Source organism: Bidens hawaiensis, unplaced genomic scaffold (assembly GCF_021521415.1).
Source record: "Bidens hawaiensis isolate Kalapana, Puna unplaced genomic scaffold, B.hawaiensis_p1.1 tig00003544_1, whole genome shotgun sequence".
Lineage (NCBI taxonomy): Eukaryota > Viridiplantae > Streptophyta > Magnoliopsida > Asterales > Asteraceae > Bidens > Bidens hawaiensis.
This window is the reverse complement of record NW_027491202.1, coordinates 615,570-687,658: the sequence shown is the minus strand read 5'-3', so window position 1 is coordinate 687,658 and position 72,089 is coordinate 615,570. Positions and strand designations below refer to the sequence as shown.

Sequence of the window (72,089 nt, the reverse complement as noted above, 5' to 3'; positions counted from 1 at the left end):
TAAATTACAGTTTATCCCTATAAAACTTATCTTTTTATAAAATGGGTTTTATTCCCAGTTTATGAAATAGGAATCATGGTGTTTTTTTATAACTCTGATAATTTTTACTAACTACGGTCCTGATGAAATATCCCGCTGCAAATTATTTTAATAACACCAATACCACCACTTGATGTTCATGGCTCCCCTCCCGGAGTATAGGGTCGGGCGTTGTGACAAACATGCAACCTACACACACACACATATATGTATATATATATGATTGAGATCGTGTGAGAACCATTTTGAAATTGAGAACTTTGAAAACTATTTTGGACCACAAAAAAAAACTCTTTTTAAAAAATAAAAAAATATATAAAACAAAAAAATCACGAAAATAAAAAAAGTAAAAAAAACAAAAAAAAATTATCTTTCATTCCGGTTTCATAAAAAATAAATAAAAAATACCGGTTTAACAAAATTATACATATATGGTGGGGTAAGGTTTTGGTCCCTCTTCATGGTCACAATTCCCTAATGGACAAGTTTGCCTAGTTGTTTTAAAAATGAGGTTGTTTAGTATTTTAGTCAAGGTTAGCATGCTTTCGGTAAAATAACCTGCATAACATGTCCGTATACACTTGTGTATTGAGAAAGTGAAGATTGGTGAGGGATTTGATATTCTCCGTTAGAACTTATGCGATCAATGCATTTCGAGACCTTAGCTTGGCATGAGTGCAAAAGTGATAGAGGCAATTAGGTTAAAGCCTCGTCTGAATGAGTGCGAGTGTGGGTTTTGGGGGTTGCACCTCATACATTACACATATGAGCATGGTGAGTGAGAGGGGCGGGGGTTGGTTCCTTTAGAAAACATTATTGTACTTATTCTTTATTCAATCAACCCATATGTTAAATTTGCGAGACAATCCGGGTTAGTAGACGTATTTCTTGTATTTGTATTTGTTTTAGTGCTAATCGTTATGAAGTATTGAATATTTGCAATGCTAGAATAAAAAAAATAAATAAATAAATAAATAATAATGATAATAATAATAATAGAAGTTAGTGATGTATATAGTTGTTTATTTCATTATTTACTTAGTTTGTATGTAATAAGCCGGATCGGATCGCCTGAGCTACTTTCAATATTCCCATTCCATACCCTTACACCTTGCCCCATTATAACCCGTTTTAAGTCCTCTTGATTTGCATTTGTGTCAAAGCATTTGTATAGGTGGATATTTGACAGTGGTACAAGCGTATGCAAGGAGAATTGGTTATGAATGAATATGTGTGAATGATCACCAAGAAGAGGGTTAATGTGTGAAGGTGTGTTATGTGTGGGTAAAAACCGAAATCATGTTAGGTTTGATTAGAATTATATGGTTTAAATATAATATCAACTATACTAGTGCAAACCTATAGTAACGAGGGAATAGGGTATGTCACACCCGGCCCTGAGCGGCGGAAACAGCCGGGCGCGCGCGAGTGGGAATTGATACTTAAGCACGGGCCATTGCAAACATTCAAAGTAAGATTTTCATTGCGCATGAAAAGTTTAATACAAATACATTACATTGTTTAAAAATTACATAAAAGCATCCAAGTATAAAAATTGTTGAAGATTTCCACGCCATATCCCCATGCGCGGCGGGAACAACCACGCGCATCGAAGGGATAGAACTAAAATCTTCCAAAAAGCTAGTTTAGATGTTCAGCGTGAGGTGCTCTAAGTGTGACTCCATGCGCTACCTAGTTATCTCCTGAAAGACACGTAAAAACATTTGAATCAGTATAAACTGAGTGAGTTCACAAGTCTTAGTAACTTGATAAATCGTATTGCATCATAATCTTGATACAAATCATTCTGAAACATAATTCTGATAGCATCATTAAAACACATGCTTGGTAAGACATAGTTATATCAACATATTCTGATAAAATCGTTCCGCGGGTTACGCGCGAACATTTCTGGGAACTGTGCTCGTCTATGCAAAGTGGCGCTGCCACTACGAGCTAAAATAAGTAATACCGTCCCGCGGGTTACGCGCGAACGTTTCAGGAACATGTGCTCGTCCATGCAAAGTGGCGCTGCCACTACGAGCTAAAATAATAATTCCGTCCCGCGGGTTACGCGCGGACGTTGTGCCGGAAAACAAGGCGCTCGTCCATGCAAAGAGGCGCGACCCCTACGAGCGGGTTCAAACCCATAGTACTGCCCCATGACCATACTAGGCACTCGTCCATGCAAAGAGGTGCGACCCCTACGAGTGGGTGGATCAAACCAGCAGTCCCTACCCTTAGAGTTCCAATGGTAAAGTGATCACTTACTCGAGTTCTAGCGCACATACATCGAAAACCTTAGATAACCGTTTGCATTACTCAACATGAAACATAACTTAAACACATAATCGCTTGCATAGCTTGTAAGTATACCGTGATAAAACATTATTTAGGTACGTGTCCCTCGCCCCGAAAACAGTTTAAAATAGTGAAAAATAGTGAAAATAGGGGCTGTGAGACTCACCTGTGGTTCTTGTTAGGGGATTAATCGAGATTCGGGTTTTCTTGGTGTTGGCCTCGGAATTGAAGGTCTAGAATACGATTAAATAACAAGAAGTATATATATTAAGATCAAGAAATAGGAGAATATAAGGGTTGGAAAGTAGATCTCAAGTTTATAACCTCGGCTTACCTAGTAACTGGGACGGAATCGAAAATAACGGATGCTTGGGAGAGGATTAGTGCAAGTTTGTAGTTCTTTGAAGTGTGTTTTGGGTGATAATTTAGGTTACAAATTTATAGGCAAACTCAAGGGAACACAATCCCTTGCTTTAGGGGATTGAAATCTTTTCATATCTAGGTGTAATGATGATAAAGTATGGAAATTATTATTGTTTATTGTTTACTTAAAAGTGGAGGAGTGGACAAAAGATCTTGATTTGATTTGGACAGGACATGCAGGTCTGGGGTTGGTGAGAATAGGGTGGCTGACAGTTGACTTTTCATGTTACAGTGTGCTTTTTCAGGTACTTTTATCAGTGTACAGTAAAAAGTGGAAAATCTCTGAAACACGCTACTGTTTCCTTTTGGGCGGGAGTAATCTCCTTATGTCTGGAGAATAGACTAAGTGTTCTGTGCGCATCACTTTGTGCGCATAGCTTTCTGCGTGTAGGACATTTCTTTGCTGCGGGTAGGTGCGTAACCTTCTCGCAGTTGGGGATATTGAGTTTCATTTGTAGATTCTCCAGGTGGTCTTGGTATTTCAACATAGTGATCAGTCATGTTGAAGTCAATTCCATCTTGGAGCTTCAGACAAACTAGCTCTCAATGTTCCCGCCATGCGGGGAGGTTAGTTCCCTTCCGCACGCGCATAAACGATGTAGGATGCACCCGCCTTAGCATCATGCGGAATGGTCAACCCATAGACAACATAACGTTAAGTTACATGAAAACATAAAGCCAAAACATTCACGCATGGCGCATATAACATAGGCTCACGCTGGTTCTTAACATGGTGCGCTCGCGCAGTTTGCACATAACAAATGCACGCGCTGACTAACATGGCGCGCTCGCGCAGGGCGCACATAACAAATGCACGCGCTGACTAACATGGCGCGCTCGCGCAGGGCGCACATAACAAATGCACGCGCTGACTAACATGGCGCGCTTAATATTTACAATCACCTAATTATTAGGTTGATTACTTAGTTTAAGGGATTGGGAATTTACCGGGTGTCACATTCTCCCCTCGTTAAACGAATTTCGTCCCGAAATTTAGGAGACGTTGCTGGCAGAAGCCATGCTCTGAAAGAGGTGTGGGTATTTCTTGCGTATTTGGTCTTCTCTTTCCCAAGTGAATTCAGGCCCACGCCTCGAGTTCCATTGAACCTTTACTAACTTGATTTTGCTCCTGCGTAACTTTTGTTCTTTCCAATCGGTTACTGCTATAGGTTCTTCTACGAAGTGCAGCTGTTTGTCGATGTGAATCTCTTCCAACGGCAAAATCAACGTTTCGTCAGATAAGCACTTTTTGAGGTTGGACACATGAAACGTATCATGAACTCCACTGAGTTCGGCGGGTAAACGGAGTTTATAAGCAACCGGACCGATCCTTTCCAGGATTTCGAATGGTCCAATGAAGCGCGGATTCAACTTTCCTCGCTTGCCGAAACGGGGGACTCCTTTCCATGGAGAGACTTTCAAAAGTACTTTATCCCCTACTTGAAATTCCAATGGTTTCCTTCGCACATCTGCGTAGCTCTTCTGTCTGTCGCGCGCTGTCTTAAGGCGATCCCTTATCTGAAAAATCTTTTCTGTTGTTTCTTGGATCAATTCTGGACCAGTCATTTGCTTGTCACCCACTTCAGCCCAGCACAGTGGGGATCTACACTTGCGCCCATACAAAGCTTCGAACGGCGCAGCCTTAATGCTTGTGTGATAACTGTTGTAAGAAAATTCAGCCAATGGGAGATGAGTATCCCAGCTACCTTCGAAATCGATTGCGCACGCGCGTAGCATATCTTCCAATGTCTGGATTGTTCGCTCGCTTTGCCCATCCGTTTGAGGATGATATGCCGTACTCATGTCAAGACGAGTACCTAAAGCTCCTTGTAACGATCTCCAAAACCTTGATGTGAACCGACTATCTCTATCAGAAATGATGGACACTGGGACTCCATGTTTTGAAACTACTTCTCGAATATACAGTCGGGCTAACTTTTCCATCTTATCGGTTTCCTTGATTGGCAGGAAGTGCGCTGACTTAGTTAGCCGATCCACAATAACCCATATTGTGTCATAACCCCCAGGTGTCCTTGGCAGTTTGGTGATGAAGTCCATAGAGATTTGTTCCCACTTCCACATGGGAATTTCTGGCTGTTGAAGCAACCCTGATGGTTTCTGGTATTCAGCCTTTACCTTCGAACACGTCAGGCACTTACTGACATACGTCGCGATGGCGCCTTTAAGATTGGGCCACCAATACAGCGTTTTAACATCTTGGTACATCTTGTCTGCGCCAGGATGTACGGAATACCGCGTTTTGTGAGCTTCGTTCAATACCTGCTCACGCAATCCTCCCTTGAGAGGGACCCATATGCGGTTGGCGAAATATAGATTGCCGTTCTCTTTCAGTTCCAAATTCTTAACCATACCCCCAAGGCATTCGTTTTTAACAAACTCTGGTTTCAAGGCTTCTTGCTGAGCGTCTCGGATGCGGGTAGAGAGATCTGCGCGAATGGTCAACCTTAGAGCCTTGACTCGTAGCGTTTTTATTCGCTCCTTCCTACTTAGCGCGTCTGCTACCACATTCGCCTTTCCAGGGTGGTACTTAATCTCACAATCATAATCGTTCAACAACTCCACCCATCTTCGTTGCCTCATGTTTAAATCCTTTTGATCAAATATATGTTGAAGGCTCTTGTGATCCGTAAAGATTATACACTTTGTACCATAGAGGTAATGGCGCCAAATCTTTAGCGCGAAGACAACCGCTCCAAGTTCTAAATCATGCGTTGTGTAGTTCTTTTCATTGGTCTTGAGTTGGCGTGAGGCATACGCTATGACTTTGTCTCGCTGCATAAGGACACATCCAAGTCCCTGATGTGAAGCGTCGCAGTAAACAACAATGTCATCCATCCCCTCGGGCAAAGACAAAATTGGCGCACTACATAACTTCTGTTTCAACATTTGAAATGCTGTTTCCTGATTTTCGCCCCAAACAAACTTCTTGTCTTTCTGAGTTAGCGCGGTCAGAGGTAGAGCTATTTTGGAGAAGTTCTCAATGAAGCGTCGATAGTAGCCAGCTAGTCCTAGGAATTGCCTCACCTCAGTTGGGGTTTTTGGCGCTTCCCAGTTTTCGATGGCCTTGACTTTGGAAGGATCAACGTGAATTCCTTTCTCGTTTACAACGTGACCGAGAAAGTGAACTTCTCTAAGCCAAAACTCGCACTTGGAAAACTTCGCATACAACTTTTCTTTCCTCAACAATTCCAAAATCAATCTCAGGTGTTGCTCATGCTCGGCCTTGGTCCGCGAGTAAATCAGAATATCATCTATAAACACAATCACAAACTTGTCCAAGTATGGTTTGCACACACGGTTCATCAGATCCATGAACACAGCTGGCGCATTAGTTAGCCCGAAAGGCATCACTAAGAACTCATAATGGCCGTATCTAGTTCGGAAGGCTGTTTTCGGCACATCTTCCTCATGGACCCTAAGTTGGTGGTATCCTGATCGTAGATCTATCTTCGAATAATAACTGGATCCCTGCAACTGGTCAAATAAGTCGTCAATCCTCGGTAAGGGGTACCGATTCTTGACTGTCAGCTTGTTCAGCTCCCTGTAGTCAATACACATTCTGAACGAACCATCCTTCTTCTTAACAAACAGTACTGGAGCTCCCCAAGGTGAAAAGCTTGGGCGTATGAAACCCTTATCCAATAGTTCCTGTAACTGATTGGATAGCTCTTGCATCTCAGATGGAGCTAGTCGATAAGGCGCTCGAGCTACTGGCGCAGCTCCTGGGACTAAATCAATACGAAACTCGACTTGTCGCGGCGGCGGTAATCCGGGCAAATCTTCAGGAAAAACTTCTGGAAATTCGCGCACTACTGGTAAGTCTTCAATTCTTCGCTCATCTCCTTTCTTCTCTACGACATGCGCCAGGAAGGCGTAGCACCCTTTCCTTAGGCACTTTCGCGCCTTTAGGCACGAAATCAGTTTCGTCGCAACTCCCCTTCTTTCCCCTTGAATTACCAAGGTTTCTCCGTTCAACAGTGGGATCCGAACCTGCTTCTCATGGCAAATAACTTCCGCGCGGTTCTCAACTAACCAATCCATACCTACCACAATGTTAAAACTTCCCAAGTCTATTGGCAACAAGTTAATATCGAACCCGTGACCTCCCATGACTATAACACATTGTTCAGTTCTTTCGTTCGCGCATAACTGTCTACCATTGGCTAGTTCTATAGTATAAGGCGTGTCTAGTCTACTGGTTGCTAGGCCTAGGGAGTCTTTAAACTCGGCGGATATAAAACTTAGGTCAGCGCCAGTATCAAATAAGACAGATGCAAAATGTCCGTTAAGCAAAAACGTACCGGTTACCACATTCGGCTCTTCTTTAGCTTCGCCTGCGCCGATCACAAAAGCTCTCCCGCGAGCTTGGTTCCCCTTTTGCGGGCAATCCCGACTAAAATGCCCTGGCTTCCCGCATGCATAGCAGTTGTCGCTTGCTCCAGCGTCTCTGACACGGCAATTCATCGTCTTGTGCCCTGGTCTGCCACATTTGGCACATTCGATTCTTGCGCATTCACCCTCGTGGTGATACTTGCATTTGTTGCACCATGGGCGAGGCCCGCTGTATCCTTTTCGTGGTGGCTCCGCGGCCTGAATCGCGTAAACCCTTGCGCTTTCCTGCTTCTTGAACGGTGGCTGCTTGGAGTCGGACCCTCGGTGGTGAGAGTTCCATTTCCTCTTGGGATCAGAGGTTCGCTGCTCGATTCCGCGCGTAGTCAACATACCCGCACGGATCGTATCCCTTGTAAGGGTAATGGCCCGCGCTACCGCCTCATCAAAGGTTGGAGGCGCTGCGGCGTTGAGCGGAACCCTAACAACAGGAGGTAACCCAAAAATATACCTCTCGATCTTCTTTTCCTCCGTGTTTGCCATGTCTGGCACCAACTGGCAAAGTTCGTTGAACCGGTTGTTGTAGGCGTCGATATCCGTTCCTACCATGGTGTGGTTCCAGAATTCCTGTTGTAGACTCTGGATTTCTGCGCGAGAGCAGAACTTCCTCATCATCATCTCCTTCAGTTCCTCCCAGGTCTTGTGGAGAGCAACTTCTCGCCCCAATGTTTTCGTTTGAAGCTTCCACCAAGACGAAGCTGCCTCTTGGAACATGCAGGTCGCATAAAGGACCTTCTGGTTCTCACTACATCCGCTAATGGAGAGAACTGTCTCCATCTTGTCAATCCAGTTGTAGAGCCCAATGGCCCCTTCGGTTCCCTTGAATGGCCAAGGCTTACAGGCCATGAATGTCTTATAGGAGCATCCTTTGTCCAAGGCTCCTGATTCGGGTTCTGGGGTCTCATTCTGACGACCCTGACTTGATTCGGCCTTGCTGGCCTCATGTGTTGCGATCGCTTGCGCGATTATTTCCGCGAGTTCCTCGGGTGTCATGGTAATTCCTGTGGCTTTAGTTGGAGGCATTCTTGCTTTAAAAGAGTGAAAATATCAGACTCAGCGCATGTACTCAGAGCACATAATGTTATCATTATTTACTAGACAGTGTGACCCGTGTTCCTAAGTGTGTGTATAGTTTCTTTTGAAAATATTTTCTTTGAAAAATATTTCATGCGATTCCCCAACGGTTGTAGTCTAGGTTAAAACTTCTTTTCCTAGTTCGCTATAACCTGTGCTCTGATACCAATCTGTCACACCCGGCCCTGAGCGGCGGAAACAGCCGGGCGCGCGCGAGTGGGAATTGATACTTAAGCACGGGCCATTGCAAACATTCAAAGTAAGATTTTCATTGCGCATGAAAAGTTTAATACAAATACATTACATTGTTTAAAAATTACATAAAAGCATCCAAGTATAAAAATTGTTGAAGATTTCCACGCCATATCCCCATGCGCGGCGGGAACAACCACGCGCATCGAAGGGATAGAACTAAAATCTTCCAAAAAGCTAGTTTAGATGTTCAGCGTGAGGTGCTCTAAGTGTGACTCCATGCGCTACCTAGTTATCTCCTGAAAGACACGTAAAAACATTTGAATCAGTATAAACTGAGTGAGTTCACAAGTCTTAGTAACTTGATAAATCGTATTGCATCATAATCTTGATACAAATCATTCTGAAACATAATTCTGATAGCATCATTAAAACACATGCTTGGTAAGACATAGTTATATCAACATATTCTGATAAAATCGTTCCGCGGGTTACGCGCGAACATTTCTGGGAACTGTGCTCGTCTATGCAAAGTGGCGCTGCCACTACGAGCTAAAATAAGTAATACCGTCCCGCGGGTTACGCGCGAACGTTTCAGGAACATGTGCTCGTCCATGCAAAGTGGCGCTGCCACTACGAGCTAAAATAATAATTCCGTCCCGCGGGTTACGCGCGGACGTTGTGCCGGAAAACAAGGCGCTCGTCCATGCAAAGAGGCGCGACCCCTACGAGCGGGTTCAAACCCATAGTACTGCCCCATGACCATACTAGGCACTCGTCCATGCAAAGAGGTGCGACCCCTACGAGTGGGTGGATCAAACCAGCAGTCCCTACCCTTAGAGTTCCAATGGTAAAGTGATCACTTACTCGAGTTCTAGCGCACATACATCGAAAACCTTAGATAACCGTTTGCATTACTCAACATGAAACATAACTTAAACACATAATCGCTTGCATAGCTTGTAAGTATACCGTGATAAAACATTATTTAGGTACGTGTCCCTCGCCCCGAAAACAGTTTAAAATAGTGAAAAATAGTGAAAATAGGGGCTGTGAGACTCACCTGTGGTTCTTGTTAGGGGATTAATCGAGATTCGGGTTTTCTTGGTGTTGGCCTCGGAATTGAAGGTCTAGAATACGATTAAATAACAAGAAGTATATATATTAAGATCAAGAAATAGGAGAATATAAGGGTTGGAAAGTAGATCTCAAGTTTATAACCTCGGCTTACCTAGTAACTGGGACGGAATCGAAAATAACGGATGCTTGGGAGAGGATTAGTGCAAGTTTGTAGTTCTTTGAAGTGTGTTTTGGGTGATAATTTAGGTTACAAATTTATAGGCAAACTCAAGGGAACACAATCCCTTGCTTTAGGGGATTGAAATCTTTTCATATCTAGGTGTAATGATGATAAAGTATGGAAATTATTATTGTCTATTGTTTACTTAAAAGTGGAGGAGTGGACAAAAGATCTTGATTTGATTTGGACAGGACATGCAGGTCTGGGGTTGGTGAGAATAGGGTGGCTGACAGTTGACTTTTCATGTTACAGTGTGCTTTTTCAGGTACTTTTATCAGTGTACAGTAAAAAGTGGAAAATCTCTGAAACACGCTACTGTTTCCTTTTGGGCGGGAGTAATCTCCTTATGTCTGGAGAATAGACTAAGTGTTCTGTGCGCATCACTTTGTGCGCATAGCTTTCTGCGTGTAGGACATTTCTTTGCTGCGGGTAGGTGCGTAACCTTCTCGCAGTTGGGGATATTGAGTTTCATTTGTAGATTCTCCAGGTGGTCTTGGTATTTCAACATAGTGATCAGTCATGTTGAAGTCAATTCCATCTTGGAGCTTCAGACAAACTAGCTCTCAATGTTCCCGCCATGCGGGGAGGTTAGTTCCCTTCCGCACGCGCATAAACGATGTAGGATGCACCCGCCTTAGCATCATGCGGAATGGTCAACCCATAGACAACATAACGTTAAGTTACATGAAAACATAAAGCCAAAACATTCACGCATGGCGCATATAACATAGGCTCACGCTGGTTCTTAACATGGTGCGCTTGCGCAGTTTGCACATAACAAATGCACGCGCTGACTAACATGGCGCGCTCGCGCAGGGCGCACATAACAAATGCACGCGCTGACTAACATGGCGCGCTCGCGCAGGGCGCACATAACAAATGCACGCGCTGACTAACATGGCGCGCTTAATATTTACAATCACCTAATTATTAGGTTGATTACTTAGTTTAAGGGATTGGGAATTTACCGGGTGTCACAGGGTATGACTTAAGACCTTGACTAAACCGGAATTGTTTGGTATGTATGGTGGTTGTAAGTTAAAAATTAAAAAAAAAATTGTTGTTTGAGGTGTTGCCTGAGGGCAAGCAACGGTTAAGTGTGGGGATGTGACAGGTGCATCGTAGTATGACCCGTAATTGAGTGTAAATGTGTTAAACATCTATGTTTTAACTGTTATATTGTTAGAAATAGATAACTACAGCCACACGATTTATTTTCAGGTTAAAATGAGCTTTTGGGAGCTAACACGGACGTTTGGAAGTTATTGGACGGGTTAGGAGAACTCAAGGGACTAAAATAGACAAAAAGAAAGAAGTTGAAAGTGAAGACCACCGTGTCCCACGGTCATCACCATGAACCACGGTCAACTCAGCAACAATCAAACAGTCTAGACCGTACCGTGGCTATCCAGGCCATCCTAGCTGGACCGTGGCCCACAGTCTGGACCGTGGACGACCGTGGACCACGGTCCGAGTCGTAACTGCCGAATTTTTTCCTCTTTTTAGACGGCTTTGGGATGTCTTTTTATATATCTTTCACTTGGAACAAGTTTAGGGCGAATTTTGGGGGTGCAAAACATTATTTTGGGTGATTGCAATCATTTGTTTGTGTCTTTAATTCCTATGATCAATACAATTGAAGTGATGATGATTCACCAAACCATGAGTGGCTAATTCCATTGGTGATCATCTTGGATGTAAGGTTTAATTGATAAACTATGTTATGGTGTTTGAATAATTGTTTGTAAATTGTTGCTTGTGTTTGATCATAATCTAAACCATACGTTATTGGTGCCATTGGCAATCGAGATATCATGGAAGGAATTAGGGTTGAATATTAGTTAATTGATTATCGGGTAACAACCTTGCATTATATGAATCCAAGTACTTAGTTCCCTTTTATCACAAACAAGTAATCAAACATGAACTATGTCTATGAGGTTCTTTCTAGTAAGCATGAACATTAGTGTTGATTTAAAACCTGAAATCTAGGATGAACGCTTTTTCTTAATCGGTTTATTAATCTTAATCATTGTTGGCAAGTTATTTTATTTCGTTTTAGTTAATCAAATCCAATCAATCAAAATCTGAATTTATTTTTTATGCAATTTAGTTTAACTTAATTGTCTGTTAAAGCTACTAGTAAACACGCATTCCACAAACTCTCTGTGTTCGACACCCACTTACTGCTATCTATGTAGTTGTATTTGGTTTATTTTTGAGTGAGTCTTCGACCTCCCGTCAACTCCCCTATTTTACTGATTTTAAAACCGTTTTGGGGACTTTATGCGTACCTACTTTGTATTCATTTATCACAATTATCTAGCAAATCATGACTTGTTGTGTTAAACGATTAAATACTACTTGTTTACTTGCTTACTTGTTTATTTTATCATATTCGGAGAGGTTCATCAGAAGTCTAGCATTACAGTATGATCATACGCCGTCTTAGTAGCCAAAGCCCGATTCGCTAAGCAATTGTCAACCGACACCATTACTTGTATTTATTTCGTCTTAGTAGCCAAAGCCCGATTCCCTAGGCAATGGTCAAACGACACCAATTATTTGCTCATTGTTTAATCGTTGGTACTCAATTATTGGTTTGTTTAATATTTTTATACTATATATTTAGTGTCAAAACTGGTGATTACTTACTCAACCTCGTGTTAACAAATATATATATATATATATATATATATATATATATATATATATATTGTACGCATATTGCAGGTGCATACATTGGATGATTGTAAGTTGATGAAGACATTTAGTTATTGGACTTTAGGTTATTAAATAAAAGAGATAATTGTATTATTTTTTTTTATATTCTTGTATTGTAATTTATTTGGATGATGCATGTATTTGATTTGAATCTTAATAAAGTAATGTTAGATATTGTCATCAATTATTGTATGATAGTGTCTTGTGAGCTGTGAACCAACAGTTCGCGCCCCAACATTTCCGCCTTAGGTTGGGGTGTGACACAATTAATGAAACAGCAAACAACTGATCTAATTCTTTTTATGAATTGGTATCACTTTAATTGAATATTTGAACTATAATTCAATTAGTATTTTAATCAAGCAATTTGTGCTGCGGAAATCATAAAGCTAATTTAGAGGTTTCATATGAAAAAACAATTATGAATTAACTATAATCAAAATATTACAATATATTGCTCCCCCTAAACCTTAGCTCATCATTCACACTAATTTTCTGGTATGAGAGTGCACTGATCAGGTGAGTATATGTGTTATGTAAAAAGCGTTAATAAAGAAGAGACTTTCTTCTTTATTATATACATGTGTGAAACTACTGTGAGCTAAAGGTGAAAGTGACATCTAACAAGACGGTTACAAACTACTGATGAACTAATTATTAACAGCTGTCTATAAGAGAATCCTATGCTAACTACTGATCTTTGCTGAAATAATTGATGTTTATCTCATCAGTCGTTGAGTCTTCAGTTCATTCATATTAGCAGTTTGCAAAGTTAGATGTTTGGAGCAGCATTTGTCAAAGATTCTTAATGAAGAACAAATTATGTTTAAGTCATCAGTTGTTTGGTCTTTGGCCATCAGTTCTTTGCTAGGTTCAACAGTAATATATTTTGGTGAAAATTGGGATGACCATTTATCATTAATAGAAATCTCCTATAATAACAGTTATCATAAAAGCATTAATGCTGCCTCATTTGAAGCACTTTATGGACGTAAGTGCAGAACACTAGTATGTTGGGAAGAAATAGGAGGAAAATAATTATCAGGTCCTGAAATTATACAAGAAACTACTGACAAGATAAATCAAGTCAAGGAAAGATTGAAGACTGCACGAGATCGTCAGAAGAGTTATGCGGATCATTGACGCAAACCATTAGAATTTCAAATTGGAGATAAAGTACTACTAAAAGTGTCTCCATGGAAAGGAGTAGTTTGATTCGGCAAGAAAGGAAAATTGAGTCCAAGGTTTGTTGGAACATTCCAAATTGTTAAACAAATTGGACAAATAGCCTATCAGCTAGAATTACCAAAAGAAATGATAGGTATACATGATTTATTTCATGTAAGCAACTTAAGGAAATGCTTAGCTGATGAATCTTTAAAAGTACCTCTTCAAGATATAAAGGTAAACAAAAAGTTGAAATTCTTTGAGAAACCTTTACAAATTGAAGATAGAAAGATAAAGAATCTCTAGCATAAGAGAATTGTTCTGGTCAAAGTATCCACACTTATTCCAATAAATCTCGAGGACGAGATTTAAAATAAGGAGGGGAGAATATAACAAACCAAAATATATGTAAGACCCCGAGCCCGGTGCCCTACTTTAGGTGTTGGATTTACTCATAAACACAGTTCTAAATATCATAGTTAATTAAAACTTTTTGCGAAATTATAAAAACATCTGCCATTTCTTACAAACCACACAATACTAGTCTTAAAGCATCACAAATTGTCTTAACATAAAACATAAACATGAAAACATAAATATTCTTCTTTCTTCAGATGCCAGCCAGATCAGGCCATTACCATGTGCCCCACCTCAAGATAGTTGCCTCATTTTACTTACATGTGTGCATACTAAAAGTCAGCTACGCTGAGTGAGTTCTAGTTAATCAGGCAACATACATTACCTTCACATACTTGTATATACATATTCGTAGATACATATTCATACTTAACCTGTTTACCTTTCTTTCATGCATACATACATAGATACATTCATTTTTACATACATACATTCTTTCATACTTTCATACTACATGCATATCTATCTCTACCATCTCATATATTATTAGGGTCTGGTCCCTTTGATCTCAGATATTATTAGGGTCTGGTCCCTTCTATCTCAGATATTATTAGGGTCTGGTCCCTTCCGTCTCAAATATTATTAGGGTCTGGTCCCTTCTTTCATGCAACCATACATCCATTTCGTTATTCATATAATTACATACGTACTCTTAACCCTTTCTATATCATTAAAATATCATTCATTAAACATTCATATAGCATATACTTACCACTTAAGGTAAGTGTATTAACTAACACATAGGAGTATGCGCACAGCCCCGAAAAACATAACAGAGAAGTGGGGCTAGAAACTTACATGTGTCATGACTCTTCCTGAGTTAACTGTAATACCCCTCCTTAGCTGTACACGGCTAACTGTTTAATAATTATACGTATCATTTAACTAGTTCTATCTATCCCATACTTCTAGATTAGAGAAACCCCTAATGAAAGGGGGTCCGGGGGAAGCGCCCCTGACAGCGAGGTTCTAGGGTTTGCAGCCCCTAGCAGGGTCCAAGGGGCAGAGCCCTGGCTGGGGTCGAGCTGCCAGGTCAGCTTGAAAAAATTTTCTTTTCGCTAATAAATCTTTAATAAAAATTCATCAGAAAATAAATCGAGTCGAGTTTATTTGAGTCGAATTTCAATCGAGTCTAGTTTTCAAACGAATCGAGTCGAGTTTATTTGAGTCGAATTTCAATCGAGTCGAGTTTTCAAACGAATCGAGTCGACTTTTCAAACGAATCGAGTCTACTTTTCAAACGAATCGAGTCGAGTTTTCAAACGAATCGAGTCGAGTTTATTTGAGTCGAGTTTCAATCGAGTCGAGTCAAGTTTTCAAACGAATCGCGTCGCGTTTCTGGAAAACCAATCAAATCGAGTTTCTGAAAACCAATCGAATCGAGTTTACATTCAATTCGATTCGTTTCCAATCGAATCGAGTTTTCATTCGATTCGATTTAAAACTTCTTTTCATGCCTTTCCATTCTAGTCACTTTCTTACGTCCCGTTATGCCCGTTTTACAGATAGAACGAGTTCTGAGCCATAACAACTTCATTTTCTCGCTTTAACACGGTCCGAACGTCACCCGTTCATCCCGTTTCGTACCCGTAAGGTCGTTTATCATAAAATTCATGTTTTTCTAACACTACAAGGTCCGACTGCCTTCTCATCAAATCTTAAGACAAGCCGACGCCTAAAACCTAACCTTTACACCAAGAACGTACCTTTTGGGTTCCAGTTCGGTTCGGATCTAAACCAGCACGTGAATCTAGACGTTTTACTAGTTGTTTGATGATGCTCGGTCAAGAAATCTGCCTTTCCTTCAGCTCGGATCTGAATCCGGTTGGAAAGAGTGTTTGTGTGTGTTTTTTAGTGTGTATGGAGGTTAGGTAGATGAAGATGAGGGTGACAGGGTTTTAGGGAGGTATATATAGGACAAGCCCATGAATCCTAAGGCCCGTAACCATTCCTTAGTCCATCTTTTATTTTTCAAGCTCACACTCTATTATTATTATTATTCAAATAATAACACAAAATTAAATAAACAAAATTCTTTTATTCATTATATTAAAAGTAGGATGTTACAATATAAGCAAAGGAAAAATGGAGACATAAAAGAAGGGAGTATTCATCCCACATTGGTGGAGGAAGAAAGTGGAATCATTCCCCCTTTATATAAATAAGAAGATAGGTGTTTGTCCCACATCGCTAGATTACAAAACTTGTAAGCTCTTTATAAGGAAGATAGCCCACATTATAATATTCTTATATGATAAGACACTCTCAGTGGTTCTAGAAAGGGTGCGAAGCACCCGATGCGAACGGGCACGGGCTCGGGCGAAGTGCAATGGGCGCAATGTCGCGCTTTTATGGTGCACTTTGCATGCTCGCATCGCCGTGAGCCGCCTTAATATTTTTGTGAAAAATAAAATTTTTTAATTATCTTCCCATCGCGCTACGCGACAGGCACTTAATTAATCCATCGCGATACGCGACGTGGAGGTTACGCTGACATGAAACGTTGCCTGCCACGCCACGTGGCAAAGCTAGGAGTGACTCGACAACCCTATAGGCTAGTCACGTTACGCGAAAACCTTATCGTAGGTCCATTGCGATACGCGACCGACCTAAAATCAGCTATAAATGGGAGGGGATCCAGCATTCATTCTCCGTTCAAATCTCCCGCATCTTTCTCATTTTCTGGTTATATAAGAATATTGGTATAATACCTCGAGTAGTCGTAACCAATCCGATCGAAAGAAGCTTCGTACACGAATCCAAAAAATCCGCTTGAACAAGGTAAGACTTTTTGTCATCGTATAAAGTTTCTAATCTCGTGATTATCGTTATGATTATCGATTTATACAAATCTAGATATACTATATTGGGTTTAACAATGTGCTTAATACCAAGAAACTCTTTGTGTGTAAACTTGCAAGGTGAGACATTTTAGTTTTTGTACAACTCACATTTGCGTGAGGCAACTAGTTTTTCAATACTGTCATGATGATTTTTAAAACTTATTAAACTCATAACAGATAGTCCAAATGTTTTTAAAATATTTTCAAAAGGTTTTAATTACTGTAGACTTACTGGATGGTTACTACTGGTATTGTAGGGTTTTGTATACAAGACTTGCCTAATGGGCTATTACATGTTACTTATTGGATAAGTGTTAGCCAATAAGTAATATGACCACAGTCACAGATACGGTCGAGTGACAAGTACCTTTCGGTAATTTGTAAGCAGACAGGTGTAAAAACATCTTAATGTTGTAACTGTAACAATGTGTCGTTTATAAATGAATGTGCTCACCAGTATTTCTTGTTGATCAAATATTTTTAAACATGTTTCAGGTGACTTGTTAGAGACACAAGATTGATGCATGCGGGCTTTTAACATAAGCTGCTTGTCACCAGAATAAAAAAATGTGTTTTGTAAATTACGGTTTATCCCTATAAAACTTATGTTTTTATAAAAATGGGTTTTATTCCCAGTTTATGAAATAAGAATCATGGTGTTTTTTTTATAACTCTAATAATTTTTCCTAACTACGGTCCTGATGAAATATTCCGCTGCAAATTATTTTAATTAACACCAATACCACCGCTTGATGTTCATGGCTCCCCTCCCGGGGTATAGGGTCGGGGGTTATGACAAACATGCAACCTACACACACACACATATATATGTATATATATATATATGATTGAGATCGTGTGATAACCATTTTGAAATTGAGAACTTTGAGAACTATTTTGGACCACAAAAAAAAACTCTTATTAAAAAATAAAAAAAAATTATAAACCAAAAAATCACGAAAATAAAAAAAAAGTAAAAAAAACAAAAGAAAATTATCTTTCATTCCGGTTTCATAAAAAATAAATAAAAAATACCGGTTTAACAAAATTATACATATATGTATAATACTTATTTTTTAACTTTATATGTGTTATTCTTTATACACATATGTATAATTAAGATATATGATAATGTATATGTGTATATTACGTAAATGAAGATTAAATAAAAATATACTTATGTGTATAATTAGGTTTTTTTTATGAAACAGGGATAAAAATAATAATTTTTGGTTTTTTTTATTTCTTTAAAAAAATCATAATTTTTTTAATATTTTTTTACATGGGTTTTTTTTTATCCAAAATAATTCTCAAAACTCTCAATTTCAAAAAGTTCTCTTAGGATCAATTGATTTTCACACTTAAAAAATGTGATGGGGCATTCTCTCTTTGTTTCTTCCATTGATTTTTTAAGCTAATGGTCTAAAATTCTTCTTACACTTTGGACGGTAAGGAGCCTTTGTATTCAAACATTTTCCTGGATATAGATATCTTAATCACAATAGAAATGAACATAACGGTTATTGGACATACTAATCCACAGGGACGTCTGGGAGGGGATACAGAGCCGGACAGCATGTGAGTACGAGATTGAAGGAACACAATGTTATGACGCACCTGAGTACATCATGACAAGTCATCTAACAACTATGAATGATGCTTATGGTTTTGGGTTTGTCTTATTATAATTGAAACCAGAAAAAGATTAATGGACAAAAAGCGAACCAAAAAATAAATTAACAGACTCAAGTTTTAAAAATGTATATTATTAACACTAGAAGAAAAAGATCATTTGTTGAACTTTTAATATACCATAATGATTGTAAATTATTTGTAATCTATACCAAAGTTATCCCATTTGTTATGCAAAAAAAAAAACTTACTATTTATCCCATTTGTTATGCAAAAAAAAAACTAACTATTGTGACGAAGGCTGGTCACAAAATCATAATGTCTATAAGCAATAGTTACACTACTTTATTGAAGACAGACGTGTCACATGAGCAATGACATTGTAGGCATGTTCAAAACGGTTTGGGACTAGGAACCGGAACCGGTTCCTATATTCAAAACCCCCTTTTAAACCGGTTCCAGGCTCGAACCGGTTAGGGAACCGAACCGTTTCTCCCACCCTCGGACCCCTAACCTATCTAACCGGTTCCTAACCCGGTTCCTGTTCGATCCAACGGCTATTTTTGACCCCAACGGTCAAAAAACGGCCAAAAAAACGATTTCCAACGGCTATATTCGATCCAACGGCTAGAACCGGTTAGGAACCGGTTCCGGTTCCTACCCGCCCCCACTCAGAAATGCAAGAACCGGTCACGGATCATCGGGTTGAATCAGATAGGGTCCGGTTCCTACAAAAAACGGGTAGGAACCGGTTCGGGTCCGGTTCGGGTCCACCGGTTCGGTTCCAGGAACCGGTTTCGTTGAACATCTCTATGACATTGTGTCATAATGGTCAAAAACCCCACACAAATGGAAAAAACCAAGAACAATTAGTAGCAGTTAAAAATGTATGTTTACCAGGCAGGGATAAACAAATTTAGAAATTAAAGTGGTCGTAAACACAAACCCCTTGTTGACCCTTTCTTGATGTCTCTTCATTATAGATTTTTAACATTAGAAACATGCTAGCTAATAGAAATCTAGAAGTGCAATTTACTGTTGCATTTCATTCAATCCGAGTTTGACAAAAGTAGGAATTTAAAGGTATTTAACATGTGACCTCATTGCCCCCGTCCTTTGTTCTCTTATCTCCCGTCCTCCCCTCCCTCGTCCACCCGTCTCTCGTCCTCCCCTCTCCCCTCCCCTCCCTCGTCCACCCATCTCCCATCCTCCCCTCCCTCGTCCTCCCGATTCCCCTCCTCCAATCCTTTGAACTCTAAGCCTCTCTTCCATTTCACTGATCTGCCCTTCTTTCAGTCTTTGCATCCTCCATTTAAAATCCCATGGCGCCTCCGGCTGCGGGAGGTCCGGGTCATTGAGCACGGCCCACAACCCAATTCTAAGATCTCGAGCACGCTCTTCCAACTAATATAAAAACAATAACGGGTTTTCAAAACAGAATAATAACTAATATTTTTTCAAAACTCAAATCAAACCAATGACAAACCTTCTGGAATCTTCTACTTTGATCATATATGACATGTTGCCATACAGCACCTTTACTTAATAATGTATCCTGCACAAGAACATCTTCACAGTATACGTCGGTGACACAGAGGCCATGCGCATCCACATTATACACGTAAACTGTCAAAGTCTTCCCAGCGATAAGTTTTATAAGCTCCTCCTTGGCATATTTCGGCATAAGGTTGCCCTTTAGCAGGATCGTCCTGAGGCGGCATTTCAGGCGCGTCTACTCCCCTGAAATTTAAAGCTTTCAAGTTTTGAATTTCAGGTTTAACGTTTAAAAAACTTTAAATAAATTACCTCAGCCTGATTCTATACTGGCGCGCCAAGAAGAACCTGCGTTGTTCTTTGTTAAAATCGACCCTGTGACAACAAATACAATAATTAGAAAACAAATTATCACGAACTAAAAAAACTAAAGGGGCATTTACATATACCTGAAATCCATTAGATTAAATTTCTTTATTGGCTTTGAAGTCTCAGTTTCATTCAATACTGGAAGTTTAACTTCTGAGAGGAACTTTCGATATGCTTGTAGTACTTTTTCAGGAACCATGCTGAAGTCTTTCACTTCAACTAAGGCGGTGAAACCAACGCCATCACCTATATCCCGCCTACCCACCTTTTTGAAACATATTTGCAAAACTAATAAAATATATGGCTTAAAAAAAGTGTTAATGTTGCAAAAATTATACTTACCACAGTGTTTAGCTGAAACTTTTGACCATCCCCCCAAAGTGTCTTTGGAAATAGAATTGAATCATTAACAAACTCCGGCCTAGGAAGCTTATGTAATTTTAAGAAGTTCTATAAACATTTAAATTGAAAACCCAAATAAGAATCTTTACATTTCCAACACATAATCTTTTGAATAGATTAATGTAGGGGTGTGCACGGGTCGCTTTTAGGCTAAAACCAAACCAAAAACCAAAAACCAAAACTTTGGTTTTTATACTTTGGACAACCTTTTAGATTTTGTTGTGAGTTCGATTTGGTTTTGGTTTTTTTCATTTTTGCCATCAAAGCTTGAAAACATTGAAACGGGAAAAAAAATGGCCCAAGATAATGAATTGGAGGGTAAATTATTTTGTTAATTAAAAACTAACTCAATAATATACATTTGGACTAAGATATTTGAGTTACGTATTTATTAAACTCTTATAAATTACTTAAAAAATAAATAAAAAATGAAAATGTATAAAATCGATCAGTTCGGTTATTTTGGTTTCTAGGGGTGTGCACGAAACCGGAAAAAAACGACTCGAAATCGAAACACCAAACCTAATTAGAAACCGACGGTTTGCTTTTGATGTCAAGTAAAAACCAAAACATCGGTTTTGGTTCAACTTTGTGTTTTGTGAAAAACCAAAAACCAAACATAACCAAAAAAACCGATTTGTTAAATTGCTTTTTCGTTGAATCATTTATGTTTTCTAAACTTGGATATTTGTTTCACTTTTTAACGTTAATCGGTTATGTTTTGACAGTTTGGTTGACTTTAAACGTAGGTATCTTTTATTAGCTATTAATATTCTATGCCAAAATGTACAATATAATTTGTTTTTAAAATATTAGGCGTAATTTCAAAATATCATGGGTCAAATTTCTTGGGCCCTAAATATACTAGCCCAAACTGTCATTTTTTGTTTTAGTTTGGTTATTTTAGTTTCTAAAACATGCAAAACCATAACTGAACCGTAACATCGATTTTTAAGGAAAAAAATAAAACAGATTCGTTTCAGTTGCATGCACACCCCAAGTTTGATGCAAAAAAAGTTATTTTGTTAATTAAAAACTAACTCAATAATATGCATTTGGACTAAGATATAAAAAACGACTCGAAATCGAAACACCAAACCTAATTAGAAACCGACGGTTCGCTTTTGATGTCAAGTAAAAACCGAAACATCGGTTTTGGTTCGACTTTGTGTTTTGTGAAAAACCAAACATAACCAAAAAAACCGATTTGTTAAATTGCTTTTTCGTTGAATCATTTATGTTTTCTAAACTTGGATATTTGTTTCACTTTTAACGTTAATCGGTTATGTTTTGACAGTTTGGTTGACTTTAAACGTAGGTATCTTTTATTAGCTATTAATATTCTATGCCAAAATGTACAATATAATTCTTTTTTAAAATATTAGGCGTAATTTCAAAATATCATGGGTCAAATTTCTTGGGCCCTAAATATACTAGCCCAAACTGTCATTTTTTGTTTTAGTTCGGTTATTTTGGTTTCTAAAACATGCAAAACCATAACTGAACCGTAACATCGATTTTTAAGGGAAAAAATCCTTATAAAAATAAAACAGATTCGTTTCAGTTGCATGCACACCCCAAGTTTGATGCAAAAAAAGATAAATTTCTTTCAACGCTGTGAAAACCTAACCTAACATAACCAAAATGGTTACTGTTGGCATTTATAATCATATATTTAAAAATAGATTTGTGTTTCGCGGTATTGATTTTGTAACAAATTTCGAAATTCGGGTTCGACAAACAAGAAAACCGCTAAGGCGACTCCAGTTTTGAAAACACCGCCACTACTATTATGTAATGTATGGATTAGCAAAGAACCTCAAGATCGAAGCGGAAGAAGAATCTATGTATGGCTTTAATAGCAGCACGAGTAACATCCTCCTTCGATTCTGGTCCAGGCTTCTTACCGTCTTCTCCAAATAACTCTTCATAAATCACTGTGTACCATGCCCAGAGAATATCATCCGGTGATGTTTTTTTCTTCTTCTTCAGAGCAAGAGGAGGCTGTACATCACAAAATAATAATAATAATAATAATAATAATAATAATAATAATAATCAATGAAACATGAATTACGGAAGAAGATCTAAGTTACCTCCTGGTTCATATAAATATCCTTTAAACGGTTTTTAATGTATTTGGCATCTATGTACTCCTCCGCCTCCCTTTCTCGTTTCCTGGCTCCCGAATTGAATGCCCGAACTGAACCTTCAGAATGAGAAAAAGAAGAAGAACCGGATGCCATGTTCGATCGATCTATCGATTAACTGCGATTTGGATGTTAGGGTTTGTGTAGTTTTCTTTTCTAATTTGGGAGTGGAGAACCCTAACAAAACCTCAAGAAGAAAAAGGATGTATTCGTTAACAATGGATTAATGGTGACTTGTTGGGGCGGGCCCGAAACGAGTTTATTTTTTCTAATACTTCGAATATTATTGGTGAAATAAAGACACTTAACTTTTATATGGATCAGAAGCAGGACTGGAATTTAGATTGGAATAAATGGAGAAAATTTAAGTTGTAATACTTCGAATATTGTTGGTCTTTGGCTTTTGTATTGTGCTCCTCTTGCTAGTTCCTTGTTAGCAGGGTGGTAGCCTTTATGGTTTAATGGGCAAATTAGCTGTTCTAAAAAAAATGTAATAAAATGGATAATAATGGGCAATATAATCGAAAAGTGGACATTATTCTGTTTCGGTTTAAAACCGGTTTTGAGCAAAATGAGTTAAAATCAAAATGGTATAAAGATCATTAATGTTTTTATATGCCTCAATGTAGATTCGTGCCATAGTTACGTACAATGCTAGACAATTACACCTCAAATACCTCATATAAGTAATTACGTACAAAATTACGCTACGCATATAAATCATTGCACAATTTATATAACATAATTATGCATGATTCACTAACGCTCTTTTTTTAATAAAACTTTATAACAATATGACATTCAAATTAAAGACGACTAAATTCTCGATTTTAAAAAAATGATATAACTAAATAATAATCAATAATACTTTTCTTAGTTCAACTCTCCTATCCATTAAAATAGCCAAATAATTATAGGTGCACAAATCATTATAAACTCAAAATCCGTGCAGGTTGAAACTAATTCTGTTTGATCAATAAAAGTCAAAATTGGTTTATTATCGATTTCAGTTCGGGTTAAAACCGGTTTTTTGATCATGTTATGATTTGTTTCGGTTAGGGTTTTGACCAGCTTTGCTCTGTTTTGGCCGGTTTAGGTTCAGTTAAGCACTTTGGAACCGATTTTAGTGGAGAAAAATACAAACAGATGGTTCCGAACCTATGGTTTCAATCGGTTTAAAACCGATTTTTACATAATTAGTTTCAAACCGGTTTAATTTCCAAGTCGGTTTAATTAACTGGTTTATTTGCCATCTCGCTCATTAAATTCCTTAAATCAACTTAAATTAAAGAAAATAACCATTTACTTTCCGATATTAAGATAAGATTAATGTTTTTAAAATATAAAATGTTATCTTTTCACTTGCCTTTTTTGAATTTCAATATATGAAAAAGTAGTTTGGTTGTTCATTCTGAAAGTTTCATTTTCATGAATATAAGAGCATGACCAATGGGTTCTATATCTTCATCTTTAAAATTTACTAAAAAACATAATTTCTTTAATTTATACATCATTTTGTAATAACATCCTCCAACCCATTCTCCATTACAATCTCTATATTCATTTGTCTTATTATAATTTTCAATATAAAATGATTTCTAATATAAATTTAAAGAAGGGTAGATGCAAATGGAGTATTGGGAACACTCTAAATTTGGAGGCTTCTTATATAATTTTACTAAAATTTAAAGATGGAGTTTGGAGATAGAGAATAGGTTGGAGTGATTATTTGAATGTTTTTTCTAAATTTTAGAAATGAAGATGAATATGGAGAACCCATTGGGAATGCTCTAAGATGTAATTATTGGCCTAATCTTTTAAAAGAGTAATTTGAGTATAGATTTTTCATATTCTTCTACAATTCGAGTTTACTCACATCTCAAGTAGGTTCAAAGACATATTCGAAAACATTTTGACCACCGATCAAAATGGTTTGTCGGTTCCGAACGGCTAGAGTAGTTGAACCCACCAAGATAGCAATTACAGCTCAAGAAGTAATAATTACTTGGCCGTGACTTGAAAAAAACATATATGGTAGAATCATAACCCTTGAATACTACCCGAAAAAGAAATATATACATTTCTCTTATACACTATAGGGATGGTAAGACGGGATATAGTTTACATCTCAATGGGCCTATAATTGAAGAGATCTCAATGTTTTTCATACAAAAGTTTTACAAAAATGAAAAATTCCCCATCTTTGAATGCGGTTTGAACTATTGATTTACAAATTTTAAGCATAAAATTTCCTGATAAAAAGGTGTGCATCCCCCCCCCATTTATCAGAGAAATAAAGACTTAAGAAAAAACAAAATCCATATAATTTAGAGTATGTGCGATATTAATGACTTTTTTTTTTGAAAAATATTTAAAAAAATCCTGAAAATGGATTGGAAATTGCAAATGCATCTTCATAAAAACAGAAAATGGAAAATAAAAAAATAAGATATTATTATAATAAAAGTTTTTTTGAAAATACTTAAGCGGATTAACGGGTCAACCCAAACCTGCCCCCTTTTTAAAAAGGGTCATGTTAGTTGACCCAAAACCTCTTTTTTAAGGGTTCGAGTCGTGTCAACAATCGCTTCCCCTTGTGCTTGGCATGCATTTAAGTATTACTGTTTTTTTTCTTTTTCTTCATGGATTTAATTAAAGTTAAGGTTATTATTATTTGTTAAATTGACCCCCCCCCCCTTTAATAATAATTAGTTGTTTAGGAATTTATTGAATTTAAATTAATTGTGGAAAAGTACAGAGTTAATTGCTAACCTTTATTCTGGTTTTCATGGTCAATTCAAGTGAAAAACACATTAATTTCTAACCTAGTATCATTCAATATTGTCCTTTTGCCTATGTGGAACTCATAGAATGGAAACTCACAAGTTTGGGGTGACCAGATATATGTGGACCGTACATCCTAAGATTTGCCTAAGTTGTTACACATATACATAGGCTTGTAAACAATTAAACAGAGACATTAAATGAACGGATTTTCTTATTCGTGTTCTTTAGTTAAGAAAGTGAACTTGTTCATGTTCTTTCATTAACAGTATAAATGAACGGTTGACAAACGTAAATGAATGGATATAATTGAGCTAAAATTAGTTAAAAGTAAATGTGTAGAACGATGTATTGGGCCTAAAAAGTTACTAAAACTACACTAAAATGCTATGGGACTAAACAAATGAAAAAATGTATTAAGTTATTAACAAATGAACTTAACCAATTTTAAAGTAGCAAACATAAATGAATGCAATCGAACGTACATAAATATACTTAAATGAACAAAAATACACAAACGTCTATGAACATAAATGAACGAACGTGACAAGTGTTCATGTTCTTTCGTTTAACATAAATGAACAAAAACTTTTGTTCATGCCCTTTTGTTACTACGCGAACTTCCCACCGAACGACTCATTGAACTTCCGTTTCGTTTACATGCCTACATATACATTTTGAAGGGGTTGGCTAATCATATTATGTATGCTAAATGTGTCCCTAGTGTAAAGTAGAGAGACAACCCATTCTGAATTATGATCATTTTGTGCGATCTTGGAAAGTCAAATGTTTTCTGGATTTGTAAGTTTTTGTTCAAAATGAAGATTAAGATTTTAGGATCTATGTTTTGTTTTTCTTTCGAGTCTAGGAGTGCTCTTTTCCTTTTAAAAATGATAACCTGTAATCGGGAAACTAACTGCTAGTAAACGTGTAGCCATGTATACTATATGAGTGGAGACGCATGGAAGGAAGGAGGCATTGATGCTACAGGTAATTACTCTCGTACTTTTTAATTATCATATTTCATGCGTAATTCAGAGTGTTCTTGTTTAAATTAAGGGTTAATGACATGATAAGTCATTGGGCTTTCAGTATTTCGGCCTGTAGTTTTAACTAACCTTGTCGTAACCAGAGGTTACAATTACCAGCTATTTGACTATGAATGTGTTAGTTTGGGTTTCGTCGATTCTTAACAGATCAAATGGACCGCACTATTCAAACGATTGGACATTACCATAAATGTATTTTTAATGCATGCAACCTCCTAAATTGTTCAGTTTTAATAAGTTTAAGTGTTATAATCCTAACAAAGTTCATGTAATTTCATTAAGCACATTAAGTTATAAAACAAATGGAATAGGCTGTTTCCAAGTCAACCCTGTTTGACCAGTTTTGACTCGTAATAAAATAGCCCGTTGATATTTTGCATGAAACAAGGAGCACCATGGGTATAAACATAAAAATAAATTAAAATATTGAGGTTCAAATACAGTTTCTAACATTTTGAAGATCAAACATATGTTTTCATAGTTTCTTATCCGATAAAACACTTGATTTTTATGCATCTAATTTATATTCAATGTTTTATACAGGATCTCTTATGGTGATAACATTGAAAGTTATTTCATGTGCGATTAATTATAATGACGGGTTATTAAAAGAGGAAGATCTTCGTGAGTCCCAAAAGAAAAATCGTTTACTTAAGTTGCCATCTTTAATCGAGTATATCGTATATTGCTTATGCTGCGGTAGTCATTTTGCTGGCCCGGTTTATGAAGTCAAAGATTACTTGGATTGGACCGAAAGAAAGGGGGTAATAATTAATATAAGTATATAACCCTGTTTTACACACTCTCTTTTTTTGCTATAATTAATAATCTAACGAAAAACATACTATTAATATTTCAGATTTGGGAAAAATCTGAAAAGGGTACACCATCACCACTCGTGCACAATATGTTTTTAGTATGCGAAGTGTATAAAGATCATTAATGTTTTTATATGCCTCAAAGTAGATCCGTGCCATAGTTACGCACAATGCTAGACAATTACACCTCAAATACCTCATATGAGTAATTACGTGCAAAATTATGCTACGCATATAAATCATTGCACAATTTATATAACATAATTATGCATGATTCACTAGTGCTCTTCTTTTAATAAAACTTTAAAATAATATTACATTCAAATTAAAATTAAAGATGACTAAATTCTTGATTTAAAAAAAATGGTAGAACTGAATAAAAATCAATAATACTTTTGTTAGTTCGCCTCTCCTATCCATTAAAATAGCCAAATAATTATAGGTGCACAAATCATTTAAAACTCAACATCGGTGTATTTTGAAACTAGTTCTGTTTGGTCAATAAAAGTCCAAATCGGTTTATTATCGGTTTCAGTTTGGGTTAAAACCGGTTTCTTGACCATGTTATTTTGGGTTAAAAACGGTTTCTTGACCATGTTATAATTGGTTTCGATTAGGGTTTTGACCAGGTTTTTGCTCTGTTTTGGCAAGTTTCGGTTCAGTTAAGCACTTTGGAACCGATTTTGGTGGAGAAAAATACAAACAGACGGTTCCGAACCTATGGTTTCAATCGGTTTCAAGCCGGTTTCTACATAATTAGTTTCAAACCGGTTTAATTTCCAAGCCAGTTTGATTAACTAGTTTATTTATCCATCTCGCTCATTAAATTCCATAAATCAACTTAAATTAAAGAAAATAACCATTTAAATTTCCGATATTAAGATAAGATTAATGTTTTAAAATATAAAATGTTATCTTTCACTCGTCTTTCTTGAATTTCAATATATGAAAAAGTAGTTTGGCTGTTCATTCTGAAAGTTTCATTTTCATGAATATAACTTAATGGTGATGTAATTATTGGCCTAATCTTTTAAAAGAGTAATTTGAGTATAGATTTTTCATATTCTTCTACAATTCGAGTTTACTCACATCTTAACTAGGTTCAAAGACATTCGAAAACATTTTGACCGCCGATCAGAATGGTTTATCGATTCTGAACGGCTAGAGTGGTTGAACCACCAAGATAGCAATTACAACCCAAGAAGTAATAATCACTTGTCCGTGACTTAAAAAAACATATATGGTAGAATCATAACCCTTGAATACTACCCGAAAAGAAATATATACATTTCTATCATTTTCAACTTTGGGACAATGTTAAGGACAATGTTAAGTGTTCTTACTTGTTGGCGTCTAAGGTTTTGTCTGGTTGATCAGTTTTCAGTTAATCGTTGATAATCAATCTGTTAGGTTGCATGAGATACTGTTTGGTTGCTTACTTGAATTCCCGGGTGTTATTTGCTTTGTTAATTGTTTGAAATCCGTTTACTTGTTCATTGCTTAGTTCGCTTTATTTACTAAAAATTGCTTGTGTGATCAACACTAAAACCAGTTACTTCATAATATTAAATTGCTTACACGAATACATTAACCAAATACTCCTTGTGATACGATACCCTGCTTGCTCTAACTATTTAGAATAATTAGGTTTTTGATTGACTCAAACGACGGTCATCAAAATGGCGCCGCTGCCGGGGAGTTAGTGCGCTTAGTGTTTTTTGTGTTATTTGATTTTTGTTTTTATTTAATTTTCAGTTTTTAGTTTAAATTTTATTTTACTTTATTTTATTTGTATTTTTCCATTTTACGCGGGTTGTGTTAGTTGTGCAGATTACAGGTTTATGCGCACCCGCCATTCGGGCCGACAGTCTCCGTTAGTTTACGAGCCTGAAATCGAGAGGTTAGCTCGGCAGAACCGAGTGCAGAACAGAAACTCAGAGATGGAAGAACAGAACCAGATTCAGAACCAGAACCAAAACGAAAACCAGAACCAGAACAATAACCAAAACCAAGATCCACTTCCACATAATAACCAGTTTCACCCAGAAAACATACCTGACCCACCAAACTTCAATAACCAGAACAACCAAAACAACTCAGCTCGTGCCTCTAGAACCCGAAATCAAAACCGAAACCGAAACCTTAACCGAAATTTAAACCTCAACTTTGACCAAGCTGGACCATCAGCTCCAAAAAATACTCGCAATCGCAGATATCAGAGAAATCTTGATGATGTTCAACCGAGTGATCCGACTGAAGATGAGGATGAGGGTGAAGATAATAATAGAAACGAGGGTTTTCGGGCAGCTGATGATGAGGTAGATCGATGGGTTAGGAGGAATCGGGCGGTTGAGCCCGAGAATGAGGTTGATGAACCAGAGATTAGGGGTGATAATCAGTATGAAGAAGAGGTGGAAGAGCCGGTTAATCGAAGACGGGCTGAACCAGTTGACAGAAACAGAAGGGATCAAGAAAGGGTAAATCGGGCGGATCGGCACGAAAGAGTTCGTGGTATTCCGGTTAACCGGGGCGGTATGGGAAACCCCGGGGGGCAAAGGAGAAATTACATAGCCCCGACTCATGGTGTTAACGGTCGGTTCAGACCGGCTATCTCAGACGGAGCATCCCCGTTGGTTCCACAGGAACGAGTGCAGGGACAACAAACTTTCATGTCCCGGCCATCTTACATCAACATCGTTCCTCACTTCAACGGGATGGCTTCGGAAGACCCGTATTCACACTTATCTGATTTTTCGGCTATTTGTGGGTCTATTGGTGATGGTACTTTGATCAAGATGAAGTCCGGTTGCGGTTATTCCAGTTCTCGTTAAAAGACAAAGCGAAACTGTGGTTTAACTCGTTACCAACACACAGTATCAGAAACTGGGCCGAGATGCAACAAGTTTTCCTAAACGAGTTTTATTCACAGTCGAAGACTACCGAGGCCCGTTCAGACATTCGTCACTTTTCACAGTTACCAGGTGAGTTATTCCATGAAGCTTTTACCAGGTATAAGGATATGATCAGAAAATGCCCACATCATCAGATCGAACTGTGGGAACTGGTAAAGTGCTTTGTTGATGGGTTGACATACGAGGACCGAAAGCATCTTAAGGCCTCGTGTAATGGTATGTTGCTGAATCAGCCTGAGGAAGATGATTGGGATTTTTTGGAATTTATGTGTGAAGATTCAAAGGCAGAAGCAGCAGCTGAAAGACGAAGACAGGGTAATTCCTCTAGGTCAGTTAAGTCAGTCACGAGTGAATCTGAAAGAATTGCTGAGTTAGAACGTGAACTGGCTGGGTATAGAAAGGGTAAGAAGAAAGAAGTCGGGAAAGTTGGTGTTAAATTCCCGGTTTGTGAAGATTGTGGTGAACTCGGGCATAAGGCAGAAAATTGCCCCGAGTATTATGATGATGAGGAGGATGACACCGAGGAAGTTAATTATACTTACGGGGATTCCAATGGTCAAGGGTTGAATTCAAACACCTATCACCCGGGCATGAGGAATCACCCGAACTTTCGTTACGGGAATGCATCTACACAGTTGAACCCGAACTTTCAGGGATCGAGCCAGAACAGGTCGTAGGGTAATTACCGCCAGGGCGGTTATCAGCAGCAGCAAGGTTCGTATGATCAGAATCGGGGGTATAACAGAGACTGTAACCGAGGTGGAAATTCATCGGGTAATCAGGACCAACAGAGGGGGTCCTCGGTAAATGCGGATGAGTCGGTGCACTCAAAGTTGGATGCATTGATGAAGTTTATGACAGATCATAAGGCTGAAACGAAGAAACAGTTTGAGTTACATGATAAGTCAGCAGGGGCAATGTCAAAGCAAATTGGTCAGCTCGCAGCAGATATGGCAAAGTTGCAAAAGAGTGCAGGTCAACTCCCGACTGATACTACAGTCAACCCGAACCATTACTGCTCAAGCTCCAAGAAGGGACACAATGTGCACATCAACGCTGTAAGTCTTTTACCTTATTTTGAAATTTCTGTTGTTGAAGTTGATTCACCACCACAGTTTTTTGAGGGGTTGGTGGAAGATGTTAGTGATGAGAGTAATTGTGTTGGTCAAAATGAAACGATTTTTCAAAATAGCTCAAAATTAAAAGCAAATGAAACATCTTTTTGTGAAAATTGTTCTTGTGATAAATGTTTTAAAGAGAAATTGACCATCACAAGGGATGAATGGGTGGAGAATAATACCACCTCAAGTAAACTCCAAGACCCAGGAGTGCCGCTTTTATCAATTCAAATCGGGAAATTTAAAACTGAACGGACACTTCTAGATCTTGGAGCACGTGTTAGTATCATGCCTGGTAGTTTATATGATCAGTATGAATTTGGCCCATTAGAAATGGTAAACACCACCGTGGTGTTGGCGGACCAAACTCATACACTTCCCCGGGGCATGGTGACTAATGTAATGGTTCAGGTGGAGGAATTTTTCTACCCAGTTGACTTTCTTGTACTTGACTATGCTAAACGTGGGAATAATACACAACCACAAGTCATATTGGGTAGGCCATTCCTTGCCACGGCACATGCGGTGATTGATTGTGCTAATGGGATTTTGGGAATCAAGTGTGGAGACCGTGATAAACGGTTATTATTGTTTGAAAATTCTACTAACCCTCTTGTTGACAAATGTGTATCCTTGGACAAGGATCGTAGAAAAGAGGAATGTTTTGTGATTGACAGGATAGATAAGAAGAGATTTGAGAAACTACAGAGTGAGAAGGTGGATGATAAAGGTAACCGACCAAGGAAGAAGAAGGTTAGACATCCACCCAAACAAAATGATCGAGAATGGAGATTGAGGATGTTCGGGACAGATTCTGGCCTATCGGAAGACTGGCAACAAATGATTGAAGAAAAGCGTGCTTATAATGAGAAGGTTGCACGGGAGCGGGCTAGACGCCCACCTTGAATGCCATAAAAGTTTCAAAAGGGTGTTAATTGTACATTTTGTATATTTTTAGTTTAAATTTGAATTTTTTTTATATTACTAATTGTATTTCAAGCGTACCATCATAGCAAAAGCTAAGTGTGGGGACACCGCACCACGAGAAAAGTTGGGATTTTGAGGAGTCCGTTTAGCTACCCAGAGTGCTTATATGTTCTTTTTGCTTTGGTTAATCCAGGTACGTGTATATTTTGTTGTAACCGAACTTTGTGGGTGTTGTTCACTATAAACCCTCACGAGACCCCACTCGTCCTCCCGGGCTACCGGGGGGTTTACAGGGCTTGTTGCATATGCTAAATGCAATCGTGATTCCTACGAAAGTGAGTTAGGTCTTTTAACGTTTTAACTTGTTTAACAAAATTTATTATGAAACAACTTAATTTGGCTCGGTAATTGTTTTAATAAAAATAACAGAAAAATCATTTTCATAACTCTTAAAAGACCTATGTCTTACACTTGTGAGAAGCTTGCTTCTACACGTCTCCAGATTTTGCAGGCTCGATTGTCAGTTTAGTAATTGGTTTAGGCGAGGATATACAAGTGTTTACGAGAGTTCACGAGCCGACTGGTCCTTCTCCAGTCACGTTGATATCAGGTGATTTCAGTTTCATAATTTATTTTGTTTTTGTTGCTTTAAACGTTAAAAGTGTAATTGTATAATTGTTAGTAGAACCGCCTCACATAAGCCCCAAAAGATTAAAATTGCTGAATAGTCAAAAAGTCAATTTCAACCCCATCCCTCAATTGTTTATTATTCGTTCTATCATTTTTAACTTTGAGGACAATGTTAAGTGTTCTTACATTGAGGACAATGTAAACCTCAAGTGTGGGGATGGGGGAAATTTGAAAAATTTTAGCCCGATAGTACCTGGAAGAGTGTTCAGAAACCAAAGTTGTTAACTGTTAATTATTGCCGTTAATGCCAAGTCATAGGTTTCTGGTCATGGTTGGTTTTTCAGCTTCTCAATAGTCTTACTCACAAATGTTTTCATAACGAGAAGTTGAAAATGGGGTCGTTTAGGCGGGGATAACGAGTCAAGGGGACGGGTATACATGTTTCATATCAGCAGCCCATTATTCTAGACATATTGTGAGATGGCCCCCTATACTTAATACACATATTATATAATAGATATAAAACATGTCTTACACCATTGATTGAGGGAAACCGGTATGTTTTACAGAGTTAGAACTTGCTTGTCACATGCTTATCGAGATCTTAATACCACCACCTGCATGGAGATTAGGACTTTAGAAAATATTTACATACACTTTTCCTCCACTAAATAAATTTCCTTACCCGACATTATCCCCATAGGAGCCCGTTTGGACCTCATTCCTGTTTATTTGCTAAACCAGACATTACACACCATTTCAGCCTTGGCCTTTATTATATTTTAACCCTGTGTGATGAAATCCAGTTCGTTATCGAGTTGTATATAGTCAGTTGTTGAGCATAGTACACAATGTATGTATGTCTCGGTTTAGTTGTAAATATGTGTTTGTCAGAGTTGTATAATTATTTGATTCAGTGTATTGTCTATTAGTTCAAAAAAAAAAGGCAAAAAAAAACCAAAAAAAAAATTGAAAATTCAGCAAAAAGCCAAAAAGAAAGTCAGTTCTTATTCAGTTATGTAATTAGCAGTCTGTTTATCTTTGATTAATTGTTTGTGTATTTGTAAACTGGGTTTCATTCACCTTAGTCACTAAATATGCCTATTCCGCACCCAACCTAAGCCTCAGCAAAACCCTAGTCCGAGTCTTTATGCAACCGGTGGGTAATGGGTGGAGATAAGACTGACCTGCAAGCTTATTAAGTTGTAACTCATATTTGGTATTTGAGGGCAGAGACATATACTGGCACATCTTTTGCTAGTCCAGATATTAAACCGAGAGGAGTGTTGATAGTGTGAGGGGTATGAACATGTATGCCTTAACCGGAAACAAAGTACACTCGTCTGGGCGGCTCTATTGTTTTTATAATATCATTTAACTTTATTTGTGGGATGTCAATCTAGAAAGTGTCATTCTGGGAAACTGGGTATGACCTTAAACCTTACTAGTATTAATGGCGATACATGTTTCGTATTCAGTCGCTATCGGTTAGATTCGTTACGGTGACGACAAACCCAAAAAGAAATTTAGTATACGGCTAGAATAGTGTTGACAATCGAATAGATTGTGATAAAAGCATGTGTAAAATGACATGTAGTAGGTTGACAAACCCCGCACAATGTGAAATAGACTTGTGATAAAACAAACATGTCTAAAACTATGTGTAGTTGGTTCGTAAAACACGCACAGTGTGGCTACAAATTGACGAGAATTCGATCGGTATCGGTACGACACGAGAACTAAACAAAGAAATAAATAAATTCGTCAACCCTAAAATACAACTAATATATTAAAAAAATTCACGCAACCATCATGAATTTAGCCGGTAGCGATGCTAACGCTACTAAAATGGTTAACATAATTTAGTAAGTTAAAAAACATACATCCTTTAATAAATTACGTATGTTTTTTTTCGTTAAGAAAAAGCATCTTTTATCTTCTAAAAACATTACATGGCAATTGGCAAAACATTAATTAAGAAGCCAAAAAAATAAAAGCTTTAAAAAACCCACTACAGGGTTTCGAAAGTGAGCGGACAAGAGGTGAAATGAATTGAAAGTTTCAATGTGCAATTGATAAACCACTACAGCAAGAGATAGTTACTGAGAGTGGCTTCTAAATAATTACTTAATCAGTTGTTCTTGAAATTGAAGCTTTTTATGTGGCACCAAGATCCAATATTTATCTATATATATAATATATAATATATAATATGTCGGTGCCACAAGAATCTCTTTTAGCACCATTTTCTTGACGTTTTTTAAAAATTAATTACAACTCAAAAGCAAGTTGATAGTTTGGTTGGATGGCTTTAGCTATTTTGGTAACTCTTTTAAAGAGTTTTTGTATGAGTTCGAACCACCTCGGCAATGTGTTGATTTTTTAGTTATCTTATTAATTGCTATAATAACGCTTATCATTTTTCAATCAAATTCCTTTGGCTACAAGTTTTTAGTTGTTTTTTATGTACTTTTTATTATCTATTTATACATAAAAGTATGTTTTTTTATATATGATAATTGTTTTTAGGTTTAGTTTCATACTTGTATTGAACCTAACTGATATCGAACGAATTCGCATCAGCACGCTGGCGCAATGCCCATGTTTTTCTAAATATGTTAACTTGACGAAATTCGTTTTTGGGTTTAGTTTCGGTACCATAACAAACGTAGCCGATGCCGCTCGAATTTGCATTGACTCGCCGCTGTAATGTTCGTATTTTACCGACCGAATAAGCGTCGTTTTATTAAAACAATGCTTATTCGGTCGACAAAAGATGGATGTTGCAGCGACGAATCAATACGAATTCAAGCGGTTTTAAATATGATTTTTTTAGTATCATAGAGTATATGAATTTCACTTTTGTTTTGAACGTCTATTAATTTACTTTTAGGGTTTAATGCACGAACTTAGTCGATGGTGATCAAATTTGTCAATTAGATTATAAGTTATATGTGTTACGATGCTCTTTTGGGTGTTGACAAACTTAATATATATTTAGTCTTGGTGTTGTAACAAACTTAAGCGACACCAACAGGAAATTGTGTCCCGCCGCCGCAATGCGGATGGTTTGCTACATTGTATAGATAAATTGTGAAGCTTGGCTACGCTGAATTATGTGGCACCGACAACTTGATATTTATCTATAGTATATAATATATGTTTTTTGTTTTTGTAGTTCCGGTGTAGTAACGATGGTTATTAAACCGAAAAAATCCACATCGGCTCGCAGCTGCAACGCTTGAGTGTTACAACCTTATAAACGTCATTTAAGATATGTTTTGTTGTATCATAAGTTATACGAGTTTTTTAGTTTCGGTACCGTAATGAACATAACCAAAACTGAGGGAATTCGCGTCGACTCGTCGCGCAACGCTTGGGTTTTACCGGCCGAATAAACGTCGTTTTAAATATGTTATTTTTTTGTATCATAAGCTATATGACTTTTTTGGGCATTTACTTATTTAATTGTTGGGTTTAGTGCTAGCACCGTAACGAAGCTAACCGATACAGAGCTTATTTGTGATACATTGATCATAAGATGTAAGCGTGAAGATACTATTTTTGGTGCTCACAAAAATATTTTTTGAACTTAGTGTTGTTGTCATTACGAAATTAAATGATACCGACCGAATTTGTGAAATTGCACTTACGTCGCAACGCGGCGGATATTAGCTAGTATTTGATTAATTTTCATCAATTATCTATTAGATATATAGATAGATATTATATATGTATATATAAATAATAAAAATGAGCATCGAATGTTATAATGCATAAATTTTCTTTTTAGGATCGACTTCTTTATATTGGGATTTTAAGTGTCCTTAGAAATATCTAATCAGTCGAAGCCATGACATGCAATAGATCTGTGATTAGTCTTAGATGTCCCACTCGGTTCAGTTACGAATAAGTAAGAAACACAGATTTCAACCATAGGGTGTTAGCACATGTGCAGTTAGGGGTGTGCAGATTTAGGTCCGGACCGAAAAACCCGATATAACCGACCCTAAAAAAACCGAACCCGAACCTACCCGACACTTCTCTATTTTGTTTCGGTCTTGATATTTGCATATGGTCGGTCTCGGGTCGGGTTCGGGTCCAGAACAAATGAAAACCCGATTAACCGAGATGGACCGACGGAAGAAACTCGGATCTAGTGTTGTGGCTCTCGGAGACGGCGTTGGTGAAGTTTTGCTCTGACTGGTTCACACTTGCATCTTTTGTGGATGACCTGAGATGCAAAATCAAAAGCTTCGACTGTGATTCTGTGAACATTGTTTCATGGTTGTCGGAGAAGTGTTCATGAATCCAGTAGAAATAGGTTCTTTTTGTGTTGATAGAGATGAATAGGTGAAGAAAATATTATATTGATATTAATGAAAGAAATAAAGTGGAAGTAACATTTCTTTATCCGTAAAATAAATTAAGTTGAAAGTCAAAACTAGAAAAAATATATAGTAATGAAATGGCGTCTGTTTGATGCTTTTGATGCAACGTAAAGCTCCAAAACCTATAAATTACTATTATTGCAGACTTTAATAAATATAAAACATGCATGTGTATAATTTTGAAAGATGTCTCACTGAAAAAAGGGTCACAAAATTAAATAAGCTTTTGGGTGTCTCTTCCTTTACTTAATTTATGTTATCAAAATGCTACTTCTTTGTTCTCTCTTTCATTTAACACTCATCCAACTTCTCGTCTTCTCTCTGTTTCTTACCTATCTTCCCGCTGCCAGCCCATCTTCTACCTTCCTTCATAAACAGTTGCTTGAAGAATATGGTCATTTCATACTCGGTTTCGGTCCTCAAGTATCTACCCGGAGCGACAAAACCGACGGTACCCGATACCCGTAATGAGTCAAACGGGCCGTCTTCGGTTCTCATATTTATGATTTTCGGGTTTCGGTCCGGGTCGGGTATTTCTCGGTTCGGGTCGGTCCGGCCCTTTTGCACACCCCTATGTGCAGTAATAACTCTCTACATGCGGACATTTTGCGTCATGTGGTGTCGAGTCAGCTATTCCAAATTTTGCAAAAAGAGAGTATAGTCATAACTCTCCACCCTTGGACATTTTGCGCCACGTGTCGTCCAATCACCTTTACACTTTTTTGTTTTTATTTTTTATTAAAAGTAAACAAATAATAATAATATTTTATTTAATAAATATTACATTAAAATAAAAACAAAACTACTTGTCTACATCGTCACCATCATCGTCGTCGTCCTCATCGATCTCGTCTTTGTATTCATCGTTGCCCTCATTTTGGTTTTAATCTTCACCTGACAAACGCCGATTCATCTAAAGATGTTGGACCAAACTGCAAAATTTTGATCCAAATTTTACAACTTAGGAAAGTTAAAAGATCAAATTATTCTTAAAAATTAGTGATGGAAAAATCTAAATAAAGAAATAAAAAGGAAAGTAAAAAATATTTCATAAAGAAGTTATCTCATGTTAAGAAAAACTCATCCCACATGGAAAGATGTAAGAAAGTGGAAGCATTTCACATGTGTATAAATAAGAAAGATAAAACTCATCCCACATTGAAAGATGTAAAGAAATGAAAACTTTTTATAAGAAAGAGATTTTCAATAGTAATATTCTTTTATGTCAAGCATGCACCAAGTAGTCCTAGCGGAGGGTGCGAAGCACCCAACGCGCACTCGCTCAGGCGAGGGTGAGGTCGTTGGGCGCAATGTGGCGCTTTGATGGTGCACCTTGCACAGTTAGACCCAGAAATGACAAACTACTAAAAGACAAGGGACCAAAAATGAAAACGATCATATTCAGGGGCCTATCGCGATACACAATGAGTCCAAGATCAAGGCCATCGTGTATCGCGATGGGCCGTTATGACTCAGCGACACGTGTCGCGTCCGTGCGACACGTGGCAATGTGTCAGGCCACATGACGACACGTGGCAACCCCTGAACATCATGAGTCATCGCGTATCGCGATGGGACCAGTTTTCAACTATAAATAGGGGTTCATGGCTCATTCATTTTCACACCTAAAATTCATCTCTCTCTCTCTAGAAAATTTCTCTCTCTGCCTTGGTTTCTGTGCCACCGACCTGACAAATCATAACCTCGTAATACGCGCTATATACAGACGATACCTCGAAGTGAGTGCCACCCTAAATTAATCCGACATTTTGCCTCGAAGTATGTGCACGATCCGGCGACCCTCGAACGTTGCCTTGATTTACGTGCCGAGGAGTTGTTGATCAAGATTCTCAATATACGTGCAAGCGTCGAAGTACTGCTCGGGATTTTAGGAAATAATAAGCCAAACAAGGTAGGCATAATACCCGAATAAAATATTAATAAAATAATAATAAAGGCTTAGACCGTAGTTGGGGGTATAGCCTAGACCTTGATCAAATTATAATCATTAAATTTCTTTATGATTAAGAAAGACAAAATAATATAAACGAAGGTTATAGCAAATATAGAGTTTCTTTATAATTAAGAAACCTAAGCTTTTACATACAATTGGTATAGTTGAAATATTAAGAAAAGTAAAAGTTTACATACAAAGGTTATAGTCAAAATAGTGTTTCTTTATGATTAAGAAACATAAGATTTTATTTAAACAAAGGTAATAGACAAATGACGTTTCTTCTTGAAGAAGAAACATATCATAGACATTTCTTCTTGAAGAAGAAACATAGCACATGATTAGCAAATAAAGAGAAAAAATTCATGTCAAAAATGTTTCATTCAAACAAAAGATCAATCAAGATATAAAGCTATCAAAACCAGACTAAATGTCTGTAGCCGGATTAAAAGACGATATGGTATTTATATAAACCTATTTTATTGTAGGTCAATCATTCATTCACAAAGATTTTCAAACAAGATCACCACATCATTCAGAACAGACAGTCACAGGTGAATACGTTAAACCTTTTTTCGGTAAAAGATAAACGGGTTCTTTATCTTAAACAAAGACAATAAAATAAATATTTATGGGATTACATGATCCCTATTAAAATACAAGATAGAAAATAAAAAAAACTCATACCGAGTACACATGTGTCTGGATCCAAACATGATTAATCTAGTCTATCAGTCAAGGCTATGTGACCGCAGACTAGAGATCATAATAAAAGTTCTCCAATGGGCATCAATTCCCAACGGGCGTCAGTTCCCAATGGGCATCAGTTCCTGGAGAACCGTAATTGTTTGTGTATGTCAAGTGGTACAAATCCCAAAAATAAGAGACGTTTCTACTGATGATGTTCCAGAAAACTATCTTGTCAGTCAAAGAAAGATTTATAAAATATTTTTAGAGTCAACGATTCACCAGCATATCCTGACATATTTTTCCCCAACATTTCAGGAAATAAAGATAGTACAGGTAGCAAGGAATTATAGCTATTCAAGAAGATAGACGCTCGCAAGGTCGAGATGGCTCGATTTAATATTAAAAGAATGTAAACATTATGATTTGTAAATATCACATGTGTTATATGTCTACTCTGTTGTTGGGGGGTTAGGAATGGTATTTTATATTTTGTACTAGTTTGAGGCCCGTGTATTACACGAGTAATTTTTAAAAATACAATATTTAATAAATAAATAATAAACCCGTTAAACACTATTAATGCAGTCATTTTACAATAATCTTTAAAACAATTCTAAAGTAAAAGATAATTATAAATATCATATGTTTGAAAAAAAAATAGGAAGTAAATATTAAATTAACAAATTTTGAAGCACAAATTTTAAGAATGGTAACTATCATTTTACTATTATAAATTTGTTAAAAATGGTGAGGTTTAATGTATGAGTGACAAGTGGCAAAACTTGTAGGCTTTTATTAAAGAGTATAGATGTGTGTGTATATATATATATATATATATATATATATATATATAAGGTAAGGATCCTAAGAGAACCCTTTGCAAATTGAGAACTTTGAGAACCATTTTGAACCACTAAAAACACCTTTAAAAAATATTTAAAAAAATCATAAAACAAAAAATAATAAAAATTTTAAAAAAGTAAAAAAAACCGAAATTCTTATATTTCATTCTGGTTTCATTAAAAAAAATTTTAAAAAATGAAAAAAATAAAAAATAATAAAAAAACGTCGTATTATACACATATGTATAGTTTTATATAATCTTTAGTTACGTAATATACACATATGTACAATATCATTTATCTTAAATTATACACATGTGTACAAAAAAATCATGTAAATGTACATATATGTATATAGTATACATATGTGTATATAATTTAGCTAAACCGATTTTTTTTATGAAACCGGGATGATAAAATAAGAATTTTGGTTTTTTTACTTTTTTGATTTTTGTGTTTTTTTTTTATTTTATGATTTTTTTTTATTTTTGGGTTTTTTTGTGGTCCAAAATGGTTCTCATAGTTCTCAATTTCAAAAAGGTTCTCTCATGATCCTGATCCTATATCTAACTATCTATATAATTGTCTACCATAAAATCCTACGTGTCACTCTCAGGTTGCTCCCTCCATTCTCTAGAGCCACCAGATTGCTTGATTTTTATATGAAAGTTTCTCATGCAGTTGACCCGAATTCGCGGATATGGGTCTTACCAAACCCGGATAGTCTTTAAATGGGTTATAACATCTCATTTATTTGTGAAACTCTTTCATAATCAAACAATAATTTTTGTGGGTCATGGGTCTCACCAAACCCAGATAACCCTTAAACATGTTATAACATCTCATTTATTTGTGAAATAACCCCTTCATCATCAAAGAATAATTTCCACGGGTTATAAGACTTACCAAACCCTAATAGCACTTAAATGAGTTATAAGATTTCATTTATTGGTAAACACTTTCATTGTTAAACCCTATTAAATTTATCTCTTTTGCATGTTCTCCCTTGTTGGTCTATCATCTCTTTCGCCGGTTAACTTTCGATGCTACCCACCATCGTCAACTACATCAACGTCCCATTTTTCATTAGACAAATATTTGTGTTCATGTTTGTTCATTTAAAAAAATCAACATGCCCATGTTCGTTTATGTTTATTCATTAAAAAACTAAAAAACATACACATCTCAATTGAAAAAACGGAAACGCCAAAAAATATAATAACAAACTAATATATACGTATTAAATTAAAACAAAACTACCTTAAAAAAATAAAATAAATCATCATAAAATAGCAAAACGATTAAAAACAAAAACTTGAATAAACTCCCGTAACACGGGAGGATCAAACTAGTATATATATATATATATATATATATATATATATATATATATATTTTGTGAGAAGTGTAAGAAGACTTTAAAATAAAGCACACCACCTAAATAGGACATTATACATGTAAATAGAAAAATATACGGTTTTTAAAAACTATTAATCTCAACCACTAGATCCTAGATCCAAGGGCTTAGATTTATTCTTATGCTTCTCACAAAACTATTGTTTTTAACGTTAACCATACCCTATATATATATATATATATATCCCTTGGATCTAGGATCTAGTGGTTGAGATTAATAGTTTTTAAAAACCGTATATTTTTCTATTTACATGTATAATGTCCTATTTAGGTGGTGTGCTTTATTTTAAAGTCTTCTTACACTTCTCACAAAATAATTGTTTTTTATTTAAACCATTTTCTATATATATATATATACTAGCTTTTAGCCCCCGTGTTACGAGGGTTTATTTAGGTTTTTGGTTTTATGTGTTTTGCTAGTGTTTTGCTATTTTATTATTTGTAATGATTTGTATTATTTTTCAATGGACCAGAAATCTAGAACTGACCATGAGAAAGATTTTCTCAATATGAAATGGTTCAAACGTTGTTGGTCTCAAGATCTTAATATAATTTTGGTGGACTTTGCATGTTGGACTGATTCTAACGGTATCAAGCAAATCAAAACAACAACATTTTGCTATTAAAAACTTAAATGTAACATTTAGTTGTCATATCATTTTTATCATTTTAAATAACCGGGTGACATATACTTTCAAACAAAATATAAAAGTACCACATTTTTTTCTTGAGATTCAATGTTAACAAATAATGAGCCCTAATGAATCAAAAAGTAAAAGTTTTAAAAGAATTAATTTTACTTTTTGAAATTGTTCTAACGATAACCGGGCAGTTAAAATGTAAGTGGTTCATATAGACTCACAACCAAGCCAGGTTCTCGGTCCGACCAGTTGATCCTGAAGGCAATGCAAAATAATAAAGATGGAACAACTTGTAAGATATGCAACAGAATACTATTCAATCAATCAATCAATCATACCCAGTAAAATCCCACCGACAGCAAAGCTATAAGTAGGGTCTGGGAAGGGTGGGATGTAGGCACACCGTACCTCTATCCAAAGGAATAAAGAGGTGGCTTCCAGAGAGACCCTCGGCTCTAAGTACATGTGTATGAAGCAAAATAAAGGAAATCAAAGTTTAACAGTTATATAAAAACTACTACTAATTATAATAATATTAATAATAAGATCACAGTTTAACAGCTATATAAAAGCTAATAATAATTATAATAATAATAATAATATATGTAAGGGAAATACCATTATGGTATGTGACCTAAATAAGTTAAGTCTAAGCCCTAAGGTATTCAATTCTCTCTAAAAATCCTTAACTTTAATTCTACTTCTCCACGAATTCCTATCCTCAACCATGTCCTCGGAGAGGTTTAGGTCTATCAAATCATGCCTAATCCTCTCATCCCAAGTCAATTTCGGTCGTCCTCTACCCCTCCTCCCCTCTATAGTAATGTTTTCTACGGATCTAACAGGATTCGTCGTCTGTCTTTTTTTACATGTCCAAACCATCTCAATCTCCACTCTCTTATCTTGTCTGCTATGTTCGCCACCCCTAATCTCTCGCGAAACTCAACGTTTCTTATTCGGTCTAGCCTTGTGTGCCCACACATCCAACGTAGCATTCTCATTTCTGCTACCTCCATCTTCCGCACTTGTGCCTTGAATACTATTGCATATCTCATTCATTCCCAATAAGAGAGTGGTGTCTTGAATGCTTATAGTTGAATAGACAAACATCAGTAACTTCAACATCCTTCACGTGTATCTTTCTGCAAATTTATTGAAAAATTTTATTAACTTACTCAAAATGTATACAACTAATCAACTATCATGTGTGGATGGTGATTTGAAAGTTTTTAGGTTTTAAAAATGAAGGAAGACATAATAACTTGCCTGAAAAAGAGGCAGCGAAATCTTGAATCTCTGCACTCCAGTTGAATCCACGGATAGTCATACACACCTGCGTAATTTCGAGTTAACTGTTGACCGAATGACACAAAACAATAAAATCGCAAATCAAAATAAATTAAGATCTTGATTCGATTCATGTTCAGTCATTAATTTAGAAGACATTTAGTCATCTATTTGTGTGCTATTAAAGAAATCACATGAACAGCCAACCGAATTCTCAATAAATCTGTTATAATTTGCTTTTAAGGTCTCAATGGTTAGAGAGTTTGAGTATGATAACTCACCAATCTGATTCAAGGCTTATTTTGAGGGTGGGGTAATTTGCTTATTCAATTTATAAGGTAAACTATCTTGGTGTTTTTTTAATAATTCTTTTCAACCTAATGCCATTTTTGCTCAAACTTGTTTTAGTCGGAACTAAGTTGTTAGTTTTTTTAAAAGACATATTTTGCATAGACCCATTTTGACCCGGCAAATATCAGTTGTATCCTTGATAAAACCTTCTTTAAATTAACGTGCGAAGAATAACTCTAACCAAAGACACCTTCCTTCATCGGTTTCCTAGAAAACCATCTATATTCAGGTCATAAATATTTACTTAAGCAATCATTCATATTTACTTGTAAACTTGAAGATCATACTCGCTCGTCACATCTTTTGGCTCAAATATGCTTGCGCGACTGCCTCGTAATACAACCATAAAAGTCTTGTGTTTAGATCTCTTCTATGTTTAAATGTATGTACCACCTGTTATAATACTCAAATGTAACCTTTCTACCATTTCTATATAACTTAGCAACATAAATACTAATTACTTAGAAAACCATAACTCAAAAGGTATGTAAGAATTGGCATATACTCAAATGTAACCTTTCTACCATTTCTATATAACTTAGCAACATAAATACTAATTACCATTTCTATAGAAATTGCTCCATTCCATCTTATGAATTGTTCGGCAGTGATTGTAGTTCAATGTTGCCATCTTAATATTCTGGTTATTGCTTATATTTCTCATCCTACATACATCCATATAAAATAATTATATAAATTTTAACATAAAATTATAAATATTCTGGTTATTGCTTATATTTCTCATCCTACATACATCCATATAAAATAATTATATAAATTTTAACATAAAATTATACCAGAAATTAAGATGATTTATAATATTTTCTGCATATATAACCTGTACATGGTTTTCCATATTCATATGATTGCATCTCCGTATTGTTCCAAGTAATATCTCGCCTCGCCTTGAGGTAAACTTGCGTACCATGGCAAGTGCATATCCAATCTGTCACCATTTCTTAATAATTAATAATAGAAAATTTCTACTTTTCTTTAATCTTGACTCTTTATCTATAATTGAAAATTCCACGCTCTTTCTTTTCCATTTTATGAGATTTGTTGACATATATCAAAAATGCAACCCCCATAAAGTTGTTTCAATTCCTAAGGCCACCACCCATAAATGAAACCAAAAAAGTGAACTTCGTACATCTAGCATCTAATTAGTTAACATTAGCCCATTCCTAATAATAACAATAACAATAGTAATAGTAATAGTACCTGTTCTAGCACAATGGTGTGAAGGGTTCGGTGTAAATCTTTAGCCATGCCTTTAGCATCACCACACATATATAAGTATGCTCCCTTAGAAAGCATGTTCTGCTGTTAAAAAAAACATGTTCCATATATCCGAAGCCTGCAAGTCCCATAACAATTAATATTATTTTATAAATAGATTTCTTACATGAATCATAGTTTCTCATTCTTTTTTACCTTTAGGGTCATTTTACGTTGCACATATTCTTTAGTTAAACCCTCACGCGAGAAAGCAACATCAAGATAGATAACACACCGTTCTCCACAAAGTTGTTCAGTTCATTCTCATATATGAAATCCTAGTTTTTTTCAAACAAAATTATACAACTTAAAATATAATGTTAAAAGGAATCAAAAGTTAATAATTTGAATTTTGAAATTACCACTTTACGGTTTCTACAACCGAAGAACAAAATAGACGAACCAAGTTCGGTTCCAGATTCCTTGAGAGCTAATCTTTTTGGTAGTACTCTTATAGCGTAAGGAGGGAAAGGCGGTTGTAATGTGGGCCCACTGAGTGGTGTTTCATCTTCACTATCTTTACATGTAGATGATGATCCCATAAGTTAAATGTGCATCTGACTTTGACCGATCAAACGACCAATTTATACACTTTTGAAATCCAAAACAAAATGACCCACTAGCCAACCCACCAGTTTTGCCACTTATGTGCAAACCCAAAAAACAATACGTGCTGCAAGGACCAACATAATGCATTAATGAGTTACTTGGTGTCAAACAGGGAACCCTACCCAAGATTCAAAAGTATAGTAACCTACTAACATAAAAGACTTATACTAAGCATCACTTGTTGTGCCTAAACAAACTTCGACTAAGCACTATGACTCTAAAACTTGTTGTCTATATTATGTTTTTGTTAAACTGACCTCTTTTTGCTACAATTCGATTAAGTGATGAAAAATTATCCTTCAGACATGTATAATAACATCAGTTTGTTTTCGGTATATGAAAAAATCATCGAAAATTATCTTTAAAGTAAACAAATTTGCGTTGGCATCAACCTCTCGATCTAAACTACAATTCCCCTATTTCTAATTATAAACAACAAAAACTAAAACCCTGGCTAAATCAGAGGGACTATTAAATAGATTAATACCATCGCTAATGATATCACATAATCTTCAAATCAAAATAATATCGTAGGCCTGACGAAAGAGTGATAGTACTTGACGAGTGAGAGGATGATGATGATGATGATGATATTTCCGATCAAGAGCAGCCCCAATTAAGCAGTTGAACAATAATCTTGTAAAGTTAAAATCCAAATCGAGCAGAAAAAATAAGACCAGAATCTAAGCTTGGGTTAGGAGGAGGAACGGCCTTTGGGTTTTAGTTTTAGGAGAGGGAAAATGGTGGAGATATTATGACCCAGAAGGGCTGTCACGTGAGATTTTATGGTAGGCAATAGTTAGATAGATAGATAGATAGATACATCACTTTTGAACACATCATTTAATTAGTTAACAATAATTTATTTAGTTTTGATTTCGGTTTTGTAATGAGTTCTCAAATCTAGTAATGAGTCCTCGGTCAAATTACGAGTTATCGGTCAACACTTATGAGTTTTCGGTCAACTTATGAGTTCTCGGTCAACACTTGAGTTCTCGGTTTTTGTTGGGGTTTCGGTTTTTTTAATAAGTTTTCGGTTTTAAATGAAGGATAGTTAAGTTAATTGTGTGCCACTAAATGGCATTTTATTCGTAGTGATATAAAAGTGATGTTTAATGAGTTAAATATAAAGTATCCTATTACAGTATATTATAATAATACCACAATGATTAAGTGTATTATAAATGTTAAAGTTATAAAACCAAGTGTCAAGTGTCACAATACGTTATGCTATAATGAAATTCTAGCGAATAAGTGTACTATAAAACTGATGTTTTATAACTCATATATCAAATTTCCTATTACGCTATTTTACAATAACACCAAAATGGTTAAACGTCATGTAAAGGTTAAAATTATAAGACCCAAGTGTCAAGTATCATATTATGTTATGTTATAATAAACTCTAGTGAATAAGCGTCTTATAAAACATATGTTTTATGACTACAGTATCAAGTGTCCTATTAAGTTATGTTATAATAAGAACCCCAGTGATAAAGTGTCCTATTACATTACCACATAATGGGACACCAACAACTACATGTCTTATAGATTACTTTATTAGGATTTACATTTTAAGTGTCTTATTAAGTTATATGATAATACGACCTCAAAGAATCATCCATCCTATTAAATAACTTTTTAGGACACCGGTTCTGTAGCGTATGTTGTAAAAGGACCACAAATGTTCATTTGTCCTATTAAATAGATTTTAGGACCCTATTTTACAAGCGTCCAACACAAAAGGTCCGAAAAAGCTCTTTTTGTTGTAGTAACTATACACGTATGTATAAGATACACGAGGAAGAAGTCATGGTTGTGATAGAGTTTTAGGGCAAATTGCTCATCAAAGGCTAATAGCCGCTAATACTGCTTCCACCTCTAGTAATACAAGAGGAAATGATAATGAAGATCCTTTATACAAGGAATTCTTAGCTGATAAATCTGAAAAAGGAAAGGATAATAAATCCTATGCTAATTTAATTTCAAAGGAGTCTGATGAAGGCTTCTATGAACAAAATCCAAACAAGGAGATTATATTGCTCCTAGAAAATAAAGATCTTCGATGGAAAGATCAACCATGGACCTTAATGACAAGGTACCTAGATACAGGATCATATCATGCTGCTACATATAAGCAGAGACATTTTTATGAGAATATTCTCAGAGTCACAGCATCCTGTGAATTTACTCATTACATGGCTGGTAATACCCAAGCCTATAATTTTAGTAAAATAATAATCAAACAGATCATATCTGTAGAAGAATGGGGAACATCTCCTCTAAAAGATGAGAGATGCAACATCCCGAATCAAAATCTTTGATTAAATTTAATTATTGGGATTATATCAAGGCATTTCATAAAGCATTTTATTATGAAAATTCAAAACAAAAACATTCTTGGTTTTTCAAAATTTATCTAGAAGTTTATAAACAAGACATCCCAAATTGGGTTTACAAATGGTGGTTATCATATGGCCCCTCGGTAAAAATTTTACCTGAACCTTTTAAAGATTATTTTTATCAGTGAGAAGAAATTTCTCCCACTTTAATTAAATGTAAACATGAAAAAATTGCAATAGAAGGAATGTCTTTATTGCATTATTTTGCTCAATTTGGAATTCCATGGATCTGGAAATGGTCTCCAGAGTTTGGTTATACCACTCAAAATATTTCATGCTTAAGAAGAATATTCTTTACAAAATTCTGGAAAAAAATGCTTCAGAAAGATGATAAAGGCACTCTTGAATGTCAAGAGACAATAGATAAAATTCAGTCTACTATTGAGTTATATTTTACACAAATTAGACTGCAAAATCAAAGGGAATCTCCCGTCCGTTCCAAGAAATTTCAAGGAGGATAAAGATGCAGGGACAAGATCAAGTCTCAAAAAAATCAAATGGTTGCTCGATATTGAGAAGAAGCCAAAAAGGTTTTAATTAACTCTTTTCAGGGAATGATTCAACACTATAATTTGAAAATGAATATAATTGAAAACAAAGATACTGTTAAAAACAGCATTGAAGAAGAATTTGATATACCTCATAATTTAGATTTATTAAATAAATGGACAATTCCTAAAATTGATTACAAACAAGTTTATAAACTTGGAACTTTAAAAAAAATTGGTTTAAAACAAGTAGTTTTAACTACTGAAGAAACATTTTCTCTTTATTAGACATGACAATAAAACTCCTAAATAATAGAGAGTTAGAAACATATAAAAAGATAAATATAAAATTATTCATATTGGCTTAGTGCAAATTGCCTTTAAACCTTTAACTTTAGAAGGTTTACCGGAAAGTTGTTTAGCTGCACTAAGAGATGCAAGAAATTTAGATTATAAACAATCCTTAATAGGGATAATTCAATCTAGTTTGTCACATGTTCCAGTATATTTTAATGTTTATCCAAATTTACAATTGTCATTATCTGATGTTAATATTATTGATGCTTTAACATTAACTGTTAAGACTCATGGATATAATTATGCTCCAGGGTATGAAGTTATATGTGTTTGCTATAGAATATACTATAAGCTCTTATTTACATTAAATCCTCATTGAAGAATGGTAGATAAACCATTAAATGAAACAACTGTAATAGAAACTAATTTTGGTAGGTCTAATATTACCACAAGAAGAAAAATAAAATGGGATGAAATAGAATTTCCAGAAAACTGGATATTAAATGAAGTTAAAAATAAACAACAGTATATAGATAATAATCCGATAAATATTTTACAAACTCCAGAAGGGTCTATACAAATACAATTTCATAGAATAAAATCTAGAATACCTAGGTCTTTATCATCAAGGTCATCAAATTATCATATATCGCCTTTAGGATATACTATTAGAAGTCCTTCTAGAGCTTCAACTTCTCAAATAAGGGAAGAATATCCTGAAAATATGATAGATGAATTAAGAATTAATACAGATAATATAGTTAGAGGGATATTTAAATCTCATGATGAACCAGAAATAACTGCGTCAGAAATGAATTTTTCAATTTAATGGATTTACAAGAAAAAATTGATTTTAGTAAGGGTTCGCCCATAAGAAAATTAATTTGAGAAGAATTTATTCCAAATGGAATGGTTTTTTAAGAATTTTAAAAACCAAGATAAACAATTATTTCAATAAATTTTTCATAAAGAACTTTATGAACAAAATAAGGTTATACCTTTTGTTTCATGGTTTTTAAATCGTTATACTAATTTTATAATTTCGGTTATACAGAGAGAATATAATATTAATGGGAAAATTTTAAAAGAAACTTTTCCACCTCATCAACCTTTTAAAATAGAAAAGGAAAATGAAATAAGATATTATCAAGCTTTTCAAATATTATTGGAAAAAGAAACTTTACCCGTAACGATTTCTCAAATAAATGAGTTATTTAAACTACAAAATTATACAAATATTTTTTTAATAGTTATAGGAGAACAATTAAATTCTATAACAAATAGAACAAATGAGATAATATCTCAGATAAAAATATTAAGTCACCTTCTAATTCAGAAGAAGAAAATTTACACATAATTGCTCCTGAAGTAAAAAAATTTTAAATTAAAACCAGATAGTGAGTTATCAAAATTATTAGATGATAAATTAGATATTATAAATAATCGTTTAAGGGTCTAATAATAAATACTTTGACAGATGAATTTGTAAATTCCATAGAAAAAGTTATGAAGAAAAAATTAACGATGAAATTAGTAAAATTCAGAAATTTACGGATAGACCAACCCAAAGGATGTATTATTATCCTAGGCCTACTCCCCAAGATGTTCTAATAGAAGAACACGAATACGTAGTTAATAATTCGTATAATGGTAGACATATCTATGAATGGAACACAGATGGTCTTCGTCCTTTATTTGCAGAAAGGGTTAGGAAAAACCTCAGAAAATGAGAAGTTAGTATTAATTATGAAAATTATACTTATGGCAAGTTAATAGGAATTTGTGTTCAGGAAGGTTTAGCATTATGTATATAATAAAACTAAACAAACAAATAAAGAAACATTCTTTAAATGAGAAAAAACAATTAGGTCAGTTTTGTAGTCAATTTGGAATGGAAGAAATCTCAGAAAATCATTCTAAAAAGAAAAATTACAATCTCTGTAACATCCTACTTTTCGTTTTCATAATAAAATAATTTTCGTTATTTTATAATGCGTCGTTATCGGTTTAGAGAAATAGAATGCGAGTTGGGCCAGTGGGAGTAAGTGAGTTTGGGTTATGGACTTGGGTTGAGAGTGAAAGAAGGAGAGTCCATGAGCTTGAGCCCATGATCCTTAAATATAAATCTATAAATACTATTAAAGTAATGGCCTTCAACTAGGCTGTCCACATTGGCAATCCAGTCAGCACTTTCCTATTTCATGTTCTCTAATATCGTGCCACGTGTACGGGTCTCCATATTTACAATTAAACAAAACCCGGTTTTATTTTCACAACCAAATTTTTCTCCACCACCGATTCTCTCTCTAATCTCTCAAATTCTCTCTCTAATCTCTCTAATCGCCAGATGATCTTACCAACCCTAATTCCGGCGGCCAGATCTACAATCTATTATACTTTTCATATCCACCATGAATCCTACATCCGTCGTTCATATCCACCATGGAACCTCTACATTATTTATCAACAATACGAGCCCTATTTTTGACGTTTGGATTCGAACCGATTCGAGACATCCAAATATTTGGATTTGTTTATCAGATGACTATATTGAAGGTAACTCTCAATCCAATTTTTCAAAAACATTTGTTTTATTGTCAATCATTAAGGCAAATCTGGCATACGTCTATTTTATGTTTACTGATTTTTACTGATTGTTCCGGTTAGTAAATAATATTTTTGTTTAATGATTTCCACTGATTCTTCCTGCAAAACTATCCTTTAATCCATAATAAACTTCCGATTTGTTTATATTTTTCCGGCTAACCTGTTCTTATAGTTTTGTTATTAAAATATTTATATTTCAAATTCCGGCTAATTTCCGTTCAATTTATTTTCCTGTTTGTTTTTTTATTGTCAATTTAATTAATTTATTATTTCCGGCTGATGTCAGTGTAATTTAATTTTCCGGCAACTTTATTTTTAGTTTTATCAAATAATAGAAACTTTTAATTTTTTTAAGATTATAAGTTTAGTAAGTTTTCTAAATCATAATTGTGATTTTTTTAATTTTGTAAGTGTGATATTTTAATTTTGGTCAGACTATAAGTTTAGTAAGTTTTTAATTAATAATTCTGATTTTTAATTTGAAAACTGTAATCAAGTCAACTACTATTTTAAGTATATAAAAATCATAATTGTTACATAAATTACCATAATATTATTTACAAATATAAACTTTCTCAATTTAAGAATAAAATAAATGTGTTATATTTTACAAGTTACATTCTAATTTGAACTTTAGTGAGCTGCGATCCCGCCAATGAATTTTAGATTTGACTACTTTCTAAATTTTGATACTGAAATTTATTGTAGGTTGTTATAAAATTTATGGTGATTGATCTTATTTATTTTCAAAATTTATATTACAAATGTAACAAGGATTACATGATACTAATGTCTGACAATTAGAAGCTTTCCTTTCACATGTTTTACTATAATTAAATTTTTAAATTTCAAATATATAGTTTGACTAGAATTAAACTATATTTGGAATTTCCTATAATTAAGTTGTTTGGTTCAGCTCCGGATTAAAGAAAAGATGAAATTTTGGAATTGTCTATAATAAACTTCTCCGAATTTAGTATATTGTTTCAAAAATGATTTCTTCACATTCTATCCATCTCCTGCCTTTGAAGCTTCTACAATGTAAGTTTGACATTAGCGTTACTTCAATTTCTGTTTTTACGTCTGATCAACCCAAAAGATATTAGTTAGACTATTATTTTAAAATCAATTAGTGATGTGTTTTTGTTTTTGTTTTTATTTTTTTCGTCTCTATTAAAACTTTATTATATGAATGATGCTATTACAATTTAATTTTTTCTGCTTTTAGAATAATATGTTTTTTATATTGTTATTTATTTCATTACTTTTTGTTTATGCATATTTGCTAACATAATCACAATAACCAAAACCTTTGTGTAACCCTAACCTATGACAATTTAACAATTTTCGTTTTTCCTATTTTATAATAATTATTGTTAAAGTTTATCAAAATATCTTTATATTAAACATTTGACTTACATTAATATTTAGAATATATACCTCATACTGATTTCCTAAATATATTCATAATTTAATAAGATAAAATCGTATTCCATGATTTAAGATAGTTGCCATTTAATTTTAATAATCACATATCAAAATATATTTAATATTATCAAATTGTTAAATATTCTATTATAATTATCTTCCATATTTAGATATTGTTCTTAGATTTAATACAATTAGTAGATGTTCAAGACCTATTTACATTTTCTAATAACTCTTATTTGAAAGTTAAGATTTATTGGTTCAATATAACAATTTAGTAACGTTTATATGTTACTAATTATTATACATGTTGTTTTGTTTAGTTTACATTTTATATAATCGGCTATTTTGGTGTAACATTTTTCAGGTGTGTTAGCAAATGTGATTTTCTTTTGGTTGAAGCTTTGAAGATGTTTATGATAGTTTAGTAGCAAATGATATTATTAGTTGTTTTGTTGATATGTTTTAAAAGTTATATTGTTGTTTTGTTGATACAATTTGGAAGTTATAATGACAATGTAAGTGTATTAAATTTTGGTTTGTATGTCTATGTATTACTCCCAATATAAATAGAGCAAGTATTAATAGTTAAACAAGTAATATGTTAGTTTAAATTGATGTTAAAGTTTAATATGTTAAGTGACATGTTATTCCACCCGCGTGTCACGCAGGTCTATACCCTAGTACCATTAATACCCAATTAATCTTCATTTCACACATTCCATTCACCACCCAAAACACACACTTAAGATCTCTCTCTAGTTCTCTACCATCTAAACCGAAACCAAGAAGGAAAACAAGAAGGAAACCGATACCGACCCGAGATAATACTAGTACGATGTTTTACTAACTTAAACCGATAGATATGGTCACGAAATGACGATCGACACCGTTTAACCGTTTAAGTCACGAGATCCGGGTGGAATCGGGTATAAACCGAACCTATGATGATCTTAGGGGTCGCCCTAGCTCAGATCTGGATCGAACGGGATGAAAAACGGTGAAAAACGAGCTAAAACACGTTTTTCCGGTGAAATCGCGTTTTTTTTGGCGGCTTTCCGGCAATGACGGCGCCGTACGAGGTTAAGGAGGATTGTCAGGGAATGTTCTGGCATTCCTGACCTAACCCTAGTTCGCCCAGGAGAAATTAACGAATTAGCAGTGATTCGCTAGACTGATTCGCCTAAGGGAACGTAACGAACTAGCTTCAGTTCGTTAAGGGAAAAGATAGCGAATTACCCTTGATTCGCTATAACCAGTTCGCTAGAAAAGATAACGAACTAAATGGACTGATTCGCTAAGTGAACTGATTCATCAAAGGACCAGTTCGCTATAAGGTCTAGTTCGCCTAATAACCAGTTCGTTAAAGGGTATAATTCGCTACATGAACCAGTTCGCTAAGATAAACCAGTTCGTTAAGAGCAATGTAACGAACTAGAAGTTTAATAAAATGACAGAACAGAACCTGGACTTAGAAAAAGAATGAATTAATTACAATTTAGCCCTTGAACTTTTGAGTAGTGAATTAATTAATGATTCGAAATTGTAATGGAAAAAGTGTTATGACAGTTAATGATTCAGGTGAGTTTCTAGCCCCATTCCTTGTTATGTTTTCGGGGCTTTGTGCATACTCGATGTGATTGTTAATACATCTATCCTAAGTGATAAATGTATGCTTTATGTGATTATGTGAAAGGTAAGAATGATTGCTTGTCGGTACGTGAACGATCTTCGGATATTGCACGTACTGTCAAGTTATGATTATGAATATGAATGCTATGTATAATGTATGAATGATATGTATGTATGTTATGAACGGATGTAAGAGATAGAAAGGTAGGAAAAAGGGACTGGACCCTAATAGTATCCAAGGCAGAAAAAGGGACTGAGCCCTAATAATACTCAAGGCATAAAAGGGACCGAGCCCTTATTAATCTCGAGGTAGAAAAGGGACTGATCCCTAATAATACTCAAGGCAGAAAAAGGGACCGGACCCTAATAATATTCGAGGCAGAATAGAATAATGTAAAGTAGAAGTCAGAATAAAGTACGAAGGCAAGAATATATATCCTATGTTTGGAGTAATGAATGTATGGTATGTTGTATGATTAACCAGAACTCACTCAGCGTAGCTGACTTTTAGTATGCACGCAGGCAAATAGGTTGAGGCAGTTCGCATGATTGAAGACACATGGCATGGAACCGAAGATACTGGCATCTCGAAGAAAATGTTATGATGTTTTAAAAGACTATGTTTTATGTTTAAAATGACTAAGAATGTTTATTAAGACAAGATTTGGAGGTTATGTAATATGTTATGGTCGAAGTTTAATGTTCCGCGAATGTTTTAATTAATGTAAGGCCCCGTTACCGGTAGCCTCACTTTGGTGTTGGATTTACTCATAAACGCAGTTCTTAATATCAGAGTTAATTAAAACTTTACGCGGAATATAAATCATTCATTTAAACATTACATAATAAGTCATAACATGTCTTAAAACATTCGTCCTGTCTTTCAAAATCAAAACATAATCATAGCAAGTCTTCAGATGCCAGACTTTATTCTTCTGCCATGTGTCCTCATCAAGCGAGCTGCCTCAGCCTATTTTCCTGCGTGCATACTAAAAGTCAGCTACGCTGAGTGAGTTCTATTTAATCACATAACTTACTTTACATACACATACACGTGCCCGTAGGTACGCATTACATACTTAACCTGTCCGTCAACTTTTCACACACATACATATCTAACCATTACGTTATAAAGAGCATTCACCCTACATACCTTTCATCCTCAAATATTGTTAGGGTCCGGTGCCCTTCATCCTCGGATATTATTAGGGTTCGGTGTCCTTCATCCTCGGATATTATTAGGGTCCGGTACCCTTCATCCTCGGATATTATTAGGGTCCGGTACCCTTCATCCTCGGATATTATTAGGGTCCGGTACCCTTCATCCTTGGATATAATTAGGGTCTGGTACCCTTCATCCTCGGATATTATTAGGGTCCGGTGCCCTTTCTTCTATACCTTTTTAACATATTTTTCTATATACATAATCGTAAGTTTCATACATACATCGTTCATTCTTCATCTTATAACATACATACAACATCATACCATTTCCTGACCGTACATGCGATTCCGAAGATAGTTCATCTACCGACAAGAAACCATTCAAACATTTCACATAATACACATAAGGCATACACTTATCACTTAGGATAAGTGTATTAACAATCACATCGAGTATGCACACAGCCCCGAAAAACATAACAAGGAATGGGGCTAGAAACTCACCTGAAGTCGGTTACGTTCTCCGTTAATAGTTATTCCTTTCTTCAGTTGGGCACGACTAACTGTATAACAATTACTCGTATCAATTATCTATCACTAGCCATATCACGTTTCTATTCTAATTATAACCCTCAACGGACGGGGGTTCGGGGGCAGCGCCCCTGGCAGCAGAGTCTAGGGGCGGCAGCCCCTAGCAGGGTCCAAGGGGCAGAGCCCGTGGCTGGGGTCGAGCTGCCAGGTCAGCTTGGAAAAATTTTATTTCTATTAACTGGCGTATCATATTTTCCATTACGATTTGAATTATTATTTAATTCACTAACTCAAAGTTCAAGGGCTGATTTGTAATTAATTAATTCTTTTCTAAGTTAAGGGACTGTTCTGTCATTTATTAATCTTTCTAGTTCGCTACATGGCTCTTAGCGAATTGGTTTGTCTTAGCGAACTGGCTTATCTTAGCGAACTGGTCCCTCTGACGAACTGACCCTCTGATGAATCAGTCCATATAACGAATCAGTCCACATAGCGAATGAGTTTATAACGAATTGGACCCTTAGCGAACTGGACTCCTTAGCGAATCAGTCCATTTAATTCGTTATCTTTTCTAGCGAACTAGTTATAGCGAATCAAGGGTTAGTTTGTTATCTTTTCCTTAGCGAATCTGGACGCGAACTAAGGCTAGTTCGTTAATCTTTCCCTTAGCGAACCAACACACGAATCACTTGCTAATTCGCTATGCTCACTGAAGAAATAGGGTTAGGGTTTGTCAGAGAATGTCAGGAACATTCCCTGACATTCCATAAATACACAGCCGCCTTTCCGGCGCCGTCTTTCCGGCGCCGCCGTGCCGGAAAATCGGGCGGTGGCCGGAAAAACGCGATTTCGCCCATTTTACACCGTTTTCATCCCGTTCGATCCAGATCTGAGCTAGGGTGACCCCTAAGCTCATCATAGGTTTGGTTTATACCCGATTCCACCCGGATCTCGTGATTTAAACGGTTTAACGTGTCGGCTCGTCGTTTCGTGACCATTTCTAACGGGTTTAAGTTAACAAAACATCATACTAGTATTACCTCGGGTCGGTTCTCGGTTTCCTTCTTGATTTCGGCTAGAGAGAAGAGAAAAACTAGAGAGAGTTCTTATGTGTGTGTTTTGGGTGGTGTATGGAATGTGTGTAGAATGAGGATTAATTGTGATTAATTGGTATTTATATTTAGGGGTCATGGGCTTAAGCCCATGGTCTTTCCTTTCTTTCCTTTCATAACCCAAGTCCATAGCCCATATCCATTTTCCCAACACTAGCCCAACTCGTATTCTATTTCTCTAACCGATAACGACCCATTATAAAATAACAAAAATTATTTTATTATGAAAACGAAAAGTAGGATGTTACAATTAACTCTGATATTTAGAACTGCGTTTATTAGTAAATCCAACACAAAAGTATGGCTACCGGTAACGGGGCCTTACAAGTTGGTATCAGAGCAAAGTTCGAGAGATTTAAGCATCATATATGCTTAGACTCGAACAGAGAATGGGATTAAAGTAAGAAAAGAAAGAAGATGCCAGCTCGAGAATGCCATGTGTCACTCAAGCAAGCTCAGTAACGGTAAAGTGTATGATTAAATATGAATGTTAATGTTAGCTTAATTGCTAAAGAAAGAATATGCGAATGTTAAGGATATGATTATTTGATTGATTAACTGTTTAGGATAGAGCCAGCACAAATAGACTCATAAGGGGAAGTGTATAGGACACGGAAAGTAACGTGATCAGCTAATCACAATTGGCCACTGTTATTACCTGTTAGCCTTACTATCCTTGTACTAAATAGTTCCTTGAGTGATGACGTTTGTGTTGCCCCTTTTTAGAATACGATGGCTGGAACGGGAGGCGATGCAGGAGCTGGAGTAATTGCAAGAACTGAGGGCCCCGCTAGACGTCGTGGTAGGCCACGTATGGTCCGACGACCTTCTGTGGAGGCAGCTTCTGTCACAGGAGAAGAAGAAAGTGCAGCTGGCGGGAACCATAATAACAATGAAGGGGTTCAACTCGATCCCTTAATTCAAGCAGCTATTGTTCAGGCTGTAGCAGCTGCTACGAAGAACTGGAATCCCGATAAGTCTGCTGGAGGCCGAGAAGGAACCGCTGAAAGGGCGGAAGGACAGGGTAGGAAAGGCGATGAAGATGAGGGGGAGGCTTCGAGTGTTGTTAATTCTGTGAAGGCCGATGACAGGAAAAGAGGCCGAGGTGGGTGCAACTATAAGTCCTTCAAAAGTTGTGGCCCGCCAAGGCTGACTGGTTTGGGAGACGCAATCGCTACTCTTCAATGGATAACTACCATGGATAGAATTATCCGCATTAGCGAGTGTCGTCCCGATCAAGCTGTCGGTTATGCCAGCCAATCGTTTGAGGAAGAGGCAATGTACTGGTGGGAGTCGGTTGAGCAGATGAAGAGTCGGAAGGAGATTAAGGAGATGAGGTGGGATGATCTGAAGGAACTAGTTATGAAGAAATTCTGTGCTGACGCCGAAGTAGAGAGGGCGGAGATGAAGTTCCTGAACTTGAAAGCTGGGACGATGACACATCGTGAGTACACCACAGAGTTCAACCGAATGTCTAGGTTGGTACCCGATATGGTCGACACTGAGACTAAGAGAATCAAGTGTTATGTGAGGGGATTGCCACAGAAAGTCCGCACGCTAGTCAGGACGAGTAAACCTGCTACCTTCGACTCTGCTGTCGAGCTTGCAGGGATGGTTTATGCTGACCTGGCCGCGGATGATGTTGTGGTGGAAGAAGAGAAGAAAGATAAGAAGTGGGTCAATGTCAAGCGACCGGGTACTCAGTTATGGAATTCAAAGGATAAGAAGCAGAAGGTATGGGAGAAGAGATCGTGCAAAACGTGTGGAAAGATGCATGGAGGTGAGTGTAGATGGGGTAAGGGTTCAGACGTTTGTCATAAGTGTGGGAAGAGTCATACGGGTGAGTGCAAGTTCGGTACGAATGCTTGTTACAAGTACGGAAAGGTGGGGCATTACGCTCCAGATTGTACCGCAAAGTCCGCATGTTATAAGTGTGGTAAGACTGGCCACTTTGCTAGAGAATGCACTGAGGGAGAAGCTGGAGGTAGTGGGAAGAAAGATGTTGATCGGGCTAGGCCAAGAACCAGAGCCTACATGCTGACCCAGGAGCAGGCTAAGCAGATTCCGGATGTTGTGACTGGTACGTTTTTAGTGAACGGTATTTCTGCTTCAGTATTATTTGATTCGGGTGCGAATAGAAGTTTCGTAGCTACACCGTTTAGTAAATTAGCCAAAATGAAATGTTGCCGAGTGCTTGAAACTTTTATAGTAGAAACCGCTAGTGACGCCTCTGTTAAAATAATGAGAATGTTTAAAAACTGTAAGATAGAGTTAGAGGGACACGAGTTCCCCGTTACTTTGTATGTCATGACCTTAGGAGGGTTCGAAGTAGTTTTGGGAATGGATTGGTTGTCTGAGTATGAAGCTCAGATAGTGTGTAAGAGTAGGATAATAAAGTTAAAAATCCCTGGATGGTAGTGCGGTGACGGTTTATGGTGATAAGGAAAGTTTTGGGTTTAATGTCATTTCGATGATAAAAGCCGAGGGTTTGTTAAGGCGAGGGTGCGGTGCCTACCTGGCGTATGTTGTCAACGCCACGGCCGAGACGAAAGAGATGAAGGATGTTCCTATCGTGTGCGACTACCCAGAAGTATTCCCAGAGGATCTTCTGGGGTTGCCACCAGAGCGAGAGATAGAATTCCAAATAGATTTAGTACCATGAGCCCAACCCGTCGCGAAAGCGCCTTATCGTCTAGCACCATCCGAGATGAAAGAACTGATGTCCCAACTGCAAGTACTCCTCGACAAAGGTTTTATTAGACCAAGTGTTTCCCCGTGGGGCGCACCAGTGTTGTTCGTGAAGAAGAATGATGGAAGTATGAGAATGTGCATAGACTACCGCGAGTTGAACAAGCTTACGGTAAAGAATAGATATCCTTTGCCAAGGATTGACGATCTGTTTGACCAATTGCAAGGTTCAAGTTGGTTCTCACGGATAGATCTCAGATCAGGCTATCATCAACTTAAGGTGAAAGAGGCAGACATCCCTAAAACAGCGTTCCGAACGCGATATGGACACTACGAGTTCCTCGTGATGTCATTCGGTCTGACAAATGCTCCTGCAGCATTTATGGACATGATGAATAGGGTGTGTCGGCCAATGTTGGATAAGTCGGTTATTGTCTTCATCGATGATATATTGATTTATTCAAAGAGCGAGTTTGACCATGCCGAGCATCTGAGAGAGGTGTTAGAGACTCTGAAGAAAGAGAAGTTGTATGCTAAGTTTTCGAAGTGCGCGTTCTGGTTGCGAGAAGTGCAATTTATTGGTCACGTGATTAATCCTGAAGGGATTGCCGTTGACCCAGCTAAGATTGAAGCGATAACAAATTGCAAGACTCCACAGAATCCGACTGATATACGAAGCTTCCTAGGGTTGGCTGGCTACTATAGAAGATTCATCGAAGATTTCTCCAAGATAGCCGCACCGCTGACCGGTATGACCCGAAAGTCGATAGTATTCAGTTGGGGTAAGTTTCAAGAAGAAGCTTTTCGGGAGTTAAAGAAGAGACTCACGCAAGCCCAAATCCTTGCTCTACCCGACGATGACGAGGATTTGGTTGTTTGCACTGATGCTTCGCATCGTGGGTTAGGTTGTGTGCTGATGCAACGAGGGAAGGTGATAGCTTACGCGTCTAGACAGTTGAAAGTCCATAAGAGTACTTATCCGACGCATGATTTAGAGCTAGCAGCAATAGTGCACGCTTTAAAGATATGGAGGCATTACCTATATGGTACTAAGTGTACTATCTACACCGATCATAAGAGTTTAAAGTACTTCTTCGAACAGAAGGAACTAAACATGAGGCAGAGAAGATGGTTAGAATTGATAGAAGACTACGACTGCGACATTAAGTACTACCCCGGTAAAGCTAATGTAGTTGCCGACGCGCTAAGTCGTAAGAACGAGGAAGTCCTTGCAACAGTGAAGTCATACCAGCTGATTATGAACTCGAGTCTTTTTGAAGAGATTGTCAAGGTACAGTCAGAAGTGTTGGCAGATGAAGGATTAGTCAAGAAGGAGAGAGTTTACGGCCAATAAGAGGAGTTGATGGAAAACACTCATGATGTTAAGACTAGGTTTGACCGTATGTGGATCCCACGCCATGGCGATCTCAGGGGTCGAATCTTAGATGAAGCTCATAAGTCGAGGTATTCGATTCATCCAGGAGCTACAAAGATGTACCAAGATTTGAAAAGAGACTACTGGTGGCCAGGAATGAAGAATGATGTAGTAAGTTATGTCAGTAAGTGCTTAACTTGTTTACAAGTCAAAGCAGAGCACCAGAAACCCTATGGAAAAATGCAGCCTCTAGAGATACCAGAGTGGAAATGGGAACACATCACTATGGATTTCATAACTAAGCTACCTCGTACAGCTAAGCATCATGATACCATCTGGGTGATAGTGGACCGTTTGACCAAAAGTGCTCACTTTCTGCCCATACGAGAGGCCATCTCGTCAGAAACGTTAGCAAATTTGTTCATAAAAGAGGTTGTAGCCAAGCATGGAGTGCCGTTATCGATCGTGTCCGATAGAGATACCCGATTCACTTCAAGGTTTTGGAAGAAGTTCCATGAAGCTATGGGAACGAGATTGAACATCAGTACGGCGTATTATCCTCAAACCGATGGACAGTCTGAAAGGACGATCCAAACCCTTGAGGATATGCTACGTGCTTGTGTTTTAGACTTTGGTGGAAGTTGGGATGATCATTTGCACCTAGCAGAATTCTCCTATAACAACAGTTACAATTCAAGTATTGGTATGCCACCATTCGAGATGCTTTACGGTAGACGATGTAGGACCCCGGTGTGTTGGGGAGAGATTGGTCAGAAAGAGATGGGAAGCCTAGAAGTTGTGCAAGAAACCTCTTCGAAGTTCGATCAGATCAAGGCAAGAATGAAAGCTGCTCAAGACAGACAAAAGTCTTATGCTGATAAGCGACGACGACCGATTGAGTTTAACGTTGGTGACAATGTGATGCTCAAGGTCTCGCCTTGGAAAGGAATTATCCGTTTTAGAAAGAGAGGGAAGTTGAGTCCGAGGTACATTGGACCGTTTAAGATTATAGATCGTGTAGGTGAAGTAGCTTATAAGCTGAATTTTCTAGAAGAGTTAGAAGGAATTCATTCAACCTTCCATGTTTCTCACCTGAGAAAATGTCTAGCCGATGACGCATCTCACGTGCCATTAATGGACATTGAGGTTGATGAAAAGTTGAACTATATTGAACAACCGATCGAGATAGTTGACCGCAAAGAGAAGCAACTTCGTCACAAGGTTATACCTTTAGTGAAAGTGATATGGAAGCATCGCAAGGGTTCAGACGCTATTTGGGAAGCTGAGGATGAGATGCGCAAGTTTTACCCGAATTTGTTTATGTAATAGTTAGGTTTCGGGGACGAAACCTCTTTAAGGAGGGAAGACTTGTAACATCCTACTTTTCGTTTTCATAATAAATATTTTTTGTTATTTTATAATGCGTCGTTATCAGTTTAGAGAAATAGAATGCGAGTTGGGCCAGTGGGAGTAAGTGGGTTTGGGTTATGGACTTGGGTTGAGAGTGAAAGAAGGAGAGTCCATGGGCTTGAGCCCAGGATCCTTAAATATAAATACCATTAATACCCAATTAATCTTCATTTCACACATTCCATTCACCACCCAAAACACACACTTAAGATCTCTCTCTGGTTCTCTACCATCTAAACCGAAACCAAGAAGGAAAACAAGAAGGAAACCGATACCGACCCGAGGTAATACTAGTACGATGTTTTACTAACTTAAACCGATAGATATAGTCACGAAATGACGATCCGATACCGTTAAACAGTTTAAGTCACGAGATCCGGGTGGAATCGGGTATAAACCGAACCTATTATGATCTTAGGGGTCACCCTAGCTCAGATCTGGATCGAACGGGACGAAAAACGGTGAAAAACGAGCTAAAACACGTTTTTCCGGTGAAATCGCGTTTTTCCGGCGGCTTTCCGGCAATGACGGCGCCGGAAAGGCGGCGCCGGAAAGTGGTACGAGGTTAAGGAGGAATGTCAGGGAATGTTCTGACATTCCTGACCTAACCCTAGTTCGCCCAGGAGAAATTAACGAATTAGCAGTGATTTGCTAGACTGATTCGCCTAAGGCAATGTAACGAACTAGCTTCAGTTCGTTAAGGGAAAAGATAGCGAATTACCGCATTCAGGTGAGTTTCTAGCCCCATTCCTTGTTATGTTTTCGGGGCTGTGTGCATACTCGATGTGATTGTTAATACATCTATCCTAAGTGATAAATGTATGCTTTATGTGATTATGTGAAAGGTAAGAATGATTGCTCGTCGGTACGTGAACGATCTTCGGATATTGCACGTACTGTCAAGTTATGATTATGAATATGAATGCTATGTATAATGTATGAATGATATGTATGTATGTTATGAACGGATGTAAGAGATAGAAAGGTAGGAAAAAGGGACTGGACCCTAATAGTATCCAAGGCAGAAAAAGGGACTGAGCCCTAATAATACTCAAGGCAGAAAAGGGACCGAGCCCTTATTAATCTCGAGGTAGAAAAGGGACTGATCCCTAATAATACTCAAGGCAGAAAAAGGGACCGGACCCTAATAATATTCGAGGCAGAATAGAATAATGTAAAGTAGAAGTCAGAATAAAGTACGAAGGCAAGAATATATATCCTATGTATGGAGTAATGAATGTATGGTATGTTGTATGATTAACCAGAACTCACTCAGCGTAGCTGACTTTTAGTATGCACGCAGGCAAATAGGTTGAGGCAGTTCGCATGATTGAAGACACATGGCATGGAACCGAAGATACTGGCATCTCGAAGAAAATGTTATGATGTTTTAAAAGACTATGTTTTATGTTTTAAATGACTAAGAATGTTTATTAAGACAAGATTTGGAGGTTATGTAATATGTTATGGTCGAAGTTTAATGTTCCGCGAATGTTTTAATTAACTCTGATATTTAGAACTGCGTTTATGAGTAAATCCAACACAAAAGTAGGGCTACCGGTAACGGGGCCTTACAATCTCCTCAAAAAATTTCAAAAAGAAAACAAAAGAGAGGAAAGAAAATTAAAAAGAAAAAGAGATTATAAGTCTTTTAAACCTTAAATAACATGCAAAAATGTGGTCGTCCAGGCCATAAAGCAAAAACTTGCTAGGTAAAGAAAAAGATTAATAATCTTGAAGATGAAGAATTAAAAAAATAATTTAACAAAAATATTAATAAATTCATAAACAAAATCAGAAAATTCTTCATATGAAGATATAAATGCATTAGAAAATGAAAGCTTAATATCCTCAGATGAGGATTCTACGTCTTGTGATTGCCAAGATAATTCTGATAAAGAAGAAGAAAATATTTATGAAATAATTTCTCAATTTAAAAATATGGAAATTAATACTATAACAAATGATGTTCTAGAATTATTAAGAACAATAGAAGATCCAGAAATGAGAGAAAAAATTGTTTCTGAAATAATTAAAAAAGAAGAAGTATCAACTTTAGAAATGAAACAAGATTTTCAACCTTATACTTTAATGGAAGTAAAAAGACAATTAAACCAGAAATATAAACTTGAAAAACCAGTTAATTTAGAGGAATTAAAATCAGAGGTTGATAACCTAAAAATAGAAGTAAAAAATTTAAAAAGAGAAATAAAAGTCTAGAAATAAGACTAGAAAATTTAGAAAAAAATAAAAATAGTTTATCTATTGAAAAAGATTCGGATAATTCTGATAATTATTTATCAACTTTAGATATTATTATGTCTCATAAATGGCATATAAAATTAAATTGTTAATAGATAATAATTTCTCAAAGACTTTAATTGCTTTACTAGATAGTGGAGCAGATTTAAATTGTATTCAAGAAGGTATTATACCTACTAAGTATTTTCATAAAACTACACATAAATTAAGTTCAGCTAGTGGAGAACCTTTAAGTATAAGGTATAAATTACCACAAGCGTATATATGTAAGGATCAAATGTGTATCCCAAATAGTTTTATACTGGTAAAGAATCTTATTAGCCAGGTTATACTTGGAGCACCTTTTTTAAATAAAATATTTCCTATAAAGAAAATAGATGAGAAAGAAGTAATTGGAACATTTCAAGGAAAAGAAATAACTTTTCATTTTATTACTGAACCAATAACAAGAATTATAAATGATATAAAAGAATCTTTATTAAAAGCAAAAGAAAATCAAATTAATTTTCTTAAACAAGAAATTAATATTATTACAATAGAAGAAAGATTAAAAAATCCTAAATTACAGGATAAGATAAAATTAATACAAAATGAATTCTCTTTACAAATATGTGATGATCATCCAAATGCCTTTTGGGATAGGAAGAAACATATTGTTTATCTTCCATATGAAGAAGACTTTAATGAAAGTCAAATATCTACAAAAGCAAGACCATGTCAAATGAATTCTCAATATTTAGAATTATGTAAAAAAGAAATAAAATCATTAACAGATAAAGGTCTAGTTCGACCCTCTAAATCTTCTTGGTCATGTACTGCTTTCTATATGAATAAACACTCAGAGCGGGAAAGAGGAGTCCCAAGGTTAGTCATAAACTACAAACCGTTAAATAGAGTTTTAAAATGGTTTAGGTATCCTATACCTAATAAAAAAGATTTATTAGATAGGTTGCATGACACAATTATATTTTCTAAATTTGATTTAAAATCTGGATCTTGGCAGATTCAAATAAATGAAAAAGATAGGTATAAGACTGCATTTACAGTTCCAATAGGACATTACGAATGGAAGGTAATGCCATTTGGGTTAAAAATGCCCCTAGTGAATTTCAAAATATAATAAATGATATTTTTATTCCTTATAGTGATTTCATAATTGTTTATATTGATGATATTCTAGTATTCTCAAAAGAGATTTGAGATACATTTTAAACATTTAGAAATTTTTAAAAATATAATAATAAAAAATGGTTTAGTTATATCTAGGCCAAAAATGATGCTTTTTCAAACTGATGTTAGATTTTTAGGACATAATATTGAAAAGGGAAATATAATTCCAATAAATAGAAGTATTGAATTTGCTTCAAAATTTTCTGATGAAATAACTGATAAAACTCAGTTACAAAGATTTTTAGGAAGTCTAAATTATATTTCTCCTTATTATAAAAATTTAGTAGAAGACGCAGTTGTTTTATATGACAGATTAAAGAAAAGTCCTCCGCTTTGGTCAGAAATTCATACTAAGGCTATTCAAAAAATCAAACAAAATGTAAAAAATCTACCTTGCTTAATGATAGCAAATCCAAACTGGCAGATGCCAGTGATATTGGCTATGGAGGTCTATTAAAACAAGACATAATTATAGAAATTGTCCTTTATGTTTACACCAAATTTCACTCATTGTCCTTTATATTTAAAATTAACATGCTTTATCCTTTACGTTTATGAATCTAACACTGTTCGTCCTTTTGCCCTAATCCAGTTAGTTTTTCTCGTTAAGTTTGGTCATGTTGACCCTATTGAAGGGTATTACTGTCTTTTTATATCTTTATAACTAAAATAAATAAATAATAAATAAAATATTAAACCATAGCTTCTTTTTCTGAAATTAAACACCTTCACTCTTTCTTTCTCACGACTCTTCCACTCTCTTGATCTCAGCCATCACCTACCATCCAAACCAACTGCCACCACAACCAGCACCACCCCATCGGCTGAAAATCAAACCATCTAACACCACCACATGACAATCGGAATCCACCAATAGTTGGCATCCTACAACCGCGGAACCCTAACCTCCGGCAACAACCACCTGAATCTACCGCCATAGGGATTCTCTCCGGAATCCACCAACGGTTGCGTTTCTCACCAGAAAAACGCGCGCAAACTCACGAAACCACTACCGCCGCCGCCGCAAAATAATTTCGGAGATAGAAGTCCGCTTTTTCAGGTGCGGCGAGGGTCCGATCGGTACCTTCAAATCGAGCTTACGAGGTTAGGATCAACATTAGCTTGATGTTCGAGACGTATTAGACAAGAACAGAGAGCCTAAGGTATTTTACAGTTATTTTCCCCAAATTTTACAATTCGATTTTCCGGCGAAAAACCCAAATCCGGCGTGGTCATCCAACATCGATGGTGGTGGTCGAAGGATGGCCTGATTTACTGGAATACTCCGGGGGTGGGGGAGGACGGCGGTGGTGGTGGTTTCCGGTATGTGGGGAAGGACGGCGGTGGTGGTGATTTTCGGTATGTGGGGGAGGACGGTGGTGGTGGTTTTTTCCGGTGGATGGTGGTGTGGGGTGGATGGATGAAGAAAGAAAGTTATCTATCTGTATATATATTTATAGAAATCTTTTTTAATAAATGATAAAATGACTAATTTGCCTTCATGTGCAAGTCACGTGATCAAACTTAACGAGAAAAACTAACTGGGTTAGGACAAAAGGACGAACATTGTTAGATTTATAAACGTAAAGGATAAAACATGTTAATTTTAAAGATAAAGGATAATGAGTGAAATTTGGTGTAAACATAAAGGACAATTTCTATAATTCTGTCTTAAAACAAATACCTCCTAATAATAAAAAAAATATTTGGGTAGATTCCATTCAGAAAAATGGAATAATAGCCAGAGAAATTATGCAACTGTTGCTAAAGAAATATTAGCAATAGTAAGATGTGTTTTGAAATTTCAAAATGATTTATATAATCAAAAGTTTTTGATTGTCAAATAGCAAAATATATGTTTAATAAAGATTTTAAACATGATATTTCAAAACAAATGTTTACAAGGTGCAATCTCATTTAGCCCCTTTTAATTTCAAAATAACATACAAAAGAGGTACAGACAATAGTCTGCCTGATTTTTTAACAAGAGAATATTTAAATGGATAATTATATTATTACTCTAATAACAATTATATTAATAATTGCAGGAATTGCTATGGGAATCAAATGTCCCTTGAAATCCATATATAATAATATTCAAATTGAGAAAGAAAATTTGGAAGTCCTAATAAGGCCAAGACAACATAGAATCTATGATATTATAAATGATATATATTTACCAGAAAGAAATAAAGTACTCTCAGAAAATTTTACAATATTACATAATTATAAGAATCGTTTAGAGATCTTTAAAGAAAAAGAGAGAATAATCTCTTCAGCCTGATTTTACATTTTCAGGAATGTACCCTCATAATAGGGGAAGAGCCTTCTCCTCTAATAGAGGAAGAGGAAGAGATCGTGGTGGTGATAGAGTTTTAGGGCAAATTGCTCATCAAAGGCTAATAGCCGCTAATATTGCTTCCACCTCTAGTAATACATGAGGAAATGATAATGAAGATCCATTATACAAGGAATTCTTAGCTTTACAAAGCTGAAAAAGGAAAGGATAATAAATCCTATGCGAATTTAATTTCAGAGGAGTCTGATGAAGGCTTCTATGAACAAAATCTAAACAAGGAGATTATATTGCTCCTAGAAAAGATCTTCGATGGAAAGATCAACCATGGACCTTAATGACAAGGTACCTAGATACAGGATCATATCCTGCTGCTACATATAAGCAGAGACATTTTTATGAGAATATTCTCAGAGTCACAACATCCTGTGAATTTACTCATTACATGGCTGGTAATACCCAAGCCTATAATTTTAGTAAAATAATAATCAAACAGATCATATCTGTAGAAGAATGGGGAACATCTCCTCTAAAAGATAGATAGATGCAACATCCCGAATCAAAATCTTTGATTAAATTTAATTATTGGGATTATATCAAAGCATTTCATAAAGCATTTTATTATGAAAATCTAAAACAAAAACATTCTTGGTTTTTCAAAATTTGTCTAGAAGTTTATAAACAGGACATCCCAAATTGGGTTTACAAATGGTGGCTATCATATGGCCCCTCGGTAAAAATTTTACCTAAACCTTTTAAAGATTATTTTTATCAATGGGAAGAAATTTCTCCCACTTTAATTAAATGTAAACATGAAAAAATTGCAATAGAAGGAATGTCTTTATTGCATTATTTTGCTCAATTTGGAATTTCATGGATCTGAAAATGGTCTTCAGAGTTTGGTTATACCACTCAAAATATTTCATGCTTAAGAAGAATATTCTTTACAAAATTCTGGAAAAAAAATGCTTCAAAAAGATGATAAATGCACTCTTGAATGTCAAGAGACAATAGATAAAATTCAGTCTACTATTGAGTTATATTCTAAACAAATTAGACTGCAAAATCAAAGGGAATCTCCCGTCCGTTCCAGTAAATTTCAAGGAGGATAAAGATGGAGGGACAAGATCAAGTCTCAAAAAATCAAATGGTTGCTCGATACTTAGAAGAAGTCAAGAAGGATTTAATTAAAAATCTATATCCTGATCATACTTCATATATGTCTACAAATTATTCAGGTGAAGAAGATGATGTTCTTCAAGATTCACAAGACCCTTATGATGGGAAGAAGATATTCCGGATGAAGTTATTCTGGAAAGCATGTTTGAGAATCTCAAGAAATGAGTGACATATATTGTCACAAGTAAAGACAAAGAAGAGAGATAGACAAATGGCTCAAATAATTTCATGGTGGGCCAGAGAAGATAGTGGAAGATAGCAGTTGGCTCAAATAATTGAAGATATAATAATGTATATTTTTGACTAATGCAAACATAATATTGTTTACTTTGTGAAAATTTCGGTCGAATAATTGATGTATAATTATTATTGTACTATTTTGTTTATTCTCTTTTATCCCTGGACTCACTTTATAAATGGAGCCAGAGATTTCAGTTATAGGCACCGAAAAAATTTGTAATTTTCTCTAGCTACTCTTTGTATAATGTTCTGAAGAATAATAAAATCTGTGCCGACTGAAGTTTATATTGGGGCGTTCTTCAAGTGTTCTTCATTTTAAGGTTAGTAATTCTATACTTAGCCTTATGATAGGCTAAATTATTCTGTGTTGAATCAATCAATGACAAAGTTATAAATTTTGTCCTTTAAACATAACTGATTTACATATCAAGTCCTTTTAAAAAGTTTACTTTCACTTGTCCTAAATATGACAAAATTCCTCATTTTTAGTCCTTTTAATTAAAGGTCATACAAAATTTGTGTTAAATCCAGGCATGTGGAGGACATGTGAGGATAAAAAGGTAATTTAATAAATAATGAACCCCACCTTTTTATTTTAGAAAAAAAATATTATTTGCACTCCTGTGAAATATGGGCGGGAGACCCTTGGACCACTAATTCTTAAATTGCGCGTATTGAGCCATTGGAGTTTCCCGGCCGGCTCAGCGTGGCCCCTACCGTTAGTTGACCATCCTTTGACCATTAATGAAATTGTGAAATGACCATTTTACCCCTAAGTCTTTAATTCACTTTAAAAATTATATGCTAAAATAACATGGAGACTGGGGGATTCAAACCCCGTACCTCCGGTTCAATAAACACAAACACTACCATGGGTACTATGGTACTCTTTGATATTATTATAGAACATGAAATATATAATACCTCCTTCAACACTTCATCTTCCCCAATTTCTATTTAGGGTTTCCTATTTTCAATTCCAAACAAACAACCCTATTCTCACTGTTTCTCACACAGAACATCAAGACCACCGTTTCTCACACAGACCATCAAGACCACCGATTTGCCCCAAAACATCTCAAGCTCGATCTTGGTTTGAGTTTTCTTATCTTGGTGTTGTAGAGATTGTTGGTTTCCGGCTGTGGTATCATAGAAATTGACGGTGGGTAATGCG

At 36.0% G+C, this 72,089-nt stretch overlaps 1 protein-coding gene and 1 long non-coding RNA gene across 2 annotated transcripts; one reads left to right on the top strand and one right to left on the bottom strand.

Annotated features, from left to right (window-relative positions):
• The first annotated feature begins 26,487 nt into the window (after positions 1-26,487).
• Positions 26,488-36,380, top strand: LOC143623832 (uncharacterized). The gene is made up of 5 exons (XM_077094651.1): positions 26,488-26,711; positions 27,314-27,534; positions 27,630-27,697; positions 29,801-30,065; positions 36,354-36,380. Exons 1-5 carry the CDS (start codon positions 26,669-26,671, stop codon positions 36,378-36,380), a joined length of 624 nt encoding a protein of 207 aa, XP_076950766.1. The 5' UTR covers positions 26,488-26,668.
• Positions 36,381-45,660: 9,280 nt separating this feature from the next.
• On the bottom strand, positions 45,661-46,961 carry LOC143623826 (uncharacterized). The gene is made up of 3 exons (XR_013151975.1): positions 46,388-46,961; positions 46,182-46,303; positions 45,661-46,104 (listed from the first exon to the last, which is right to left on the bottom strand). It is a non-coding gene; the product is annotated as an uncharacterized LOC143623826 (long non-coding RNA).
• Positions 46,962-72,089: the final 25,128 nt, after the last annotated feature.

Bases quoted from the DNA above. Each gene is read 5' to 3' on its own strand.
- LOC143623832 (XM_077094651.1), top strand. From the start codon at position 26,669: ATGAGTGGAGACGCATGGAAGGAAGGAGGCATTGATGCTACAG. The intron at 26,712-27,313 runs GTAATTACTCTC...TGTTTTATACAG, and splicing joins AGGAGGCATTGATGCTACAG to GATCTCTTATGGTGATAACA. The intron at 27,535-27,629 runs GTAATAATTAAT...TTAATATTTCAG, and splicing joins ATTGGACCGAAAGAAAGGGG to ATTTGGGAAAAATCTGAAAA.